The following is a 71238-nucleotide window of genomic DNA, read 5'->3' as shown; positions in this document are numbered from 1 at the left end:
ATTCCAAAGACACACTTTTTTTTTAAAGATTTATTTATTTTTATACAAGAACCGGGGTACAGGCCAGATGTGCGGGAGGGTGAGACGATTCACCAGAGACAGAGTGGGGAACAGAACAGGCAAACGGACGAAATACACTGCTAAGGGGAGCAGCAGGCGAGACAGGAGAGGTCTGCTTCGCCATGTGGGATTCTCGCCAGCTGGCTGGGATCAAACCCGCGCTGCAGAGGCTGCAGATGGCTTCACAGTGCAGCACTCAACCGGGGAGTCCCCAAAGACACACCTTTTAAATAATTTTCTTGGGCTTTGAGTGTGCAACAATTTTATTCAATTGCATTAGCCACTTCAAGCCAATTTGATGCCATAGTGTCTTTAAAATCTTCTTTTTTTTTTTTAAAGATTTATTTATTTATTTATACAAGCACTGGGTACAGTCAGAAGCGCAGGAGGGTGAGAGAATTCACCAGAGCGGGGAGCAGAGCAGGTAGAAGGACCAAAGTACACTGCTGAGGGGAGCAGCGGGCGGCAGGGGAGGTCTGCGCGCCATGTGGGACCCTCCTCCGGTGGCCAGGGAACAACCAGGGATGGAACTGGCGCTGCAGAGGCTGCGGGCAGCTTTGCAACCCAGCGCTCAACCGCTGCGCCACCAGGGAGGCCTGGTGTCTTTAAAATCTTAATTGATGTTATTCATTTTTAAATTGAGCTCCACCTTACATATACCAGTGTTTTTCCATATATGCACATCTTCATAACCACAACTCAGACCAAAATATAGAATATTTCCTTCATCTCAGAAGGACTCTTTTTCCCTCTTCCCAGTCAATCCACTCCAAGGTTAACCATTACTCTTGCTTCATTACCATGATTTTCAACTTCATATAAATGCATATGTATTCTTCTGTATGACTTCCAATGTTATGTTGTAAACTCATCCATGTTTATTGCAAGTATCCATGCGTCATTCATTTTCATTGCTGTGTAGTATTCCAATATAGTAATATATCACATTTGTTCTTTCTGTTTTAGCCAGGGAGTCACTAAGGCTTTTGAATTTCCTTTCAGCTCCAGCTTTACCCACGTGAGGTTCTAGATGGGTCATTTAGAGTGTTTCTAGTATAGGGCTATTATAATAAGGCTGCTTTGACTTTAAAAAATTTTTGTTTTGTTCAAGATCTTATGGGACATAAATTCAAAAGGATTTGGCTAGATAGTTCCTGGTTGGAGTCTCTTCATGCCATTTTACTGAGCTGTCCAGGAAAACCACAGTCATCTGAAGGCTGAACCCACCATGCATCAAAACGGGGTTCATTCACATAGCTAGCAGTTGATGCTGGGACATTCACTGGGCTATGAACTGAAGCAGATACCTGGAACCTCTCCAGACTTGGCCTTCCTCACAATATGGTAGCCCCAGAGAATTAAGATTTTTTTAAATATGAAATATGGTAGCTTAGCGCTCCAAAAGTGAGAGACCTACATAATGGAAACTTCACCAGTGTTAAGGTAGTTGGTTTTTTTATTTTGTGGGGCGGGGGGGGGGATTACCAAAAATAAAAGCTTGCTTTTAGTATTTGAGTTAGAGTTGCATTGACTCTATAGATCAACATAGAACTGACTTCTTAATAGTACTGAGTCTTCCAAGCCAATTCTGCACTCAATTTATGAAGTCTTAATTTCCTCAGCAATGTTTTGTAATCATTTATCTTTTGTTAAATTTATTCCTAAACATTTGCTATCTTTTTTTTAAAGCTTTATTTATTTATGCATACAAGAACTGGGGTACAGGCCAGAGGTGCGGGTGGTGAGAGGATTCACCAGAGACAGAGTGGGGAGCAGAACAGGCAGACTGACTGAAATACACTGCTGAGGGGAGCAGAGGGCGAGGCAGGAAAGGTCTACCGTGCCATGTGGGTAGCTCCCTGGTTGGCCTGGGATTGAACTTGTGCTGCAGAGGCTGAAGATCGCTTCAAAGTGCTGTGCTTAATCCCTTGTGCCAGCAGGGAGGCCCCAACATTTGATATCTTGCTATTGCAAAAGGTATCTAAAATTTTCATTTTCCAGTTGTTTGCAATTAGTTTATGGAAAACAATTGGGTTTGGGGGGCCTCCCTGGTGGCACAGGAGTTAAAGACACAGCACTATCAAGCTATTGCCAGCCACTGCAACACAAGTTCCATCCCCTGCCAGTCAGGGAGCTAACCCACATGGTGCAGCAGATCTCCCCTGTCTCACCAGCTGTTCCCCTCAGCAGTGTATTGCAATAGATCTGCCTTTTCTGCTCCCCACTGTCTCTTGTGAATCCTCTCACCCCTGGCCTACACTCTGGCCTACACTCCAGTTCTTGTATGCATAAATGAATAAATCTTTAAAAAAAAAGAATTGGGCTTTGTGTATATTGACCTTGTACCCACTGACCTTGCTAAATCCACTTATGTCTTAATTTTCATTTCCTCTTAGAGCTGAGTTAGTTTCTTAATTTCCAAGTAAATATTTTAAAAATCTTTTTGTAATTTCTAATTTTATTGACCATAAAGTTTCTGAATTATAAAATTACTTTTGGGAATTTTTGATCATTTTCCTTATGACCAGGCATATAATTGATTTCCCTGGACAGAAAGGATATACATTCTCTGTAGATTAGCAAGTTCTCCTTGTGTTAAATCAAACTTATAAACTGTATTACTCAACTCTTATATGACTTGCTTTGGTTTTGCCCAAATTCTGAAAATGAATATTATTTACAACCATTGAACATGGTTGGTATATAAACATTTATGACTCTTAGGCTGTCCATAAAAATTATGCATAATTATGAATTTTAGTTATAAGTATGGAGAATGTATATAATTTATTCACAATATGTACAAAAATATTGTGCTTTTATTAAATAATGGTCTTTTTTTGCACTCTTTGATGTAGCTAGCCTTGATTTCAACTTTATTTGATAACATCCCATTCCTATTTTCTTTGCTGTTATTTTTATGATCTATGGTTATCCATCCCTTTATTTTCAAATCTTTAAACTTTTAAAAACAGGTGGATTTTGAAAAACTCAGTCTGTTTTAGTTTTTATAGAATTGAGCTCTTCTGCAACTATTATTAAACTGTAATCTTTATGCTTCAGTCTCTCTACTAAACTAATTTTATATCTTGTCATGTTCTTTTTCTTTGTACTGACTTGGAAAATATTTTCTTCATTCCTTTCCTCATTTGGAAGTCCTGTTTGTCTCCATAATGCTGGTGTTTCCCTTCTATATCTAACAGTTATGATAAAACCTGTATTCCTCTAGTAATATTTCAAAATTTATCAATAAACATGTTTCCCAAAATATTTTACCTACTCACACCTTTACCCCTCCATCTGATGAAAATTTTAGAAGTTACTATTTTTTGGGGGGTGGGGGTGGGGTGAAAGGGGACAGAGCAAAGTGAGGAGGGAGTACAGTGAGCTAAGATGGAGGACTATGGGTGCCTTGGTGGTGGGTGTGACGTGATGACATCCATCTGAAGAGGTATGATCCCATGCCTCTGAACCACAGTGTTGTAAACCAATGTCACCTCAAAAAAAAGTATACATTTTCATTTCAGAAGTCATGATTGTAGTAATGTCCAACGATCATCATTTGTAGATAGAAAATAGTAAAACACATTTTGAGAAGACAGTATCACAAAATCTGTAGAAATATATCTTTTTGGGGGGTCATGAATCTTCAAGACCAAATTAAATTTTTATCAAAGTAAAAAAAAAAGTTGCAATTTTGCTTCCCCACTTTCCTATTGACCCTTATGCCCACCTCCTCTTTACAGTATTTTCTATTTAAAAAGACTTCTCTTTTTTTTTTTTAAGATAAGAATGTAGATTTTCCTTTATCATTAGTGTTGTGTGCAAAAATGTTCTCCCAGTTGGTGGGGTTTCTCTTTGTTTTTGTTATTGTCTCTTTTGCTGTGCAGAAGCTCTTTAATTTGATGTAGTCCCAGCCGTTTAACTTTGCCTTCACTATCACTGCTTTGGGTGATGTGTCTGTAGAGATGTCTTTGATGTGCATATCACGTAGTGTTTCGCCTATATTTCCTTCTATGTATTTTATGGTTTCAGGTCTTATGTCTAGTTCTTTAATCCATTTTGAGTTGATTTTTGTGTATGGTGTGAGGTAGTGGTCAAGCTTCATTCTTTTGCATGATCACAAAAATCTGCAAAGAGCTGATGAGACTCAACAACAACAAAGAAAATAATCCAGTCAAAAAATGGGCAGAAGAGCTAAAAAGAAACTTCTCTGAAGAGGAAATGCAAATGGCCAACAGGCATATGAAAAAATGTTCAATATCACTTGTAATCAGGGAAATGCAAATCAAAACTACCATGAGATACCATCTTACACCAGTGAGAATGACACATATTAAAAAAACGAGCAACAACAAATGTTGGCGAGGGTGTGGTGAAAAAGGAACTCTCCTGCACTGTTGGTGGGAGTGCAAACTGGTCCAACCACTATGGAGAGCTGTGTGGAGATTTCTGGACCTACTAAACATAGAGCTTCCATATGATCCAGCAATTCCACTCCCAGGTATTTACCCAAAGGACACAGAAACATCAATTCCAAAGAGCACCTGCACTCCTATGTTTATAGCAGCACTATTTACAATAGCTAAGCTTTGGAAACAAACCAAATGCCCAAAAATAGATGACTGGATCAAGAAGATATGGTACAGGGCCTCCCCTGGTGGCGCAGCGGTTGAGCGCTGGGCTGCAAAGCTGCCTGCAGCCTCTGCAACACCGGTTCGATCCCCGGCCGCCGGCGAGGGTCCCACATGGCGCGCAGACCTCTCCTGCTGCCCGCTGCTCCCCTCAGCAGTGTACTTCGGTCCTTCTGCCTGCTCTGCTCCCCACTCTGGCTCTGGTGAATTCTCTCACTCTCCCATGCTTCTGACTGTACCCAGTGCTTGTATAAATAAATAAATAAATAAATAAATAAATAAATAAATAAATAAATAAATAAATCTTTTTAAAAAAAAAGAAGATATGGTACATCTATACCATGGAATATTACTCAGCATTCAAAAAAGATAAACACATGCAATTTGCAGCAACATGGATGGTGCTGGAAGGGATCATGCTCAGCGAAATAAGCCAGAAAGAAAAAGAAAAATACCGGATGGTCTCACTCATAGCAGGAATCTAGAAAACTTAAATAAGGGACCAGGAAAATAAATAACTATAAGAAAGTGAAAATCAAAATCAACAAAAAACTATGAACCAGAGACACTCTATGGGGGGTAGAGGGCGGGAGGGGAGGGACTGGGGCCAAAATAAGGGGGTTGCAATTGTATGGGGAATATAAAAATAAAATTTATTATAAAATAAAATAATATAAAAAATAAGTAAGATGTAAATAAATAAATAAATAAATTTTATTCAAGTCACAGGCATTAAATTTCCTAAAAAAATTATGAATGAGAAAAATATGTAATTTTGTGGGGTTTTTATGTGAATGGAAATAAATTTAAAATGCTTTAATCCACACACAAAAAAAAAATACTGCACTAGGCCTGGCACAGGGTGTTTATTAAATTTTGGCTGCCACTGTTACTTGTACTAGCAAGCAAAGTCGAATTCTAATAAAAAGGATTGTACACGTTTATGTCACAAAAAAAAAAATACAGATGTGTAAATAAAAACATAGTTGCCATTTATTGTGATATTTATAACACAAAGTAAATGTATGAAAATGACTGTAAAAAAAAAAAAAGAATGTAGATTTTCATTTGCATGACTAAGGAGGCGGCAGCTCTTTTGCTCTCCTGAGTGCAAGGCTCACCACTAGTCCGGGGGGCTGCAATTTGGGATGTATTATACTTGACCCCACAACTATCTGGGATGAACCATTTTTCAGCCATTGTGTCTTCAAACTCACCTGCACTGAACTTGGTAAAGCCCCACTTCTTGGAGATGTGGGTGTTCTGGCCACCAGGGCCTGTAGCACCTCAATTACATGCTCCTTGTTTTGTAGTTTAGTGGGGATGGACAGGATTACTTGGCCAATGTGGACCGTGGCCATTGTGCTCCCCGCATCCCTGTCTGCAGCCTGTCAGTGCAGCGCAGGACAGCAGTCTGTTGATGTAGTTGATGTGGAAGGGGTTTGACACAATCCATATGAAAGCAATTTTGCCACAGTTTTTCACCATATATTTATTAGCACAAATATGGGCAGCCATCTGGGCTTCAGAGATGAGTTGCTCATATTGAACTGATAACACACAGCCACAGCAGAGGAACTCATCACTTTGCCTTCTTCCACCCCATGTCAAAGATACAAATCTTGGCATTAGCTACACCTTGGGAAAAGCGAGACTTTAGGTACACAGACTTTGTTCTTACAGTACCGGTCACACTGGGCAGGAAGTCAGTGCATGGCAGCAACAGGATCTTCCACGCCAAAGGCAAAGACTATTTGGAGACTTTTTATTGAACAGCTATACTAAGCATTTCTTAGCTCATTCTTATCATAATCATAATGTTAGCTCAGAGAGTTGCTGCTGTGCCTGGCTCTCAAAATGTTTGTTGAATGAATAAATTATCCACTAAAATATAACTACATTGATTGCAAGATTAGTTCTTCACAAAAAGCACTGTACTCTTCATTTACCCAATACTATGATCTTATTTCAAATCTAATGACCAACTTTGAGTATTTTCTTCACATAGGATGCATGGACAGTAAATTCTTTCCTTTGTCCCAAAGATGAATGATATTTTATCTGGGAATGGGGTTCATAGCTTAGTCATGATTTCTCTCTTCAGTTTGTAGATATGCTCCACTGTCATCTATTTTCAGTGTAGCAAATGAAAATGCTAATGCTAGTTTTATTTGCTTCCCTTTTAAAAATAGCCTCTTCCTTCAGGTGTGAAAACTTGTATATTTTTCCCTTTTCCCATGGAGTTCAGGAATTTTGCCAAATTATTACTACCACTCCTGTCTTGGTGCTAATAAGATAAACAACTGCCAACCTAATAAAGAGATTAAAATGAAGACAAAATTATACATTAGAAATGAAAAAGCAAATAGTAACGTAGAAACAGAGTAAACTCAAAGAACTGACACAGGATTTTACATGCCTCCTCAAGCCCTTATATGGAAAGCATTTTCACCATCTTTTTCTATCATACTCCAGTAGCTCAGTGTATTTGAGTAGGTTTTGTTAAGACTGTTCAATCATAACTTCTATTTCATACAGGCTGTTTTCTGAACTAAAATATCATATATGTAGTCAGTGGGAAACCTATTCATTCCTATAATCAAACTAACTTGAGCAATTTTCCTTACCAGTGTGACTCTTCCTAGATTCAAATCCATAAAGAGATGAAGCAAAACAGAGGCTATTGGGGCTGGGGGAGGAGGGGACAGATGGGGACAGTTTAATGGGAACAGTTTCTGCCTGGGATGATGAATAGTTCTGGAAATGGATGGTGGTGATGATTGCAACATCTTTAAAAAGGATTAAAATGGTAAATTTTATGTATATTTTTGCTACAATAAAAATCCTCCTAGTTTTTAAGGCATAAGTGAAAATATAAAGTGAAGAACTTATCATAATTTGTACATTGTGGATACACAATATGGCAGCAGATTCACAATACAAAATCCCATCCTGAAAATCAAAAGTGGGCATTTTTGTCCCTAGAGCAGTAAATTTCATAGAATCTGGGAGCAGAAAGCTCACTGCCAGGGGTGGGAAGGGGAAATTAGGAATCATTGTTTAAGGAGTGCTGAGTTTCAGTTGTTGGGGTGATAAAAAAAGTTCTGGAGATGAATGTTGGAAACAGTTGTACAACAAAGTAAAGGTAAGTCACGTCACTGGTTGTACACTTAAAATGGCTAAACTGGTAAATTTCATGCTATGTATATTTTACCATAATTTAAAACTTTTTTTTTTAAGTGGGCATTTTGGATTCTAGCTTGGACCCCTAAAACCAACACAAGGAAGTCTCAGTGTACTCAGAGAACAGATGCAACACTCAATTCTAAAGGGAATACACATACACAAAAAAACTTTGGCAAATCTCTACAGGGCTTTAAGAGCATCTGAAATAGTATAATGTATTCAATTTGTTTTTCTCTAAAGTTTCTGTGATTTAGGATGGGATTCATAGAAATATAGAGTCATAAAAGAGTAAATAACAGTGCCCTCCTATGCAAATGTGCATTTCAGCTATGATTGTTTCTTTGCTAGAGATGAGAAATACTGGGTACGGCTCCTAAGAGTAGTCTTGTGTAAGTACTGCGAGTGAACAGTATCCCCATTGGCCACCAGAGGGCAGGAGCCCTTGTATTTTACAGACCCAGTAGAAAAAGCAATACTGAGTTAAGGCAGCTAAGGGGCAACATTTTGTACCCACAGCTGCCTGCAGGAATAGGGAGCTTTGATTAGAAGAACCTTTGTGGACATGGCAAGCTATATGATGCTTCTAAGTTAGAAAAATATCCAGACTTCCTAAACAGGGCCTACTAATACTGATCCTTGTGAATATGTGCTGCAAGTGTCTTCTCCAAGTTTATGGCCTTTTGTTATCTTTACTGGGTATGTTGAACAAAAGTCTCTAATTTTAATATACTTGAATTTATGAAAGATTTACTAAACCTCCTTACCTTGGTCCTAAATATATTTGCCTTTATTTCCTTCTAGAAAAGTTTTGCTTTTCACTAACCTGAATTTTAAATTTAGTTTTGGGTACAGTACAATAAGGCACCTATTTTCATTTTGTCAACTGTCCCAGCACCATAGTCTCTCTTCTGCACTCTTTGTATATGAGGTTTTCATATCTACAAAGTTTTTTTTCCTCCAAGCTGCCTAGTCTATTTCATTAATCCTGAGTCAACCACATTGTTTAATTATTACAAAATGAGGGCCTCCCTGGTGGCACAGCGGTTGAGCGCTGGGTTGCGAAGCTGCCCACAGCCTCTGCAGCACCAGTTCAATCCCGGGCTACTCCCCTGCCACCGGAGGAGGGTCCCACATGGCGCGCAGACCTCTCCTGCCGCCTGCTGCTCCCCTCAGCAGTGTACTTTGGTCCTTCTCCCTGCTCTGCTCCCTGCTCAGGCTCTGGTGAATTCTCTCACCCTCCCACGCTTCTGACTATACCCAGTGCTTGTATAAATAAATAAATAAATCTTCAAAAAAAATTATTACAAAATGATAATGTAACAAAGATGTGCTATCTTAGTTCTTCAGGAGTATCTTGACTGTTCTGGCCCCTTTGCACATCTTATAAATTTTAGATTTGTTTTTCAAGTTCCTCATACAATTCTGTTACAATTTTTTTAAAGATTTATTTATTTATTTATACAAGAACTGGGGTACAGGCCAGATGCGTGGGAGGGTGAGAGGATTCACCAGAGACAGAGTGAGGATCAGAACAGGCAGATTTCTTAAATACACTACTGAGAGGAGCAGTGGGCATGACAGGAGAGGTCCTTTACACCACGTTGGACCCTCACTGGCCGGCCCGGATCCAACCAGTGCTGCACAGGCTGTGGACAGCTTCACAGCACTGTGCTCAACTGCCTGCGCCACCAGGGGAGGCCCTTTCTTTTCTTATATTTTTTTAAAGATTTATTTACAATTTTGTTACAATTTTGGTTAGAGATGCATTAAATCTATAGATTGATTTGAAAAGAAACTTTTATCTATGTGCTAGGTACTGTCCATGGCCCTGGAGATGCAACACGGAGCAAGACAGACAAGAAGGTTTCCCATAAAAATTAGAAGAACTTTCAAAGTATATACTTATGTACCATTGCCTCCAAGCTACTTTCCTCCATCCCCAGTTCATCTCCCACTCATCCTTCTCCCCTGGGCTCCAGTCACAGGATCCTTCACAACCCCGAAACTCACAGATCAGTTCTCCTGCTGTGTTTTTGCTGGAATTGATCCCCAAACCCCTAGTCTATATTTGCATGACTGACTCACTTTAACCAGGTCTTTGCTAAAATAATTACTTTTTCAGAGAGGCTACCTAAAATAGCTACAGCAGCTCTCTATAACCCTTGCTTTATTTTTCTCCATAGCATTCACCACTACCTAACTTATGAAAGACTTTTTTTTTTTTTTGGTCTGTCTCTCTACTAGAAAGTAAGCTCCAAAAACCAGGAACTCTGTCTTGTTTACTGTTATGTCCTCAGCGCCTTGACCACTGTTACTTCCTGTGCCTGGAATTATAACAGAATAAATCTATTGAATGAATGCAAGAAGCAAGACCAGACAAATGATCAAGAGACTTCTGAAAAAACCCAGGCAAAATTTTTTGAGTCTGTACTTGTAGTTACAGCTGTCTAAAGTTTTCAAAATATTTGGGTAGTGCTTATCCATTTTAATAAAAACTATCTCCAAACTGGCTACAATCCCTTCAGATTTCCCAAGAACAGTATTTAAGCGCCTGGTGATTTTGCAGTCCTATTTGCAAAAATATCATCCATCATATTTCTATATGATGGTTAGATAGGATATTTTAATTAATTCTAACTTACCAATATTTTCCCTTATGGACTAATTTGTGCTTCATAATTAAGAAGTCTTTACCTAGGCTGGGGTCACAAAAATTTTTTTAGATTTATAGTTTTTCATTACACTTAGATCTATATTAAGTTGATTCTTGAGTAAGGTGCGAGGTGAAGTTCTGTTTATTTTTGTTTATTTCATATGGGTATTTAATTGCTCCAGCATCATTCATTTGACTGTCCTTCCCATTGCATTTTCTTAGTACCTTTGGTGAAAGTCAGTTTTTAATAAATGGGGAGATCAATTTCTGGACTCTATCTTGTCACCTTAATCTATATGTCCATTCTCATGCCAGCACCACACTGTCTTGATTATTGTCTTCACAGTTAATTTGAAATTAAGTATTCCAATAATTTGAAATTAAGTTATTCTAGATCCTTTTTATTTTCATATAAATTTGAGAATCAGCTTGTCAACTCCTATTTTTTTTAAAGATTTATTTTTATTTATTTATGCATACAAGAACTGGGGTGTAGGCCAGGGGTGGGGGGGGGCGTGAGAGGATTCACCAGAGACAGAGTAGGGAACAGAACAGACAGATCTACTGAAATACAATGCTGAGGGGACCAGCAGGCGAGACAGGAGAGGTGTGCTGCGCCATGAGGGTTAATTCCATGGCTGGGGATCCGAACTGGTGCTGCAATGGCTGCTGATAGCTTGACAGTGCTGAGACTTAACTCCTTGCACCACCAGAGAGGCCCATCAAATCCTATTTTTTAAAATCCTGCTAGGATTTTAATAGTGATTGCATTGACTCTATAGATCAATTTGGGAAGAACTGCCATCTTAACAATATTTAGTACTTTAATTCATAAAATATAGTTTGCTCCTCCATTTAGAAAGATTAGATTTTTTTTTTCTTATCCTTATTCCAGCTTTAGGGGCTGAGGGATAAGGTTTACTAGGCAAAACTGTGTGTTTGTAGCCTCATTTCAATAGGTATCTAATAATGAAATTTGAGTTTGTCATTAAAAAAAAAAAACCACCCAAAACAGATCAGTTTCTTTTTATTCTAGAAATAATTTCTTGTTTCTTAATGTCTGGGGTTTCCCTGGAGTCATTCTGGGGCCTGAACCTTCACTCTTCCCCTTGGTGACTTGACCTTTATACATTCTTAAAGGCTTTCCTCAAACTCCTGCTTCTCTACCACATGCCCATTCATTCAAACATCAAGGCCTTTTATGAGCTCAGTACTGTGGACAGACTGATTAAGCTTTTCTATCTACCATCAACTTCCCATGCCCCACAAATGTTCATCTTACTTGTTCACTTTTCTTTTTGTTCTGGGATGTACTTGAGGGCGGGAAGCAGGGCAGGGCCTCCCAATGAGCCAGAAAAGGTCTGTGGCTCCTAAAAGCAAGGGCCAGATGTGTCTCCTTGAACTAAGGGTCTGACTGCTGCAACGAAAGGGTCACTGAAGTCCTCTACTGTCTGAGACAAAATATCTAATATCTGTACACTGGAGGCCTCCTAGTCTAGGCAGTTGGGGAACCTAATAATTGCCAATCCACAGCGCCATCTACTGGAGCCTGGACATTACTGGACTGTTGGCTGGTCTAAAAGGGAGTATTTTACAGTCAGCACTTGTTTACTGAGCACCTACATTGTGCCAGGTGTTGTTCTAGGCATTCATGATTAAGACAGTCTCTGGCCTCATGGGGCTTTCAATGTGAAGAGGTAAATAAATGAGTAAGTTCAGGTATTGGATAAGTGCTCTGAAAGCAGAGAAAAATGTTGTGGTGCAGTAAGACAGGGCCTCTTTGAGGAGGACATTATTGAATTAACATCTGAATGATGACAAAATAGGAAGAAGAGTCCAAGCAGAAGGAATCAAACAATCCCTGAGACCAGGATGATCTTGGAATGACTGGGAGATGGAAGGTTACCATGGCAGGATTAAGTGGGCAAAAGGGATGTGGAGGGATATGAAGAAGGAGACACAAATTGACCAGGCTTAGCCTTAGGCCATGGTAGGGATTTGTATTTTTTTCCTAGGTGTTACAGGAAGCAGAGGAATGACAGATAGTGAGTGATGTAATCTGAGTTCTTGGATTCTCCAGAAATGGAACATGCCCCCTCTATTGCATCATGCTTGGCTTCAGGGCTAGGAGGCGTGAACACACAAGAGGCATCAGAAAAACTATCTTCTTTATAGCTAGGGAATGTAAAAATGAGTTAGGTGAGGGAGGCCTCCAAATAAACAGAGACACACTGAAGCTGTGGCTACTCGTATAGATAACAGCCTGCACTCAAGTTGTGCCACTGAGCTAGGGGGTTTGAATCTGACAGTGGCATCCTGATGAATACACCTCAAGGTTCTGCTTGTAGAAAAACTTGTTTATCCCTACCTACAGGTAGGACTGAGCACGACCTTTATGCTTTCTTTGTTTCTTACAAACTCTTTTATTTTTAAATATTTATTTATTTATGCATACAAGACTGGGGTACAGGCCAGAGGTGCAGGGGGTGAGAGCATTCACCAGAAACAGAGGGGAGAGCAGAAAAGGCAGATTGACTGAAATACACTGCTGAGGGGAGCAAGAGGTGAGACAGGAGAGGTCTGCTGCGCCATGTTGGTCTCTCCCTGGCCGGGGATCGAATTCATGCTGTAGTAGCTGCGGATTGCTTCATAGTGCTGACGCTTAACCCCTTGTGCCAACAGGGAGGCCCTCTTATAAACTCTTTTACTATAGTTTCTTATATGGTGTTGGACTTATTTACATATTTTCTATTTAACTGGGTAATGAATTACTACAGGAAGAGCACCCAGTTGTGGAACACTGCTGTGTTCTGGGACATGGAAGACAATTTAGGACCACCCTGAATATCTAAGAGTATTTGGATTTGTTCCTGGAGCAAACAGCTGCTATCCCATCCTTAACAAAGACTGCTTTTGAGATACAAGTTTGATAATGGATTGACCAGAAGAGACATGGCCCAACTATTTATACACAGATATTTTTACACTTGTTCCAAGACAACCCATCTGAAATTCTGGACAAACTGGGTCGGACCCTCACAGAACATAAGTCTACACTGAGGACCATAATAGGAAGTAGCTATAGTAAATTTAATTTTTTTAAGTTCTAAGATAAAATTGACAAATCATATTATGTAAGTTTAAGGTATACAACATGATTTTATAAAGAGAGAAATAAGTACCACAATAACACTATTTAACATATACATCACCTCACAATTACTGAACTTTTGGTATGTGATGAGAGCAGTAAAGATCTATACTTAGCAACTTTCAAGTGTACCATACAGTACTGCTGTATAACTATGACTTATTAACTATAGTCATTTAATTCCCACAATTTACTCCCATTATAGTGAAAATTTTTTATTCTTTCCACTGGAGGTATACCTAGAGGTCTAGATTCATCCATTACAAAGTACACTCTTTTTAAGAATCTATACAAAATATTTCTCTCAGAAAAAGTCCTGTTTCTCGTAAGCTGTCAATCTGTATCTTCGGGACTGTGTGATATCTCTCTAATGCTATTTCCCTCTTTGCTCTGGCCACTTAAGTAGCTTGGCACTAAAATGACTGTCTATTTCTAGTAACCACAAAGGAGCACTGCTGACAATCAGCATAGGGATTAAGTCTTTGGCTAAGTCTGGGTTGAAATCACACCTGCCACTTTCTTTTTTTTTTATATATTTTTTTAAGATTTATTTATTTATTTATACAAGTACTGGGTACAGTCAGAAGCACGGGAGGGTGAGAGAATTCACCAGAGCCAGAGCGGGGAACAGATCAGGCAGAAGGACCGAAGTACACTGCTGAGGGGAGCAGCGGGCGGCAGGAGAGGTCTGTGCGCCAAGTGGGACACTCCTCCAGTGGCCGGGGAGCAGCCGGGGATCAAACTGGTGCTGCAGAGGCTGCGAGCAGCTTCGCAACCCGGCGCTCAACCACTGCGCCATGGGGGAGGCCCCTGCCACTTTCTTAGCTGTGTGTCTATAGACCACTTAACTTCTTCTAGCTAAGATTCTATGAAATAGGAATAATGACATTATTTACTTGGGAAGTTATTTTGTTGGCAAGATTAAGAAACTTAATGCCAAGAATAGGGCCTGGCACAATAATCAACCCAATTCTAAACATTTTCACATTATGGTAAGCATTTCTGTGTACTCATATCCCTCCTACCTTAAGTATTTTCTAGTTCTTAGAGACCCTCTCTTTCTTTCTCTCTCCCACCCCCCAAAGTCAGATGTGTGTAAATTGATTACGATTATTGTTTGTTTTTTTCTTTTTTTTTTTTCAGATTTATTTATTTATTTATATAAGCACTGGGTACAGTCAGAAGCACGGAAGGGTGAGAGGGTTTACAAAAGCCAGAGCAGGGGATCAAACCGGCGCTGCAGAGGCTGAGGGCAGCTTCGCAGCCCAGTGCTCAACCGCTGCACCACCAGGGGAGGCCCTACAATTATTGTTTTTTAAGATATGGTACCCAAACTCTACAGATAAGAATCTCTAGAAAAGTTGCCACAGTGATCATTAAACCTACACCTAGAGGTTCTCCCTTTCAACACAACATAGCAAGAGAGCATACCTCATATGTCTGACAGTCAGTAAAACATGGAAAAGATGTCTGCACAGCTTGAGGCATTCACTACTTAGTATGCAACAACCATTGGTCACCAAAAGTTCATTACTATTAACATCTTTTGAAACATCCTCTGATAATATATGTTTGGATTTGAAGGGCAGCACTTAAATCCAAAGTAATTAAGGGATCTGTTCTTTCCCTCTCATTTAGCATCAAATAAATTCAAGTAGAGGGGCTCTATTAGGGCAACACTGTCTGGGACATAATTATTTGGGACTACAAATTATCATAATTTGTAGTAAGATAACAGTTACACATAATTGTTAAGCTCAAGGATTCTGGGGCTGCACTTACTGCTTTCAAGTTAGTTAAACACCCTGTATGCTATCATATAGAAGGAGCTCACTCAGTCAAAAATGTTAAATAGTCAAGTTTTTGGTTCATAATGGCTTTATGATTCTGTGTTAAAATATTACTTTTGTGAAGAAATAGAACTTTACCAGAACATACAGTGAGCAGGCAAATATAATCTTAATTACTGGACATATTTCACACATGGCAGAATCTGAGATAAGAGATTGGACAAATGTTAGAGAATTTTCTTACTTCTTACCAAATCACTTCTCAAAAGAAATTTACATTTTCCACCTGAACTTTTTCTCTCAGGGAAGAAAAGTCTCTAGCTGCAAAAATATATCTTAAATTTTATAAAAGGAAGCTGATTTTTTTTAATTCGATTCTTTTTTTCTTTTTTTTTTTTTTTTTTTAAAGATTTATTGATTGATTGATACAAGCACTGGGTACAGTCAGAAGCACGGAAGGGTGAGAGAATTCACCAGAGCCAGAGCAAGGAGCAGAACAGGCAGAAGGACCGAAGTACACTGCTGAGGGGAGCAGCGGGAGGCAGGAGAGGTCCGTGCACCACGTGGGTTTCTCCCTGTCCGGCTGGGAATCAAACTCATGCTGCAGTGGCTGTGAATTGCTTCATAGGTTGCATCTTAACCCCTGCGCTGCCAGGGAGGCCTGGATATTTATTTTTTTTAAGTCTTTTTAAAAATATTTATTTTAACGGCCTCCCCTGGTGGCGCAGTGGTTGGGCGCTGGGTTGCAAGGCTTCCTGCAGCCTCTGCAGCACTGGTTCAATCCCTGGCCACCGGCGAGGGTCCCACCAAAAAAAAAAAAAAAAAGATTTATTTTAATTATTTATGCATACAAGGACTGGAGTGGAGGCCAGATGTGTGGGGGGTGAGAGGATTCACCAGAGACAAAGTGGGGAGCAGAAAAGGCAGATTCACGGAAATACACTGCTGAAGGGAGCAACAGGTGAGACAGGAGAGGTCTGCTGTGCCATGTGGGTCACCCCCCTGGCCAGAGATTGAACTCATGCCACAGTGATAGCTTGATAGCAATGAGATTTTAAACCCTAAGCCATCAGGAAGGCCCTATTTTTTAAATCTTTGGGATTTTTTTATTGTTGACATCACTTTTACTTTCATGTTCATCAAGGATTTACCTGCACTATTTTAATGGTTGCTTTGCTAGAGGTTTGTCTAAACTTAATTTTTTATAGCTGTATAGATATGTAAATGATGTACAGTAAGTTACAGATTTAAAGTATATATACATTATGTTCATATATATGCTTAAACGTGTGAAACCACTGCAAAATCAAGATATTAAATATTTCTATCACCCTATGTTTTTCCTGTCTTTTATAATCTGTCCCATTTCATTCCTTCTCCCTACTTCCATCCCCAAGTGACCACTGATCTGCTTTCTCACTCAAAAGATTAATTTGCATTTTCTAGAATTGTGTATGGAATAGTATAATACAGTTAGCACCACTTTCTTTTTTTTTTTTTTAAAGACTACTTTTTTTTTTTTTAAGATTTATTTATTTATTTATTTATACAAGCACTGGGTACAGTCAGAAGCGTGGGAGGGCGAGAGAATTCACCAGAGCCAGAGCGGGGAGCAGAGCAGGCAGAAGGACCGAAGTACACTGCTGAGGGGAGCAGTGGGTGGCAGGAGAGGTCTGCACGCCATGTGGGACCCTCCTCCAGTGGCCGGGGAGCAACCGGCGCTGCAGAGGCTGCGGGCAGCTTCGCAACCCAGAGCACAACGGCTGCGCCACCAGGGAGGCCCAGCACCACTTTCTTTAGTCTGGCCTCTTTAAGTCAACATAATTATTTTTAAGATTTATCCATGTTATTAATTGTATCAATAATTCATGTCTTTATTTCTAAATAGTATTCTAGCATATGAAAAATACTACTTCTTTTTAAATTATATAACTGATGTGTGTCTGCACTAGCTGAGAAAACCATAAAAACATTAAATCTATGGCCCACCTCTAGCAAAAGGACTACAAAGTAACATTTTGTATATTAGTCTCACTTTTAACTTCATTTTCTTTTTCTGTTTTAAGTTCTCTATATACTTACATTTCTTTTACTATATACATTAAGTCAGTATCTTGGATCTTTCTAATACAAGTAAATAAAGTTGTGTTGTTTACCTGATTTTCTTGGTTCCTTCCTCCTGTTTTCTCTAGGGATTTTGGGACTTGTTGAGTTGGTCTATTTATGGATGCTCATCATATCCTGCTTGGATAACTGCCAATCACCTCTGGAGTGCTCACCTCCAACCTCATTCGCATGCTATGATGCCATCAGATTATCATTCTAAAATCGAAATCTGATCATGTCATTCCTATGTGGAACACGTGGAAGAATCTAAAGTCCTTTGCATAGCAAGGCAGGTCCTTCATTAGTCATTTATTCTTTCAACAAATATTTACAAAGGGATGATTAATACTATATTCTATACTTGCTAAGTGTGGAGCTATAGTCATAAATCAGAAAGATGTGGTCTGTACCTTCATCAAGTTTATATTCTAGTCAGGGAGACAAAGGAATAACCAACCAAATAAACAATAAAATTACAGATTGTATAAACGTGAAATGGTAATGAAATAAATAATCAGGATGCTGTAATTGAGTGCCAGAAGAAGGGATGAATGTCAGAGGTGGTCTTTCTGACATTACATAAAACATGAGATAGAAATGGCCGTGAGGAAAGTTTTAGGCAAAGGAAACACCAAGTACAAAAGTCCAGAAGTACGAAATGGCTTACATGGCCTATATGGCCAGATATAGTGAGGGTGCTAGAGAGCTGATCTCTGCCTTTTTTTAAAAACACATATTTCTTACCACATATTTTACCAATTATTTAAACCCCAGGTCCACATGTAGCCACACTAAATCCCAGACCATGCATAGTTACTGCTATTTCCTCAACATGCCATGCCCTCTCACATTTTACCTTCCTTCTCTGTGCTGCTGCAGAACTCTATTTTTTAATACAGCTAACATTTGTTGAGTGCCTCCTTTATACTGGGCACTACTCTAAGTACTTTACACATATAAACTCAACTTCATGAGTCAGGATTATTTATCCCTCGAGCACTCTGTGAGTGAGATAGTTACTATCTCTACCTCAGGTCCAGAGAAGTAAGTCACACACAATGAGTTACACAATGAGTTAATGGTGGAGTCAGGAATACAACCCAGGCCAGTTTGTTCTTTAACCACTGAGCTTTTTTTACCTTTCAAGGAACCTACACAGTATTGTAAACCAATATCAACTCAATTTAAAAAATAGAGAGATAAATTTTCCCTTCGGATGATTTAGAAATACTAGACTCACCCCAGGTTATAAATTTCCACTATAGTTTCTTTCAATCTCTATTATCTCTACATATTACTTATTACAGTTGTAGTTTTTAGTGTAGGCATATTTTCAAACATTTGCTTAGTTTGTTATTGTCAAACTTATAGATGAAATATATTAGCAAACCTTTGTCTACATTGCAGATAATACAAAAATAGATCAATTATTCTTTGAGTTGTTTTATGTAAGCAAAACACCTACCATACAACACAGCATTTTTCAATCTCATAAAAAAGCATTTTTCAGGTCAGCCACCTGCCTGCTGCTGTCAAAGCAGGGTGCTTGACACACACCAGAGAAGGAAGATTTAAGTTTTACAGTCTTCAGCTGGGAATAAGCTTGTGTTTCCACCTTCGCCAGGCAATTTAATCCCAAGAAAATCATTTAACTAATACAGAAAAACAACAACAAAAATTCAGCCAGAGCTTTAGTGTCACCTAAAATTCTAGTTTTCCTAGCTTCTGCCCAGAGTTGCATTTTTCCACAGGTTGCTCTGTCACGTGGCCCTCAGACTGCTCAATCCTGTGTGCAGAGAAACAGAAGCTTGTATGTTTCTAAGTGGCTGCGGATAGCCTTGGCTCTCCTGAATCTTTTTTTTTTTTTTTTTTTTGTGGGACCCTTGCTGGTGGCTGGGGAACTAACTGGCGCTGCAGAGGCTGCGGGCAGCCTCGCAGCCCAGCGCTCAACTGCTGCGCCACCAGGGGAGGCCCACTCCTGAATATCTTTTTGAGTAGCACGTCACTGGGATTCCTCAAACAGAAGTCTTCGGCTAGGGTTCCTTCTTGGTAGGTACTCAGCAAATGTCACTTCATCTCTTTCTTTTTACCTAAGCTTTCTGCTTTGTTTCCCCTGTTCTTCATAGGGCTTTATAGGCCTTAGAAAGACTGGTATTTTCTTTTTCCCAATAATACCTTTCTGGGGAATTCTCAAATCTAGTCAGTGGACCAAGAAACTGAGGCTTGGGGCCTCCCCTGTGGCGCAGCGGTTGAGCGCTGGGTTGCAAAGCTGCCCGCAGCCTCTGCAGCACCAGTTCGATCCCCGGCTGCTCCCCGGCCACCGGGTGAGGGTCCTACATGGCGTGCAGACCTCTCCTGCCGCCCGCTGCTCCCCTCAGCAGTGTACTTCAGTCCTTCTGCCTGCTCTGCTCCCAGCTCTGGCTCTGGTGAATTCTCTCACCCTCCCGCGTTTCTGACTGTACCCAGTGCTTGTATAAATAAATAAATAAATCTTAAAAAAAAAAAAAAAGAAAAGAAACTGAGGCTTGCTGTATCAATTTCCCAACCTGAGAGAAAGTGGTAATAGATATGTTTCCTTGTGATGTGGTACCTCAGCCTACCCCACTACAATGTGATGTATTTCTATAAGTATGAGCCATTTTACAGACAAAACTTCTGCTACACACTTTGAGAGTATTCAAACTGCTCTTACTGAAACTTATTTCTTGTCATCCTAGTGACCCCATACCCCTGTAGATGTGAAAGCCAGATAGGTCATTAGAATTTCTGGGCTGAAAAAAAGTCCAGGTAGGGACATGAAGTTCTCACATTTCTTATTAGGCCAATAGGCTGAAAGGGAAGACAAAGTGCTAGCACTATCCTTAGAGGATGAACTGCTTTATAGTGACATCACATGACAAGATTTTGTAGACCTAATAATAACCTGACCTTGAAAACAAGTATGGCTTTCAGGTGCATAACTGAATTTTGCCCCAATGCCAAATTTATCCTAAGAACACATAGCTGTTTTCAGCAATAGTGACAATTTTGTGAAGTATCATTAAAATTTAAACCACTCAGGGCCTCCCTGGCAGTGCAGGGGTTAACGTCTCAGCACTATCTAGCTATCTGCAGCCACTATAGCATGAGTTCAATCCCCAGCCAGGAAGCTAATATGGTACAGCAGACCTCTCCTATCTCACTCGCTGCTCCCTTCAGCAATGTATTTCGCAGATGAGCCTGTTCTGCTCCCCACTCTGGTGAATCCTCTCACATACACCCTGCCCCCGCCACACACATATCCCTCTGGTCTATGCCCCAGTTCTTGTATGCATGAATAAATAAAAATAAATTTTAAAAAATCTAAACCACTCAGGGCCTACCTGATGGCACAAGGGGTTAAGCACAGCACTATGAACAGCCTATCCACAGCCCCTGAAGCACGAGTTCGATTCCCCAGCCGGCCAGGGAGCTACCCATATGGCTCAGCAACCTCGCCTGCCTTGCCCGCTGCTCCCCTTAGCAGTGTATTTCAGTAAATCTGCCTGTTCTGATCCCCACTCTGTCTCTGGTAAATCCTCTCACCCCTACACCTCTGGCCTATACCCAAATTCTTGTATGCATAAATAAATAATCTTTAAAAAAAACCTCTAAACCACTCAAAGAAGTTTTTCAGATTACTTTTTTTTTTAAAGATTTATTTATTTTGGGCCTCCCTGGTGGGGCAGCAGTTGAGCACTGGGTTGCGAAGCTGCCCGCAGCCTCTGCAGCGCTGGTTCGATCTCCGGCTGCTCCCTGGCCACCGGAGGAGGGTCCCACATGGCGCGCAGGCCTCTCCTGACACCCGCTGCTCTCCTCAGCAGTGTGCTTCGGTCCTTCTGCCTGCTCTGCTCCCCTCTCTGGCTCTGGTGAATTCTCTCACCCTCCTGTGCTTCTGACTGTACCCAGTGCTTGTATAAATAAATAAATAAATCTTATAAAAATAAATAAAGATTTATTTATTTTTGTGTAGAAGAACTGGGGTATAAGCCAGAGGTGTGGAGGGTGAGAGGATTTACCAGAGACAGAGTGGGGATCAGAACAGGCAGATTTCTGAAATACACTGCTGAGGGGAGCAACCGTGAGACAAGAAAGGTCTGATGCACCACGTGGGTCAGCTCCCTGGCCTTGGATCCCTGGCCCGGGTCATAGTGGTGATACCGCAGAGACTTAACCCCTAGGCCACCAGGGAGGCTCCCCAGATTATACTCTAATTGATAACTGTTCCAATGTAGGATTTTACCAAGGCTTTGCAGAGATGAATGGATGGTGATGACTGTTTTATAACAATGTAAATGTACTCAACACCACTGAACTCTACACTTAAAAAGAATTAAAGATGAAAATGTGTCTCTTACCACAATTTTTAAAAATGCATTTAAAATCAAATTTTAAAAATCTTTAGCAGTTTTGTTTGAAACAGTGAAAAACTAGAAACGCCCTAAAGTTAAATTGTGGTATCTTCACATAAAATACTATAACAACTAAAGTAGTTGAACTAGATCTATTGCCTCAGTTAACAGTACAACTAAGTCTCAAAACAATGTTAAGAGGAAAAAAAGAAGGCTGTAGAGTATGTAGAGTATGACATTATTCACATAAAATCTAAAATAGTTGTCTTAGTTCATTCAGGCTACTTTAACAGAATACCAGAAAATGGGTGGAGACTGGCAAATCCCATTTGCCAGCAAATTCAGATGTCTGGGGAGAACCTGTTTCCTGATTCATAGACAACCATCTTTTCATGTATGCTCACATGGGGAAAGGGGGCTCTCTGGAATCCCTTTCATAAGGGCACTCACCCCACTTTTAAGGGCTTCTTAAATTCCTGGTTTTGATATTGTACCTAATATAGTTAAGTTAGACATTACCATTGGGGAAAGATTAGGTGAAGGTACTATGAGACTTTTCTATATTATTCTTGCAACTTCCCATGAATCTACCCAAAACATTTTTTATCAAAAAATAAATCATTAGGGAAATGCAAGCAAAACCACAATGAGATATTACCTCACACACATTATGCCACTATAAAGAAAAACAATAAAAAACAGAAAGTGACAAGTGTTAGTAAGGATGTGGAAAAATTGGAATCCTTGCACATTTATGGTGGGAATATAACATTATACAGATGTTATGGAAAATAGTATGGCAATTCCTCAAACACTTAAAAAAGAAAATTACCATATGACCCAGCACCCCGACTTCTGAGTATATATTCAAAAGAATTGAAATCAGGATCTCAAAGAGTATTTGCATCCCCATGTTCATTATAGCATTATTCATAATAGCCAAAAGGTAGAAGCAACCCACATATTCATAGACAGAAAAATGGATATACAAAATATGGTATATACATACAGTGAAACATTGTCTTAGAAAATTCTGTCACATGCTACAACATGATGGGCCTTGAAGACATTATGCTAAGTAAAATAAACCAGGGAAATAAACAAGGAAAACAAAAGCAAAAATAAACAAGCAGGACTATATCAAACTAAAAAGCTTTTGTACCTCAAAAGAAACTATCACACACACAAAAGGCAACCTGAAGACTGGGAAAAGATTTGCAAATCACACATCTAACAAGGGGCTAATTTCCAAAATACAAAGTACTTAAAGTCCACCAACAAAACAGACAACCCAATTTTAAAAAATGGGCAAATGATCTAAAGTGACATTTTACTAAAGATAGCACATGAAAAATTGTTCAACATCACTTATTATATGAGAAATGCAAATCAAAACCATAATGAGATATCACCTTACCCTTGTGAGAAAGGCCCATGTTAAAATGAATGGAAACAACAAATTTTGGTTGAGGATGGAGAAAAAGGAACTCTCATCACAGTTGGTGGGAATGCAAGTTGGTGCAACTTCTATAGAAAACAGTATGGTAATTTCTTAAGAAAATAAAATGGAAATCCCATATTATCTAGCAATAACTCTGCTATGTATTTACCCAAAGAATATGAAAACTCGGGCCTCCTCAGTGGCGCAGCGGTTGAGCGCTGGGTTGCAAAGCTGCCCGCAGCCTCCGCGGCGCCGGTTCAATCCCCAGCTGCTCCCCGGCCACCAGAGGAGGGTCCCACATGGCGCGCAGACCTCTCCTGCCGCCCGCTGCTCCCCTCAGCATTGTACTTCAGTCCTTCTGCCTGCTCTGCTCCCCGCTCTGGCTCTGGTGAATTCTCTCACCCTCCCGCGCTTCTGACTGTACCCAGTGCATGTATAAACAAACAAACAAACAAATAAATAAATAAAAAAACATGCCTCTTAAAAAAAAAAAAAAAGAATATGAAAACTCTAATATAAAACGAATTATACACTCCTATGTTCATAGCAGCACTATACACAAATTAACAAGTCATGGAACCAACATCCTTTGACACATGACTGGCTAAAGGTACTGTGAATATATACTCATTGGAATACATCTTTAAAGTTATTTGAAAGGTAAAATAGGGGCCTCCCTGGTGGCACAAGGGGTTAGGCACAGCACTGTGAAGCTATCCACAGCCTCTGCGGCACAAGTTTGATTCCTGGCAGGCCAGCAGACCTCTCCTGTCTCACCCACTGCTCCCCTCAGCAGTGTATTTCAGTCAGTCTGCCTGTTCAGTTCCCCACTCTGTCTGTGGTGAGTCCTCTCACCTCCAGCACCTCTGGCCTGTACCCCATTTCTTATATGCACAAACAAATAAATCTTTTTAAAAAAAGGTTAAATAATAACTCTTGGGACAAAATGGATGGATCTTGACATTATTACACTAAGTGAAATAAGTTAGAAAATAAAGTAGGTATTGGATGGTTTCACTTATATGTGGACTAGCAAGAAAGATATACTGGCAAAACCAGTAAAAATTAATCTTAGACTTAAGTGAAAAACATACCAGTTAAAGAGGGAATAGGGAGGAGGGAGGAGATAGGGGAAGGAAGGGGACAGGGTACTAGCAAAGGAGGTTTGGTGGAAGGTGAGTGAGTCATGTACATATATGAAAAAGTGAAAATGTAACCTCAAAGGTTTATAGACATGTAAAACACTAACAAATTTAATAATAAAAAAAGTAAGAAGTCAGTCACAAAAAGACAACTACTGTATAATTCCCCTTACACAAGGTATGTAAAGTAGTCAAAATCACAGAAGCAGATAGTAGAATGGTGGTCATTGGGCTTGGCAGGAAAGTAAACAGTGTTTTAGTTTTGCAAGATGAAAAAGTTCTAGAGATCTGTTACATAGCAATGTGAATATAGTGAACACTATGTAACTGCACACTTAAAAATGGTAAATTTTGGGTCTCCCTGATGGTGACAGAGGTTAAGACGCAAAGCACAAGGGGTTAAAATGCAACCTACCAAGCTATAGGAAGTTATTAGCCACTGCTGCAGGAGTTTGATCACTGGCCAGGGAGCAACCAACATGGCACAGCAGACCTCTCCTGTCTTATCCGCTGCTCCCCTCAGCAGTGTATTTCAGTCAGTCTGCCTGTTCTGTTCCCCACTCTGTCTCTGTTGAATCCTCTCACCCCCCACGACTCTGGCCTGTACCCCAGTTCTTGTATGCATAAATAAATAAATCTTTAAAAAAGAAAAAAAATTGTAAGTTTTGTGTTTGTAAAAAATCTGAAGCAAACCAGCAAAATGTTAAGATTTAACAAAACTGAGTGTTGTATGTTTACTATATGTTAAATATACATATCTCCAACTTTAATGTGTATGTATGTAACTTTTTTTTTAAGATTTGTTTATTTATTTATTTATACAAGCACTGGGTACAGTCAGAAGCACAGGAGGGTGAGAGAATTCACCAGAGCCAGAGCTGGGAGCAGAACAGGCAGAAGGACCGAAGTACACTGCTGAGGGGAGCAGCAGGTGGCAGGAGAGGCCTGCGCACCATGTGGGACCCTCCTCCGGTGGCAGGGGAGCAGCCGGGGATCGAACCGGTGCTGCAGAGGCCGGGGGCAGCTTCGCAACCCAGCGCTCAACCACTGCGCCACAGGGGAGGCCCCTATGTAACGTTTTATAACAAAAATCGTTTTCCAGTTACATTGAAAAATAATTGACATACATCATTTTACACGCTTAAGGCATATAGCATTGTATGATTTACACATATTGAGAATAAAAAGTAGTTATTTTTATTTATTTTTTTAATTAATTAATTAATTTGTTTGTTTGTTTGTTTATACATGCACTGGGTACAGTCAGAAGCACAGGAGGGTGAGAGAATTCACCAGAGCCAGAGCGGGGAGCAGAGCAGGCAGAAGGACAGAAGTACACTGCTGAGGGGAGCAGCGGGCGGCAGGAGAGGCCTGCGCACCATGTGGGACCCTCCTCTGGTGCCTGGGGAGCAGCCGGGGATTGAACCGGTGCCACAGAGGCCGCGGGCAGCTTCACAACCCAGCGCTCAACCACTGCGCCACCAGGGAGGCCCCAGAAAAAAAGTAGTTATTTTTAAATGGACAGATTTCTATAATTTTTGAGGCCCAATGTAAAGACAATGCAGAATTTTGCTTCTGTGTTCACTTGCACATAGACTATCAAAGTTTCTAACTTGCTGGTAACAGAGTGGTAGATGGTCTCACAATTGTGTTATGATTAATAGCCACGTGAGGAAAGGACTAATACAGATTAACTTCACATTTTAAATTGTAGCTAATTTTTCAAGAAAACATTGCACATTTATAATTGGAATATAGTCTTCTCACAGATTACTAAAAGACATCTAGTAAGTAAATTCTATCAGAATTTCAGTATTAATGCCTTTGTTTCACGGGAAGGAAATGCCTGGGCAAAGACATTTGCCTATGAAGATTAAATAAATACTGTCTTTTTTGCTTTGTATTTTAGTGCCGAAAGCTGTCACTGTTTGTTTTTCCTCAGCTGATCAAAAGGGAAAACTGCACTTCACAGAAGGAACATTTATTGAGAACAATGTCAAATACTGCGCAGGATTACCAAATTCTGGATCCTTGGGATTTTGCTCTACTCTTTCATTTGTTTACAAATTATCTTTTACAATTTCCTACGAGAAATTATGTGATTTCTAAAGCTTCTTTTATAAACAGACCACCAAAAAAGTCACCTTGTTGATTTACAAGGATAACACAAGCCTGCCTTCCGAAAACATTTTGCTCCGGGGAAACAGTAAACCAGGAAGCTGTATGACTCACTCGGTTCTGGCAATTGCTAGAATTCCTAGCAAAGTCACCCTGTCAGTCATGAGCTCTCCATTCTAGATGATTCTATCAACACGCATGACTCAAGAGGAACTACCAACTGGTAAAACAAGTTCAGACTCACTGTTGGGTGGACAAAAATAAAAAGCCACACCTTGTAAAATAAACATTTTATCAACTACCTCCAAGTCCAACCTATCTTCATGAAATGGTTTGTGTCCATCTCCTGATTCTTCAAATAACTCGATCTTACCACGTTTTAGTTACTTGAATTAAAGTTGTCCAGGTGTTAACTATATATTTAGCTATATGGTACACTGAGGAACAATTTCTTAATGTTCTGCTTAGGAACGCTGAAGTTTCCTGACTTTTCTCAGACGTTTCTTCATATTAATTTGCACATCTCTACACTATTTCCCCCTCACAAGGTGGTTTTACTCAAGACACAGTCACTTATGTTTACACTCAAGACGCAGGGGAGATAGTCACCCGGCCTTACTCACGTTCCTTGGGTATCTCCTCCCGGGACGAGGGGCCACACCCAGGGTGCTGGGAAATCAGCGGCGCAGTCGCTTCAGTGTCACTGCACGACAAACACAGTACCGAGATTAACTGCTTGTACGTGATTCCCCCTCTTGAGGCAGGTTTTCACCTCACTCATCTGCATTTCCCTATTATCCCTGCCAGAGTTTAGAGACGCAGCAAGGAGGGAAGGGGATTCACAGGTTCCGGGGGCAGAGCTGAGCCCGCCAGCCCCGCCGCCTGGGCTCTGGCCTCGCCGGGGCCGGGAGCCGAGGGGGCCTCGGCGGCGGCGGCGAAAAAGGGGGCGGGGGGTCGGACCACTAGACTCAGGACTTAGTATTTAATAACTCTCCTCAGGGGCTTTATGAAAACAGATACTTACAGAATGCTTACAGAAGCATCCTGAAAGTAGAGAATCGTGACTAAAGCTCCACAGTCTTGCTCTGAACATGAAGGGAGAAAACGCCAGTGGGGGAGGGGGGAGTGGGTCGGGGCCAGGGGCCGAGAGACGCCGTTTTATTAAGGTCCGTGGGCGGGTCTTGTGCTTCACAGCAGACACTAGGAAAAACAGCTGCGGGCCGCACAGCCTCGCTCCTGGGAACCTCCCAATCAGCCCCGGGGAGGGTCTCGACGGAAAACCTCTGTGGACCCTCGCCTGAGGCCCAACGCTTGAAGACTACGGAGGCGGGAGCTTAAGACCCCTCCTCCACCCCCACCGGAAGTATCCCTCCTCTGCGAAGGCGCGCCACTGCAGCGCATGCGCAATCAGTTACTTAGCAACGTTGGCACTAAACCACCAGCCGAGAGCCCAGCAACAACCGATCCGCCGGGTCCCCAACCAATCAGCGCTGACCTCGCCTTCCTATGCCTCACCAATCAGCGCCCACGCCGCAAGGAAGTTTCCAGAGCTTTCGAGGAAGGTTCCCTTAACTCGAATTCATCCGCCTGATAATTTTTCTATATTTTGATAAAAAGGAAGAAGAATGAGCTCTAAGGAAAGGGAGATGATTTTTTAGGATACTTTATACCGGTTCTGAGGAACTTGGGGCTCAGTTGAAGGGCCTAATTGCTGTCCGGGAGATGGGGCCGAGCGAACTACTTTCAGCGGCGTATGGACACAGCCTCTACGTAGCAGTGATGAGTAACGCAACAGACGTTGCATAAATTTCAGCTCCGCCGAGCAGGAGCATTCAGACGCGGTCGGCATTGTGGAGAGATCGTTTGCGGCCCTTGGGGGAGTCGACGTGCTCGTTGATTGGCGGTATTTTCGCATTTGCTAACAGGTACTCGCCAGCAGCTTTCGAGACTTACAGGAGTGGAGGGAAGAACCTGAGTGAGGTCAAGCTGGAGGGTTTTGGGGGGCCTCTTGTGCCGTGGGGAGCGGGGTGGGGGGATGGGAAGGTGAGGTGACGCGGTGCCGGGCCTTTCCGGAAGAGTGGGCCTTGTTTACGTGTGGGGAACGGGGGCGGTTGGTGCGCGCGGCGCCAGAGGCTAACCGACCCTTACCCGATGGAGATTCCATCGTGTCTGCTTCAGAGGGGGAAGGCGGAAAAGAGGTAGTTGTGTGGCTTTGTTCAGTAGTTTTCTCGTTTGGAATACCGACGCGGAGGAGACTGTCCCACCCCACCTACGCTTAAACGGAAATTTTCATTTCCCGAGACAATGGCGGAATTTTTTGTGGGTGTTTATTTTCCTGGCTTGGGGGCTTTTCTTTTGAACAGATTTTGGGAACATTGGTATTTAGATTGTTAGCTGTGCGTCTGGAAATGTTAAGGAAGAAAGCACTGGGCGTTAGCGTTCACAAAGCACTTTTGATCTTCTTCCTGCTTGTTTTTTTTTTTTTTTCCCCGAAGATCGATTTATTTATGCGTCTAAGAGCTGGGGTACAGGCCAGAGACGGCGGGGGGTGAGAGGACTCATCAGAGACAGAGCGGGGAACAGAACAGGCAGATTTACTGAAACACCGCTGAGGGGAGCAGTAGGCGAGACAGGAGAGGTCCGTTTCGCCATGTGTGTCTCTCCGTGGCTGGCCCGGGATCGAACTCGTGTTGCAGAGGCTGCGTATTGCTTTATAGTGCAGTGCTTAACCCTTTGCGCGACCAGGGAGGTCCCCCTCCAACCTGTTTTAAGTTGAAGCCTTGACCAAAGAATTTTGTAATTCAATGAGTAAGCCTGTGGAGTAAGAACCTGGGAAGGTTTGCGAGATGTTTATGTAATTTAAGGTGTTGTGGAAGACTATTTGAATGTGTTTGCTATGAGGGAATATAAAAGTTGTGAGATAATACATTAATTTTCATTTTAAAATCTGTAGGTCAAAATGCAGATCTTTGTGAAGACCCTGACCGGCAAGACCATCACCCTGGAGGTGGAGCCCAGTGATACCATCGAGAATGTGAAGGCCAAGATCCAGGATAAAGAGGGCATCCCCCCTGACCAGCAGAGGCTCATCTTCGCTGGCAAGCAGCTGGAAGATGGCCGCACTCTTTCTGATTACAACATCCAGAAGGAGTCCACCCTGCACCTGGTCCTGCGTCTGAGAGGTGGTATGCAGATCTTCGTGAAGACCCTGACTGGCAAGACCATCACCCTGGAGGTGGAGCCCAGCGATACCATCGAGAATGTGAAGGCCAAGATCCAGGATAAGGAGGGCATCCCCCCTGACCAGCAGAGGCTCATCTTCGCTGGCAAGCAGCTGGAAGATGGCCGCACTCTTTCTGATTACAACATCCAGAAGGAGTCCACCCTGCACCTGGTCCTGCGTCTGAGAGGTGGCATGCAGATCTTCGTGAAGACCCTGACCGGCAAGACCATCACCCTGGAGGTGGAGCCCAGTGATACCATCGAGAATGTGAAGGCCAAGATCCAGGATAAAGAGGGCATCCCCCCTGACCAGCAGAGGCTCATCTTCGCTGGCAAGCAGCTGGAAGATGGCCGCACTCTTTCTGATTACAACATCCAGAAGGAGTCCACCCTGCACCTGGTCCTGCGTCTGAGAGGTGGCATGCAGATCTTCGTGAAGACCCTGACCGGCAAGACCATCACCCTGGAGGTGGAGCCCAGTGATACCATCGAGAATGTGAAGGCCAAGATCCAGGATAAAGAGGGCATCCCCCCTGACCAGCAGAGGCTCATCTTCGCTGGCAAGCAGCTGGAAGATGGCCGCACTCTTTCTGATTACAACATCCAGAAAGAGTCCACCCTGCACCTGGTCCTGCGTCTGAGGGGTGGCTGTTAATTCTTCAATCTTCCATTCAGTGCCCTATGATACCATTACTCTGCACTCTAGCCATTTGCCCCAGTTTAAGTTTAGAAATTACCAGTTTCAGTAATAGCTGAACCTGTTCAAAGTGTTAATAAAGGTTTTTGTTGCATGATAGCATATTTGGTGTCTTGTCATAAAATTATGTAATGTGGGGAAGTCTAACCAGTTTAAAGCGGTGTTTAATAAAGTGGTTGAATTTGAGGTTGACAATGCAATCAAAATTAAGTCAATTGATTGGTGAACATTGGGTGTGCTATGGTGTGGGAACTTTGTCCTTTTGTTCAACATTTACAAGTTAAGATTGAGCAACTGATAAAACATTTGCTGTGTCAGCATATTAAGGGAACACAAATTTGGAATTAGTGTGGGTAAAGTAAGCTAATTAAGATGAAGAAATTTTAGTTCAGGCTGCTGAATTTTAAGGGCTTTAGATTCAGTTGCTTTCGGCTGTGCTTTAACTTCAATGCATTATGCCTAAAAATATTTGGCCTTAGGTAGTGAAATGGAAAAAGCCATGTATCATGTTCATGATCTCAGCCAAGAATCATTTGGAACCTTAGCCAAGGTTGAAAGAAATTTGACTCAGGAAGAAAACTGGTTAAAAAGGTATCCTGACCTGACACAATATAGTTTGGTGACTGGTGTGTTAAGTAAAATGAAAGTGGTTATTAGTATTTGATGATCTAACAGTCATTGTACAAGAAAAGATTGCAACAGCAAAATTCTAAGGTGGTGGGGCTTGATAAATTTTTGTCTAATCCTGACACCAGCAGCCTTAAAGTGCCATATCAAAACAATCAGTATTTTTCCAATACTAAATTCTGAAGGGAGTAAGCTAGCTAGAAGATGGCCCTTTATTCAAGTTGCAGTTCTTTACCCTCCAGTTTGCTGGGAGTTACTCCAATAAACATGGTTCTCAAATTGGGATAAATTGGGAGTGGTGTGGGGGGAGTGCATGTTACAAAGGGAGAAGTTAGACCTCTGGTTTACTCAAGAAGTTTTACTAGGGAAGTAACTTCTGGTCTTAAAACCTCTAAGTACTGAAGTGTGAGAACATCTTGAAATTTATTTCCAGGTGCAGAAGCCAAGCATCATGTTTAGAAATTAGCCTTTGATACTCCAGGTACACTTGAAAGTGGTTTGGTGCCTAATTTAGCAACTGCTTTAGTAGTAGCTTATTAAAGTGTCAGAAAGTCCCTTAACCTTAAGTATAAACTGTTAATGGGAACACACAATTCTGGGTTTCTTGGTAGGTTATATACTGTAGATAGAGGTTTGAGACTAATGAAATAATTCTTCAGCTCCTCAGTGGTGGTAAGATTATTTGGGCCGAAAGCAGAAAAACCTTGTATTAAGCTTGGGGTAATAGTAAGCCGCCTTAACTCAATGGAACCCATTTCACTTACGCTGGAAAATGACATCTTTTCCAGTCCCACTGGAATTGCATTGAGTTCTTGAAGGTCTAGTTTTTTTTTTTTTAATTTTTTTAAAGATTGATTGATTTATACATGCATGCATACAAGCACTGGGTACAGTCAGAAGCACGGGAGGGTGAGAATTCACCAGAGCCAGAGCAGGGAGCAGAACAGGCAGAAGGACCGAAGTACACTGCTGAGGGGAGCAGCGGGCGGCAGGAGAGGTCTGTGCACCATGTGGGACCCTCCTCTGGTGGCAGGGGAGCAGCAGGGGATTTCGCAACCCAGCGCTCAACCGCTGCGCCACCGGGGAGGCCCAGGTCTAGTTCTTGTTAGGGGTAAACAAGATATTGCTGACTCTTAACCTCTAAAAGTATAATTTTATTAGGCTCCTTTCCCGTTCAGGATGTCCCTCAAACGCGCTTTTTAAGCAGGTTTTTCACTTGAATATACAATAGACCTTCCACTAGTAAAGTTTTAAAATTCCAAAGACTTCTTCATACTTTGTATTAAAAGGTACTGATTTTTTAAAAGATTTATTTATGCATACAATAGATCTGGGGTACAGACCAGAGGTGTGGTGGCTAAGAGGATTCACCAGAGACAGAGTGGGGAGCAGAACAGGCAGATTGACTGAAATACACCAGTGGGCGAGGGAGAAGTCTGCCTCGCCATATGGGTTTCTCCCTGGCTCGCTGGGGATCGAACTGCTGCAGAGGCTGTGGATTGCTTCATGGTGTAGTGCTTGCTTAACCCCTTGCGCCACCAAGGAGGCCCTGATTTTTTTTTTTTTTTTTTTAGTTGTACACTTGACACTGGTTTCTGGTGTACAAGGATAGCACAGTTTTGTTTTTTTAATATCCAAAAGGCCAGGTTTACTATAAAAAGGGCGGGGAGAGAGGGAGGAATAAGGGACACTTGAATAGACACAGCAGGGACAGGCTTGCTGAAAGAGGCCCCCACAGGCAGGCAGGAGAGCTGTGCCAGCATCAGATCTAAAGTAACTGTCAAATTATGCAATACAGTATTAGTCATGCCATACATCACATCTGTGACATTTAAGAGCTTGATTATTAAATTTGGAGAATTTTTAAGCATTTCACTGGAAAGACTAGTGGTTTGGTTGATAGGACTTAACACATTAGTATTGTCATTTCTCCCAAATCACTGACTAACAGGTTTACAGGTCTTGTGAGTCCCTACTGAAAAAGGTTGCAGATGTTTTTTCTAATTCCAGGATCTCTTTCCATGGGGATCATGGTCTGTGGTATTTGTGAATCAGCAAATCCACTCGGGCCTCACCTGGTGGCACAGCGGTTGAGGGCTGGGCTGTGAGGCAGCCCGCAGCCTCTGCAGCTCCAGTTTGTTCCCCGGCTGCCGGCGAGGGTCCCACCAAAAAAAAAAAAAGTTCACTCTGCACACAACTTGGAATATGAACAAGAAAAACCTGGTGTGTGTGTTGGTCTTCAACGTGCTATTACTTGGTTTTGAAAGGGTCTATCACTCCTGAACTCAAATCTCTACACTGAATAAAACAGACCAGTTGTAGTTTGTAGCTTCTGCACACTTCTTACTGCTGAAAAGGGCCAGCAATGCTGTGGGGAAATGAGTGGAAGGTGGAGCTTTGCTCTGGGATAAATAGAGGTTAATTCATGTATGTGGACCCAGTATAACTCAGTCACATCACCTATTCAACTATCAAGCAGTTACCTTTGTGTGTCTGAGGAAGAGTTCTCAATTGCAGTGTTGGTGCAGATAGTAAAGAACCCATGGGAAGAAAAAGACATTCCATTCAGCCGATGGTGCAAACAGCTTATCTACCTGCCCTTCAAGGATACATCTCACTGGACACTCCCAACCTCCCCCACTCCCCCACACAGACCCTAATAAACCTCAAAAATAATGCCCCGAAGTGTTGCTTGTAGCGCCTTTGAGGCTAATTAGATCAGTGTCCAAAGTATATATTGGTCATCTTCCAATTTTTTTTTCACCAGCCCACCCTTCCAATTTATTTATTTATTTTTTTAAACCAAGTTTTCTTTTTTTTTTTAAAAAAGATTTATTTATCTATTTATACAAGCACTGGATATAGTCAGAAGCACGGGAGGGTGAGAGAATTCACCAGAGCCAGAGCGGGGAGCAGAGCAGGCAGAAGGACCGAAGTACACTGCTGAGGGGAGCAGCGGGCAGCAGGGGAGGTCTGCACACCATGTGGGACCCTCCTCTGGTGGCCTGGGAGCAGCTGGGGATCGAACCGGCGCTGCAGAGGCCGTGGGCAGCTTCGCAACCCAGTGCTCAACTGCTGCGCCACCGGGGAGGCCCCTACACCACCACCCTTCCAATTTAAACATGTTTTGAGTCTTTCTCCAAAGGGTCAATGCTCCAAAAAGCAAATTCCATACATTCTACATCACGTACATTCTACATCATCTCATCATGCTTTGAGATCCCAGAGTTTGCAGAACAAACTGCCACTTAATCCTCCCCAGTTACTTTCATTCTTTCCCTTCAGTTTACAAATTAAAATGAGAGTTTTTACTAGTTTTTTCTTGTGGTCTGTCTTAGCTAAAAGAATGCCCACACCTGTGTGCGAAGATGTGTTAAAATAGTACTTACTTGGGGCCTCCTTGGTGGTGCAAGGGGTTAAGATGCAACCTAGGAAGCTATCCACAGCCACCGCAGCACGAGTTCGATCCCCAGCCAGGAAGCTTCCAGATGGCGCAGCAGACCTGTCCTGATTTACCTGCTGCTCCCTTCATCAGTGTATTTCAGTCAATCTGCCCGTTCTGTTCCCACTCTGTCTCTGATGAATCCTCTCACCCCCCACATCTCTGGCCTGTACCTCATTTTTTGTACGCATAAATAAATCCTTAAAAAACTTACCTGATTTACTGCAAGCAGTAGGTCTTGATTTCTAGTTTGTTAGTCTGTTGCCACTCCAAAATAAAAATGTTGCCGGTTCCCAGTGAAATAAAATTAGAACAGTCTATTCAATTATTTTTTTAAGATTTATTTTTTTATTTATACAAGAACATGGGTACAGGCCAGATGTGCAGGAGGGTGAGAGGATTCACCAGAGACAGAGCGGGGAACAGAACAAGCAGACTGACTGAACTACACTGCTGTGAGGAGCAGCGGGCGAGACAGGAAAGATCTGCTGTGCCATGTGGTTTGCTCCGTGGCCGGGGAGATCAAACAGGCACTGCTGCGGATAGATTCACAGTGCTGCGCTCAATCGCCTGCGCCACCAGGGAGGTCCCAGTCTATTCAATTTAAAAGTATATGCCCTCTCTAAAAATGTTGCAGTCTCCCTGGTGGTGCAAGGGGTTAAGACGAAACCTACAAAGCTATTTGCAGCCACTGCAGCACGAGTTTGATCCCTGGCCAGGGTACTACCCACATGGCGCAGCAGACTCGCTTGCTGCTCCCCTCACCAGTGTATTTCAGTCAATCTGCCTGTTCTGTTACCAGCTCTGTCTCTGGTGAATCCTCTCACCTCCACACCTCTGATCTGTACCCCAGTTCTTGTATGCATAAATGAATAAATCTTTTAAAAAGATAAAAAATAAAAATGTTGCCATCTAATATAACTCAGGGTGGATCTGGAGACAAGTTCAAATCTGGCTCTGTAACCAAGTACAATTAATTTATCCTGTCAATATATAAGATTGCTCATCAGTAAAAATGGGTTTAATTATGCCTATCAGAGTAGTTATGAGTAGTTAAAACTATGGAAAAATTGCCTAGTGCTTATAATTCTACTTACTGTAATAACGAAATTAGAAATGATGGAATTGTCCATCAAAAGACAGCAGTTAGGGCCTCCCTGGTGGTGCAAGGGGTTAAGTCACTGTGCTATGAAGCAATCTGCAGCCACTGCAACATGAGTTCTATCCCCAGTCAGGGAGCTGACCCACATGGCACAGCAGACCTCTCCTGTCTAGCACGCTGCTCCCCTCAGCAGTGTATTTCAGTCAGTCTGCCTATTCTGTTCCCCACTCTGTCTCTGGTAAATCCTCTCACTGCCCCCCCCACCTCTGGCCTGTACCCCTACTCTTGTATGCACAAATAAATAAATCTTAAAAAAAAAAAAGACAGCAGTTAAATTATGATAATGCTATATATAGTTAAACAGAATGAAGGAAAAAGGAACTGCTTGGAACGGTATTTAAGACAGTGAAAGATGCTATAGAAAAATCTCTGAATAAGCACATGGAAGGGTGGGTTATTGTTTAATATTGGTTGCTTCAGGAGAGTAAAGGGGGTTGTGAAGGGAGACATATTCTAACTTTCTAAATATTTTCAAATTTGCCCACTCCTGCTCCTCTCGCCTACACCCTAGGTCTTGTATGCATAAATAAACAAATCTTTTTAAAAAACCTCTCATCTCCCCTCACACATCCAGAAGAAATCATTTAATTAGAATATTTTTCCATTTCATTTATTCATTCAAAAATATTTATTAAAAAAAAAAAACAGAAAGAAACTTAAAAAGGAAAAAAACCAATATTTAGTAAGTGTCTACTGTGTTTCCAGGATTGGAAATGCAGCAATGAGAAAATCCTTGCCCTCATGGAACTTACATTAAAGAGACAGACAAATAGGTAAGCATATCATAAGCATATCATATTTAGATCATGAAAAGTGCTGCAGTGAAAAACTAAGCAGAATAAAGGACAGAAGATGGTTGGAAAAGGCCTCGGGAAAAGATGACTTTCAGCAAAGTTTGGGAGGAAATGAGAGACTTACCTCCTAGTCTCTGGCAGAAGGATGTTCAGGCAAAGAAGCATCAAATGCAAAGGTGCTGAGGTAGAAGGAACAGTGAGTTGGTCTGTATCGCAGAAATACAGTAAGCAAGGAGAAGAGTACAATGATATAAAGCAGAGGCCATAGGAACATCCTTTATGGGTTCATAAGGACACTGTAAAGACAGACATTGTAGGTGTCCCTTACATACATGCATATATGGATATATATCCCCATATATACATTCACTTCAATCTTGTTAATGTCTTTGTAGTAATTCACAGTAGGTATACCATTTTTTCCTTAATTTTTTTCCTTCCCCTAGTTACGAAAGCACATACTCAATGGGGGAAACTTGAAAAATACAGAAGAAAACATTCATTCACCTTATAATCCAATCTACTCAATTTGGCATATTTCCTATTTTCCCAGCATTAACTTTCTTTTTTAAAGATTTATTTATTTATGCATACAAGAACTGGGGTACAGGCAAGAGGTCAGAGGGATGAGAGGATTCACCAGAGACAGAGCGGGGAACAGAACAGGCAGACTGACTGAAATACACTGCTGAGGGGAGCAGCGGGCAAGACAGGAGAGGTCTGCCGCATCATGTGGGTAGCTTCTTGGCCGGCCAGGATCAAACTCTGCAGATAGCTTCACAGTGCTTAACCCCTTGTGCCACCAGGGATTTCTCCAGCATTAAATTTTTATTTAAATAACAATGATTGATTCAGTTGCAAATAGATACATATATAGAGTAAAACATGAAAATCCTTTTTTCCTGCTCCTCCCTAAAGCCTCCTCTTTCCAGACTTACCTTTCTCTGTGAGCTCTGTAAAAGGCTGCTATATTTACCACAACATTATTTCCAATTATTTACGTATGTATAAATTATATAAAAACATACTTTTAAAATCATACATAAATGGAGTCATATGCTTCCTTCCTGCTCCTGGCACAGAAGCAAGGGTCTCAGCTCCCATCAGTTGCTGGTATTAAAAGGAGCCTGAAGACAGTGTATTTCAGTCAGTCTGCCTGTTCTCTTCCCCACTCTGTCTCTGGTGAATCCTCTCACCCCCCGCATCTCTGGCCTGTACCCCAGCTCTTGTATGCATAAATAAATAAATAAAAATAAAAGGAGCCTGAAGAAGGGTAAACCTGAGCAGTGCTAGGTATCCACCACCTTGCTCTGGAGCCTACTGCCTTGAAGGATGTGAACATGCAGCTGTAGTGAGGGAGGAGATGTTAGTTCTGGGACTAGCTGGCTTGCTGGCAACAACACAAGGGAAGCCTGTGGCCCATGGCCCCCAAACTCTGGCCTTGAGTACTGGAGGTAATACTCCCAATTTTCAGAGTTGCTTTCCTCATCCTGAGTCAGAATGAAAAATATTGACAGTCGCATCCAGCAACAGGAATGTTTCAGCACATAGGAGAGAAAGAACATTTCGGGTTCATCTGTGAAGCCTTGCTTCTATCATACTAATCAGTCTTTCAGTAACCCAAAGCTCTTCTCCCCTTCCTGCATTGTGCAGATTAGCTGGCAGCTTCCAAGACCTCTTGTTTCCCCTTGGCTTCCCAAGGAATAGCCTCCTACCCCACTGACAGCTGTTTTTCTTTTTTTTTTTTTAAAGATTTATTTATTTATGCATACAAGAGTTGGGCCAGAGGTGCAGTGGGGGGGGGGGTGTGTGTGTGTGTGTGTGAGAGGATTCACCAGAGACAGAGTGGGGAGCAGAACAGGCAGATCTCCTGAAACACACTGCTGAGGAGAGCAGCAGGCGAGACAGGAGAGGCCTGCTGCACCATGTGGGTAGCTCCTGGCCTGGGATCAAACTCGCACTGCAGATAGCTTCACAGTACTGAGACTTAACTCCTTGTGCCACCAGGGAGGCCCTGAAAGCTGTTTTTCTGAGCAGCAGGCCTTATAGCAATCTGCTTTGGAAGCTGAAGTGGCCTGAGCTCTTTTTGCAACCAATACAGAAGTTCTGATGACCTTTCAGATAAACTTGCTCCTCTTCCTTCTCTCCTGAGCTTCTCATGGAATCATCTTGGCAAGATTTGCTGGAACAAAATGGTTCCTGCCTCCACATTAGCCAAGGCATTGAGAAGGAAGACAGTACTAAGACACACAAGGGCATGAATAGGGGAGCTCAGAAAAACAGAGACCTCCAGAGACAAGAAGGGAGAGGCTGAAGGAACACAAGCGGGGCTGGGAGAGTCTGCAGTGTTCAGAGTGGCATCTCACCTCTTCTCTTCTCTGGGCTGGAGCTGCTGATATCTCTACTCTCTCTCTTGTCTTCGCTGCAAACCACGAGAACTCAGGTCGAGGCTGCGCAAAGGCTTCCAGTAAAGTGCTGATGATTTCCTCTAAGTGATTGCTCCCCTGCAGGCTGACTTCATCCACTAAAATAATTGACTTGTTTTGTTTCAGCTGTGCTCTCCACTGTATTTCAGACCAGGGCAGCACAGCCTGGTTTCAAGTTCTGTCCACTGGGCTCAGGTGAGCAGGGCTGAGAAGGGTCAAGTAACATGGAAATTTACAATGAAATAGGGGGCCTGTGCCTAAAGATATACCACAAAGTAAGTGTAACATCTGCACAAGCCCTTTCAATTGGCCCCAAACCACAGAATGTTAGGGGGAGAAGGTGGAAACAAACTTTCTGCAGGCACGATTTGGTATGCCCAGAGACAATCAAATATCCCCCCTTCCATACCAGAAAAGTGGGACAACAGCCCCATGAACCTGGGTCCAAAGTATCTACTGCGGAAACAAGTATATTCTTCTAAACCTAACTCTGAATCCCCATAGAATTAGAAATAGAATTGGTCCTTCTTGCCTGTGCGAAGTGCTAAGATTGCCCAGACAAAGGTTATGGAGTAAAAACAGTTATAGAATAAAAGCAGGCAACTAAACAGACCCTTGTGATGTGCTGTGATAGGTTCAACGCCAGCTCTAAGTCAACAAAATGTTAAATTAGCACAAATTCTCGCCTCGACCCTAAGAAAGAAAAAGCTATGAAATACATCTTGGGATAATGGCAAGGGGTGTGTTCCTTTGAACTGGGAAGACAACATGGAGGAGTGAGATCCTGTTCTTGCTTCTCGCCCACCTTAGTGTGGGAGTTGACAGTACCTCCTCTGCCTCTGCTATGTCTCAGATCACTGCTCCAGGATTAGCGGGAGTCAAGTCAGGGGCCCCAGACCTTGTGTGTTTGTGGGAGGTTGAACAAAACAGGTGAGGACTAATTGATTTCTGGCAATTATCCTCCTTCTATGCACTTCAGCTGGGGAATGACAGGGTGAGTCTTCTAATGTTCCTTCTCTCTGAGGCACAAAGTGTGAAAACAATACTTGACTTGTTTCATAGGATGAGGAGTGACTCTGTTCTTCTGGAGTTCACCTACTTCCTATTCCCTAAGCTCATTATGGCTTGGACAGAACAGAATATACCCCCAGGATATAGTAGGGTTTCCTCTGCAATACCTCTTTTTTTAAAAAAAACATTTATTTATTTATGTACACAACAACTGGGGTACAGGCCAGAGGTGTGGTGGGGGGGTGAGAGGATTTGCCAGAGACATAGTGGGGAACAGAACAGATGGCTCTACTGAAATATACTGCTTGGGGAGCAAGGGGTGAGACAGGAGAGGTCTGCTACGCCATGTGGGTATCTCCCTGGCTGGGGATAGAATTTGTGCTGCAGTGGCTGTGGATAGCTTCGTAGGTTACTTCTTAAGCCTTTGTGCCACCAGGGAGGCCCAGCAATACTTCACTTCTGACACTTCTGGTTATCAAATGTATATGGGATTTTTCCACACCAAGCAACTCAGCAACCAGCTAGGTGACCAACAAGTTAACTCAATTCTGACACTATCAGTCTGCAGTTGGCATCAGATCCAAAGCTTAAGAGAATCACCATTTTCAAATGAAAAACCACAATTATTTTTCATATTAAGAATTTTAAATTAGACTAGTAAACACATTGAAGAATATAAGGAAGATAGTACAGCTATCAAACAAGAACACAAAAATATAAAAAAGATCCAACAAGAGGGGCCTCCCTGGTGGCACAAAGGGTATGTATGCAAAAATAAATAAATCTTTAAAAAAAAAAAGATCCAACAAGAAATACTGGGTTGATGTGCCTCCCTGGTGGCTTAGGGGTTAAGTCTCAGTGCTATCACCACTAAGGCCTGGCCTGAGTTCAATCCCTAGCCAGGGAACTAACCCACACGGTGCAGCAGACCTCTCCTGTCTGCCCTCTGCTCCCCTCAGCAGTGTATTTCAATCAAACTGCCTGTTCTGCTTCCCACTCTGTCTCTGGTGAATCCTCTCATATGCCCCCACACCTCTGGCCTGTATCCCAGTTCTTGTATGCATAAATAAATAAATCTTTTTTTTAAAAAAATACAGTTTGGGGGTGGTTCAGAAGGCTGGATGGAAAGGAATTGAAGGAATTGCATGACCTCATTGACAGTTCCTGACCATGGGACCAGTGCACCCCAGCAGCCAGGGTGTTGCTGTCTTCCTTAGCCAGGGAGGAAAGAAAAAACGGAGAAGAAAAAGGATCGGGAAGAACTGCCTGATAAGAAGCCTGTAGAGACCAACCTGTGTCACAAAGCATAAAGGAAGAGGTGATCCTGTCAGAAACAGAGCAGGGAGTAGAAGCGAGGCAGGAAGAATCCCAGGACAAGGACAAGAAGGAAGCAAGGTCAAAAAATTTGAAAGAATTTTACTGTTCCCATGGGCTGGTGAACAAAGGGTTAGAAAACCTGATGACTTTAGGCCTGAATGCCTGGTGCCATAAATTTCCTTGCTTCATTTTTTGGTTTGTTTTCACTAGTTTCCCTGAGCCTGGGCTTTTCTGATATTTCTTCCATAGCTTACCATGTTGACTGCTCTGGAAAAGGAAAGAGTTAAAAGACCAAGAAGAAAAAGGGAGTCACAGACCTTGAGACCAGACTTGTTCAATCTGGAGCTGCGGGCACATGGCCTTCCAGGAGATGCTCGCCTTGGAACAGGTCAGGAACCTGCACAATCACTGGGCTGCCGCTGATGGGAGTCCACAATTAGGAACAATAGTGGACTTTAGCCAAGTCCACTGTCCTTGCTTTCTCAGTCAATAAAGTTTAATTCCTTTTTCTCAAACCCCAGTTCTAAAGCCTACATGGACTTAGAGCCCCCATACCCACAGTCTCTCTCTCTCTAATACCCTGAGTGGTCTCCCCTAAGTGCTCCTTCCTTGCTCTTTCACTAATCAATAAGCCCTGACTCCTTGCCTCACCAGTGTCTGCAGGGTCTCTTCAATCTTGACCAGAGGGTCTCAAGAGTCCCTTCCTGGGCTTGGGAGCAAGGCCACTCCCTCCATTCCTCTGCAAAATGGAGAGGGACAGAGGAGCAAATGGAACAACAGACAATGACTGGTAAGCTGCTAGCTTATCTGCCTGTCTTATGGGGGAGGATGGGATCAGGCCCAAGGATCACAGGTGATTCTCCTGTCTAGTGACAGAAACAGCAACAAAAAAAGAGGGAGGAAACGAAAATGGAGAAGAAAAAGAAGGCAGCGCGGGACCTCTTGGCCCATTAGACTAGGATGACTCAGACCACTTGGTGGTCCTCAGACAGCAGGCACCAGGCTCTTGAGGTCATCAGCCTAGACCCCGCAACATCTGGTTCACCGCCCCACCTTCACCTCCAGCAGTTACTGAGCTGGCGTTTCTCTGCTCACAGTGACAAGAGCTTGCAAAACGTGTGAACGTAACTAAAAGCAGATTGCAGGTTTGGCTGATGAATAGGGGGGCCAAGCAGAGAAGCAGAGTGAGAGCAAAGGGGATTAATGTTCAGAAATATGTGCCCCTGAGAGAGGTTAGGAAGCCGGCTTGGCGCTCCGGTCAATAAAATCGATAGCTGGAAGCTGCCTGTGTTCCAGGCAAAGGCGGCGCAGAAGCAGCGCCGCCATCTTCCCCGAAGGCATCTTCAGGTGCCTTGCACCCAAATTCGAGCAGGAGTTTCCTGAATAGCAGCGCAAGGTTTCCGTTAGCCCCGCAGGCGGCCGATTCCTAGCCCCTGCGGACCTCCGCAGGCACGCTCAGCCCGGGTCCAGCGCGGCCCCCAAACCCCAGGGTCCGCCGGCGCCCAGGCACCGAGGCCCGGGCGGGGAAGGCCCTGGCGCCGTCTTGTCGGGTCCAATGGCGCCGCCTTAGGCTCCGCTCTCTGCGCGGGGACCAGGAGAGACCGGACCCGGCCGGAGAAGAGGAAGGAGGCCGAGGGCTGTGAGGTTCGCGGACGTGGCCGTGTACTTCTCCCCGCAGGAGTGGGGGTGTCTGCGGCCCACGCAGAGGGCCCTGTACCGGGACGTGATGCGGGAGAACTACGGGCACCTGGGCGCGCTCGGTGAGGGTGCGCTGGTTCCAAACCAGCCCTCATCTCCTGGCTGGAACGAAATACCGATGATTGGGAACCGGCTGCTCTGGATCCGCAGGAGTGCCCAAGGGGGAGAACAGTCCAAAGAAAAACCAGAACCAGAAAGAAGAATGGAGAGAAGGAAGTATTCCCACCTAAAGAGCCCCCACGAAAGGGGAAGCGAGGCCGGCGGCCCAGCAAACCCCGACTAATCCCCAGGCAGACGTCTGGAGGTCCCATCTGCCCTGACTGTGGTTGTACCTTCCCTGATCACCAGGCTCTGGAGAGGCACAAGTGTGCCCAGAATCTGAAGAAGCCTTACCCTTGCCCAGACTGTGGACGCCGCTTTTCCTACCCATCCTTGGTCAGTCCCCGGCGGGCACACTGGTGAGTGTCCCTATGTTTGTGACCAGTGTGGCAAACGTTTCTCCCAGCACAAGAACCTCTCCCAGCACCAGGTGATCCACACAGGGGAAAAGCCCTACCACTGCCCTGACTGTGGCCGCTGCTTCCGTAGGAGCCGGTCCTTGGCCAATCACCGGACCACACATACAGGCGAAAAGCCCCACCAGTGTCCTAGCTGTGGGCGTTGTTTCGCCTACCCCTCCCTGCTAGCCATCCACCGGCGAACACACACTGGAGAGAAGCCCTACACCTGCCTAGAATGCAACTGTCGCTTTCGCCAGCGCACGGCCCTAGTCATCCACCAGCGCATCCACACTAGGGAGAAGCCCTACCCGTGTCCAGACTGTGAGCAGCGTTTTTCCTCATCCTCTCGCCTGGTCAGTCACCGGCGAGTGCACTCTGGGGAGCGTCCCTATGCCTGTGAGCACTGTGAGGCCCGCTTCTCCCAGCGCAGTACGCTGCTCCAGCACCAGCTCTTGCACACAGGCGAGAAGCCCTACCCCTGCCCAGACTGTGGACGTGCCTTCTGGCGGAGCGGCTCCCTAGCCATACATCGCAGCACGCACACAGAGGAGAAGCTGCACGCCTGTGAGGACTGTGGCCGCCGTTTTGCCTACCCCTCGCTCCTGGCCAGTCACCAGCGTGTTCACTCAGGCGAGCGGCCCTATGCCTGTGACCTGTGCTCCCAGCGCTTTGCTCAGTGGAGTCACCTGGCACAGCACCAGCTCCTGCACACCGGGGAGAAGCCTTTCCCCTGCCTGGAGTGTGGCCGTTGCTTCCGCCAGAGGTGGTCTCTGGCTGTCCATAAGTGTAGCCCCAGGGCCCAAAATGGTAGCCTGAGATCTGCTGTAGGCGGGCCCAGCCAGAAGGGCAGTGCCCTTTAGAAAAAGCAGGACTGCGAAAGTTCATTGCATTTCATGGAGGGGCCCAGAGAAGAGAAAGAGAAGCCCTAGGTCAGACAGGGCAGAGTCAGAACTTAAGCTCGGGTCTCTTGCTCCGTAGGCCTGAAATTTAGTATTTTCTACCATACTGGCTGCCTTCTGTGTGAGCTAGTACATGGTCCCATTAGGAGCAGTGCCCTCATGTGATTCAAGTTTTCCAAGCCACCCCCTCCTATAAGAACTTGTGTGTGGATATCAGGGTTAAAGTTGTCCCCATCTATTTAGTGGTGGTCTGTTTTTTTCTAGTTTGCACACAGGGATTACTTGTCCCCTTGCATGCAGTCAGGAGAATCCAGTTTATAGGGGACAGGATCTTCCCCTACTCTGTCTCTCCAAACCAGGTTTAAACAAGCCTCATTTACCCCCCTTTTACAACACTCCTGCCAAATGGTCTTCTACCTTTGCTTTAAAATCTCCTTTGACAGGGAGCTCACTACCTCACAAGGCAGGTCAGTTCATTGTGGGATAGCGCTGACCTCTAGATGACTGTTAATTACCACATCCTTCTCTGTAAGCCTTCCCCAGAATATATTTGATACCTGGCAGTCCTTTGGATAACAATCACAACTACTTTGCCCCCATGTTTTTAGGTTAAATAGCACTAACTTGGTCAATCATTCCTGAAAGACAGGATTTCAATTCTTAGATGTAATCTCTTTCCAAACAGGTGGTTTTTCAATGTACCATTTAAAGGGCCATGCAAAAATAAGCCAACATGACAGTGTATACTGTATACCTACTTGGTCTGTACTTGTTTTAACAGCTCTAGATTGCATTGGATTTGGGGGCAGCTCTGTATTATTTAGAGTTTATTAGGCTGCAGATGCCTAAATATGTAAGCCTTTTTTTTTTTTTAAACCTCATTATAAAGCTAAGTCTTCTGCAAAAAAAAAAAAAAAGAAAAAGAAATATGTGCCCCTTTCATTCCCCCACCCCCTTAACCCTGGGGCACCTGTCTTCATAAACATGGATGGACCCTGTAGTGCCATCTTTTTTCAGCAGTCAATTTGCATATGGGTTCTTTCCCTCCAAGTGCTGCTGAGGCTGCTGCTCCCCACCTCTGCTGCCTTTGGGGCTACCACAGCCCTTTTCATCTTCCCTCTTGCCTCTGCTTCCTCCACCCTTTTGTTTCTTCCACTTGGGCCTCTCTGTAGCCTGTACGCCTCTGTCTTGTTTAGGTTTATTAGGAAAAGGGAGAGACTCCTGCATAGTCACAGGCAGGCAGTGAGGAGAGCTGCCAAGTAGAAAAATTTAGATGGCCTCATAAGTTCAGAAGTCAGAGGCGGGGCCTCCCTGGTTTCATGGAGGCTAAAGACAGTACTATCAAGCTACTGCCAGCCACCGCAGCACAATCCCCAGGGCCAGGGAGCTACCCACATGGTGCAACAGACTTCTCCTGCCTCACCTACTGTTCCCCTCAGCAGTGTATTTCAGTCAATCTGCCTGTTCTGCTCCCCACTCTGTCTCTGGTGAATCCTCTCACCCTCTCACACCTCTGGCCTATACTCCAGTTCTTGTATGCATAAATAAATAAATCTTAAAAAAAATTCAGAGGTTGGGCTAAGGGTGATTAACAAGTTGTTAAACTGGCTATGGAAGTTTCCAGGAATCTGAGTGAGGTGGGGTAAGGAAGAATTATCTGTTACAGAAAACCAACCCAACTAGACCCCAAAGCAATAAAATTTCACAAAGGAATGAATCACCACCAAAGAACACTATATAAGAGCACTTCTTATTCTGGTGAAATGAAAATCTTGACCTAAGACTGTCCACCTATGTCCACGCAGATGTCTCTTTCTTAAATCTGCCCCTTTCAGTATGCACCTCTTGTCCTTTAAAAATGCCTACTTGTGCCTATGCAGGTCCCTCCTTTTCCCCCTTCTCTTTTTCCTACTACAACTTAGAAATGGGACCTCCTTGGTGGCCTATAGGTTAAGTCTCAGTGCTGTCACCACTAAGGCCTGCGTTCCATCCCCGGCCAAGGAGGTCACCCACATATGACACAGCAGACCTCTCCTGTCTTGCCCGCTGCTCCCCCCAGCAGTGTATTTCAATAGATCTGCCTGTTCTGCTCCCCACTCTGTCTCTGGTGAATCCTCTCACCACTGCCCCCCACCCCGCCCAGCACCTTTGGCCTGTACCCCAGTTCTTATACACATAGATAAATAAAATAAATCTTTAAAAAAAAGCTTGCTCCCCAAACAGCTCTAAAATGAGCATAACAGAAGGAAACAAGTTGAAGGATGAGGAGTGTGGGAAGGGAGACTAAGCACTATGACTCAGAAAACAAGCTGAGTCCTCAGTTCCCCAAGGCCCAAGCAAAGTGAGAATCTGTGGAGGGAGGATCAGGGAGAGTGACTTCTATAGAATAAACTTTGCCTGAGCACCCCCACCTGTGCATCTGGCTTTTTGGTGCCTGGCATTTGAGGAAAACCTCTACCCTAACAGTCAAAAAGCCACAGAAAAAGTGGAACTGGAGTAAAAGGAAACAAAGCAGAGAGACAAAGGAAGCTCTAATGCATGTTTTTCCATTCTCTCCCCTAACCTTCCAGTGCTGCTTTCAGGTAATCCTTGCCCTGGACACCCAGGTCTGCTGGGGACCTGACCCTTGGCTTTCCCCTTCTGAGAAAGACTTTTCTAGTAATGAGGCAGGCCTCGAGGGACTACAGGGCTCTGAGGGAGGGCCTAACACTCAAATCTAAATCAGTCTCCATTCCATCATAAACTCTAAGTCTGAGTGCCATTTCTGAAATTTCCTGAACTCTTACTCTGAACACCTGCCCCTGGTTCCATAGCCAGCTTGTCAGCTCTTCCAGTATGGGTTGAATATTTGTGTGACCCTCAAATTTATATGTTGAAATCCTAGGTCTGGTGTGATGGTTTGGGGAAGTGAGTAGGTCACGAGGGTGGAATCCCCATGAGTGGCATTAAAAAAATGTTTAAGTAAGAGCCCTTTAGCCTCCTCCACTAGGGAAAGACACAGCTAGAAGGGGTTAGCTATGCCCTCACCAAGAAGCCACGGTGGGGGTGCCTTGGTCTTGGACTAACCAGCCTCCAGGAATACCAGAAATTAATTTCTGTGGCTTCTGAGCTAGCCAGTCTGAGTGTGCTATTTTGTTATAGCAGCTGGACTAGACTAAACAGGAACCAGATTCATTCTCTTTTCAGGCCTGTGGGTTAGTGCTCCAATAGGCAGTGGCAACAAACTTTCCTCAAAGTCTAGGGTTCTGGAAGGCAGAGGTCAAACACTGTTAATGGGAATTACAGCAGGAACAAGACATGTGGGACCCATGTGCAGGGAGGATTAAAAAAGAAAAGGTGGACGAAGCACCCGGCTCAAAGTCTAGACTGGAGCGAGGTGCTACAGTGCTCCCACCCTTTGGAAGCACCTCTCTAGCGAGTATGCATTAGAGGCCCTGGCACCTCACTGTCCTGCTCTGTGACTTGCAGAGGGACGTGGGACCTGAGGAGCGTGCGTGCAAGCGGAGTCCCTGCCACGCTCCTGCTGCTGACCCCGAAACGGAGGTGACTGTAGACACTGGGCTCCGACAGACATGGGGGAGGAGGGACATGGCCAGGCCGGGCTAGGCCCTGCCTGGGGACCGGGAAGGGCCCTTGACTGGGCGTGGGGCGCGTACAGGAGCTCCCCGCCCCCACCCCGTGCGGAGTTTGGGGGCAGCAACTAAGGCTGGGTTTCAGGGAGAGGAGTGAGGAGCGGGGGTGGTGGGGGTGAGGAGGCAAGGCCGGGAAGCGCGGGGTGAAGGAATCCCCGGGAAAGGAGCAGGGTGCGGGGAGCAGAGACGCACAGCTGAGGCTCAAGCGGGTGGCCGGCAGAGAGGGAAGTTGGGGGTTGGGGGGAGACGGCAGCTGGCCTTCTACACCCCAGCTGGGTTTCCCGATCCTGGTCTTTCCTCAGGCCAAGGCTGAGATGGCTCGACCCCCCCCCCCAACCCCCCCCCAACGCGGCCGCCGTGTCATCCTTTTGTCTCACAGCTGCCGGCGTGGGGTCTTCCGTCTGGTCTCCTGCGCTCTGGCCTGCGCTGTGTCTGGGCGTCTCGGCCTCAGTCTGTGGCTCTCTTGTCTGTCTTGACTGCATGTCCAGGACGCCTTCTTCCTATCTCTGCCCCCTCATTTTCAGGGTCCCCTCTCTCTCCTAGCTGACAGAACAGTCCTCTGTCTAGCCTGTACAGTAGGGAAATCAAATACCCAACAGCCACTAGCAGGCGCTGCTGGGAACCCAGCTCCAGACCGAGGTCGGGGAAACTGCCAGAGCTCCCAGGGATTTGGGATTGGGTTCCCAGATTTGGCCCCCGGCCTGACAGTGGCTATTCTGGCCATGGAAGAAAGAGGCGGCACATCCGGGTCTGGCTCAGAGGAGCCCTCTGGGACTCGGGGGTCCCTGGGGCTGTGTGGGAAGAAAGCTCACTTTCCATGAGCGCAGGCATTCTCCCACGCCAGCAGAACTTTGGGTCCCTGCTCCCCCAGGAGACACCCTGGGTCTGCGCAGACCTCCCAGTGTCCTGCCTCTCTGAGGGTCAGGACCACCTCTGCTGGAATTTTTTCCTTCCTCACTATGAGCATTTTTAACTCTGGCCTCTGTCTCTTGTTCCAGGAAGCTGCCCAGCCTCCAAAGCCCGCTTATTTCTGTTCATTGGGTCTCAGACACAAAACTGCTCAGGGAGACAAGCCACCAAATATGACCACGTGCAGATCTGGACCAGATTTGGGGTTGGTACAAGAAGTGAAAGCTGTAGCTCACCGCTTGCCCACCTCACTTCCCCAAGACCCACAGGTGCTTCCTTCTAAAGCTAGAGCAACTTCTCTCCTTCTGGACTCTGAATCCCCCCTCCCACTTCTCTTTAGAATGTGTACTAATTTATGCTCAGGGATTATCTCTTGCACATTTGAGGTGGATTTTAAAAAAAAATTAAGATTTATTTATGCATACAAGAACTGGGGTACAGGACAGAGGTGTGGGAGGTGAGAGGATTCATCAGAGACAGAGTGGGGAACAGAACAGGCAGATTGACTGACATACACTGCTGAGGGGTGGCGCGGGCCATGCTACTCATGCTGTCTGACAAGGTCCGGGCATGAGGAAAGTTTCTGAAAAGTCAGAAACCTCCATAGCTGGCTCCTGCTACTTCCTTTCATTTGTTTGTGGCAGTTATTGAAACCACGGAAATTTTCTATAAGTTTTAAACTAACACAATGAGTGTTGGCATCAATGCCAATTTCGGTAATGCACACCTCAGCAGTTTGAGAAATGTACCTTCCAACATGATTGATAATCAGATGATTCCCAATAATCCTCTATGTCCTCCAGTTTGTAATTCTGTTACTATGAGTAACACTGAGCTCTTTAGCAAGCCACACTTGACAAAGCTCTTGGAATAGAGCCCTGCAAAAGTCCCTCACTAGAGAAGACCCTGAAGCACCCCAGGAGGTGAAATGGTCTGGGAGAAACACACCACACACTGTTCCCATGGCAATGGGACACTTGGTTCCATATAGAAAATAGAAAGTCGGCCTCGATTTTACAATGCCTGCTTAGCTTTGTTTTAGTTACCTAGCTTGACTGCATAAATCATGTTGCTTATAGCACCTGTTTCTATTTTCTGTTTCTATTTTCTGAATAATATACATCACCTAGGAAAATATGTAACCAAGTGACCAAGTTAATCATAGACTAGAAAAATTAGAAAAAGGACTGTGCACTATTAATGATCATTAATAATTTCTGAACAATGTAAAAGTAAAATCAATCATGATTGCATGATGTAATGATCAAATAACAATTCCTGATGTTATAAATAAAGCCCCACTGAGGCTATCAGTGGGAGATGTCTGCACCCTGATCAAGTGTCGGTGTCTCCTCACTACCTCATCTACCTCATCCCCCCTCCCCTCATCCCTCCACTTCGCCAATGCCCTCTTGTCCTTATAGAAACCCGCCCCCCCCCCCCCCCCCCGTGGGAGCTAGGACTCCCGCAGAGGGGAGCAGCAACAGGGGAGGTAAGAGAGATCTGCTGTGCCATGTGGGTTGCTCCCTGGCCAAGGATCGAACTTGTGCTGTAGTGGCTGCGAACAGCTTCATAGGTTGTGTCTTAACCCCTTTGCACTACCACGGAGGCCCGGATTTTTAAAAAATTTGACAGAAGATGCCACATTGTTTTTTTTTTAAGCCAGTGGTTAAAAAATAAAATCAAGTAGTACAAAAAACACACATTCAAAAAGAAGTTGCGCTCCCAACCTTGACCCTGAGTTCCCCTCTCCAAAGCATATCTGCTACACGTTTTTGTACCTCCCTCCCTCCCTCTTGTTTTATTAACATTAAAATTCTGAAAATAAGTTCAGAGAAAAGGTTAAAAAAAAAATTAGTAAGTGTGAAGTGAAACAAACAGGTAGGAAAGACACATATGTAAAAACTGCTTGGGGGAGATTTCCCTGGTGTGGACGCCAGACTGGGTGAACGTCTTGCAAGATTAGTCAGATGGCATTGGGATGGAGAAAACCTTGCTTCTGTGCTTGATTTATTTTCCCCTGAATAAAACAGGCATTCTACTCTATACATAGGACTTTTTAAAAAAGGTGTAACACAAATTACCTATTAAAAGTGTACAATATAATGGTCTTTAGTGTATTTATAGAGCTGTGCACAATCAAATTTATTTATTTTTATTTTTATTTATACAAGAACTGGGGCACAGGCCAGAGGCAGGGGAGGGTGAGAGAAATCACCAGAGACAGAGCGGAGAACAGAACAGGCAGATTGACTGAAACACACTGCTGAGGGGAGCAGCAGGCGAGACGGGAGAAGTCTGCCGCGCTATGTGGGTTTCTCCCTGGCTGGCCGGGAATTGAACTCACACTGCAGAGGCTACAAACAGCTTCACAGAGCTGCACTGAACCCACTGCGCCACTGGGGAGGCCCCTGCACAATCAAATTTAGAACATTTTCATCATCCCCAAAGAAGCCCTATACTCTTTAGTTCTGCATTTTCAAATCCCCTTGCCCTAGGCAACCACTAATCTACTTTCCGTCTCCATGCATTTCCCCAATCTGGACATTTTATATAAATGGAATAATGCAATATGAGATCTTTCATGACCGGCTTCTTTCACTTAGCCTAATTGTTTCCCAGTTCATTTATGTTGTAGTACACATGAGTACTTCATGCCTTTTTATGACCGAGTAATTAGTTTATGGCTGAATAATATCCATTGTATTGGTGTCTGAGGAAGAGGAAGCCCCAGTTTTTTTTTTTTTAACTTATTTTTGCATAGAAGAACTGGGGTATAGGCCAGAAGTGTAGGGGATGAAAGGATTCACCAGGGACAGAGTGGGGAGCAGAACAGGTGGATCTACTGAAATAGACTGCTGAGGGGAGCAGTGAGCAAGACAGGAGAGGTCTGCTGCCCCATATGTGGGTTAGCTCCCTGGCCAGGGATCAAACTCAAGCCATCAAGGTGATAGTGTTGAGACTTAATCCCTAGGCCAAGAGGGAGGCCCAGTAGCCCCAGTTTTAAGGCTACATTAAAGAAGAAATGGGCTACATTTTCTACTTTTAGAACACATATTTCTGAATGAAAACCTTTATGAAACGAAAGGTAAGACAAGGAAGGGAGACCCAAACAATACCAGTAGGCTTTTTTGTGTCTTTGGGTCTCCTGAATCCCCATTGTCTCCATCACCTCCTCCTCCAGTGTCTTTAGATAGGGCACATAGGTTCATTCTAGAATATCTTCCACTGATGTATCTTTGGGGCCATCAGTTCACATTACAAGGATAATACCATCAGTTCTGGGAAATTCCTGGTCTTGTGGAGACTCCTACCTTCTCTCCTGCCTCACTGAATCTCCACTCCTCCTCAGTGGGTTTCCTGTCCACACTATCCATGAGTTTGACCTGGTGGTGGAGCAAGGGTGCTTTGCTTGGGATCGTGGTTCCCTGGGTATCCTTGGTCTTGCCAGTATACCGGTAATATGTATTCAGTCCCTCGAGGACCACCCATTTTTGCTGCCGGATAACTTGAACCACTTTGCTTTGCTTCCCGGCATCCTTGCCTTTTAGAATCTCTACCCTGGCCCCACAGAACAGATGTCAGTGTTCACCAGAGACAGGTTCCACAGCTACATTGAGTCTCTTGATCCCTGGAGGGTTACTCCTCTTGTCTGACCAGGAGCCTGGATGGCTCATCCCATAGTAGTTATTGGGGTCAGGGGGCAGAGTAAACTTGCTGCATGACTAGAGGCTGTGAGAAATCCCCTCTGCTTCCTGCACTGCCCTGAGTTTGCATTTTATTCTAAGTAGCAGATGGAGCCAATTGTTTGGGGATGGTGTGTGTGGGGGGTTAAGCCAGGGTGTGAGGTGTTTGGGTTTTTATTTTTGAAAGATTATTCCAGTTTTTGTAAGGTGAATGGATTGAGGATAAGTGTGGGGTAGGAGGGAAGCTGGGACACAAGTTTGGAGGTAGCTGCAAGTCTTATAGGGGAGAGATGATGGTGGCTTGGGCCAGGCAGAGGTAGAGACAAATTTGGGGTGTTGCTGATGGATCGGATTTGAGGGAATGAGGGAGAGGGAGAAATTGTAAGACCCTTTGGATAGTGCATGTCTTCAAGCCCCAAGGTTGGGTGCAGACCAGAGCAAGGCAGGGTAGGGCAGGGCAGGGCAAGGAGATCTGATTTGCACAGTACCTGGCACCCTCTGCTCCCCCACCTTGCTGATTTGCACAGTACCTGGCACCCTCTGCTCCCCCACCTTGCTGGCTGGTGCTGGAAGCCCTATAGGGAAGTCTGGAGCCTTCAGGCTCCTCTGGTGAGGGGGCTGGGAGATCACCAGAAGTGGGAGAGTCCCCTTAAACTGATGGGTGAGTTGGTGGTGGGATTCATTCCCAGGGATCTGTGCTGGGCTTAGCCACTCCTCACCTCTCCTCTCCCTGGGTGGGGGAAGGAGGGGTGTTCTCAATAGCTCTCTCTACCCCACTATGAGCCAAACAGTTCCCCCACAGTGTGAGCCACATGGATGCTGGGAGGCATGTGGCCATGAAGAAGCAGATGTCAGAGTAGTGGGGCCAGAATCCCTCTCCCCGTGCAGCTCCTGCCCAGGGCAGGATCCCAGCACCCAAGGGTTGCCTTTGCTTGCCCTCCCCCTCATCTGGGGCCTCAGTGGCGAGACAGTGGGGGTGGGGAGGTGGGGCGTGTCTCCGGAGAGCAGGGTGTGGCCTGTGGTCCAGATGGTCATTCTGTGATGGACAGAATGTCCTGACAGGGGAGGGTTAACCCCACTCCCTACCGTGCCAGCTGGCCGCGTGGTTTGAGGGTGCAGAGCACGGAGTCCACACACAACCTGCTAGCCGAGCTCAGAGCAGGCTGGGGAGCTTCTGCGGCTGCGGAGCTGTCAGCGCCCGCCACCCCCTCCCGGCTTCACTTCCTCCCTAGGTCCTTGCAACCTCGCAGGCTCAGGATCCCAGCAGCCTGCAGCCCGCGGCCACGCCCTTACTTCAGCTTTGCGGGGTAAGTCGGGGTGGTTAATTCCGGGGACGTCTGGGATGTCTGTGGGGGTCGGGGCCCCAAACATGACAGTGAATGATCAGGATGGGGAAGCTGGAGGGGCCCTTGCTTCTCCGGCCCCACGCCAGGGTCTGCGCAGGGCGTGGGTCCCCTCCACCTGCACGCCAGACCCCTTCATCTGCACCCAGGGCGCACGAGGGTTTGGGGGAGGGTTAGGGACTGAACTGACAGCTGTTGCTGCTGAGGTATGGGAGTGGTGGGCTGAGGGGGGCGGGGGCAGCCCGGGAAAGGGGATTGAAGACACTGCCAGCCTAAATCGTGGTTGGTTCTCAAAGGACACACTTGGGTGTGTGGGGCAGAAAGATGGTGGGTCAAAACTGCCAGGTCCTGCCTCCCCTGCGTCTATGGGAAATGTCCTGGGAGCCTGAAGCTAGGCGTTTGCTCAAGCCCTGCCCCCATCTCACCCTGCTGGCTCCCTTTCCTTCTTTCTTTTTAAAGATTTATTTATCTATGCGTACAAGAGCTGGGGTACAGGCCAGAGATGCAGGGGTGGGGGAGAGGATTCAGCAGAGACAGTGGGGAACAGAACAGGCAGATTGACCGAAGTACACTGCTGAGGGGAGCAGCGGGTGAGACAGGAGAGGTCTGCCTCGCCATGTGGGTTGCCCTCTGGCCTGCTGGGGATCGTACTCATGCTGAAGAGGCTGTAGATTGCTTCATAGTGCAACACATAACACCTTGTGCCACCAGGGAGGCCCCTCCCTTTCCTTCTTTCTGTTCCAACCTACTGAGGGGAGGGGAGACAGAGGGGTTTCCCTTTACTCCTCTGGGGCTCCACTTTATGTCATGTGCTGGGGCCTGTGGTTTCACTTCTCCTGCTAGGCGGTATTGTCAGCTGAGCTTCCAGAACGCAACCTAGGGCCTATGGAAAGGGGCTCTCAGAGGGAGGCAGGCAGTCATCTCCAGCACCACTCTGAAGTCCCTAGAGACCAAGGTGCAGAGAGGTGGCATTCAAAGCCTTCAGAGATGATTCAGACTGATAATACAGATGGGCCCTGAAAGATTCCAAGAACTGAAGAGGAACATCATGGTAGGATGAGCTGGTTTCTAGGCCAGGCTCTGCCAATAGCTGGCAACCTTGGGAAAGTCATTTCCCCTTTCTGAGTCTTAGTTTTCTGGCCACAAAATGAGGGGTTTGATAGGCAGGTGTTTTTTTTTTTTTTTTTAAGATTTGTTTATGCATACAAGAGCTGGGGTACAGGCCAGAGATGTGGGGAGTGAGAGAATCCATAAGAGACAGAGTGGGGAACAGCACAAGCAGACTGACCGAAATATACTGCTGAGGGGAGCAGCGAGCAAGGCAGAAGAGGTCTGCTGTGCCATGTGGGTTACTCCCTGGCTGGCCAGGGATCGAACTCGTGCTGCAGCGGCTGTGGATTGCTTCACAGTGCAGTGCTTAACCCCTTGCACCACCAGGGAGGCCCCAACAGGTGGTTTTTTTGACGGTTTCCCTCAGAGCATTCCCCCTCTGTGGTGAGAGGTTGAGTGACGCGCCCCCACCCCATAACTGCACTTTTATCTGTTGTGAATATTGGCCACTGAGCAGGATGCAGAGAAAAGGTTTGTACTGTTAATGCAAATGTTTGTTACGCCCAGACCAGGGTCTGTGGCCTCTCAGATATCAGGAGGTCTGGGAGGGAAAGTGGGGGACAATCATGGCCCTTCTTGTGGGACAGTGTTAAAGAGGCAGCTCCACTGGGCCCCTGTGCTCCCCATTTCAGGATGTGGGGCCAGGGGCCTCCTGCCCTCTCCTCACCTTCTGTCTTCCTCCCTCCTGGCCCACTGCCCCTCCTCTTGGGCTCATTGTGGGTAAGACTCCTTGCCCTCAGCTTCTAAACATTTCCTTTTGCAGGCCCCAGCCAGACCCCTGACCTTATCTGGTCTCTGAACTGGAAGGAAGGAGAGGCTCTGACATATCAGTCTCCACAGGGATTCCAGCTGCAGAGGCAGCCTCCTCCCCTCAGGATGACCTCGCCCTCCAGCCCGCCTGCTTTCAGGCTGGAAACATCATATGGACGCGAAGAAGGTGGTGCTGAGGTAGACAGAGAAAAACATGGCCATGGGAATGGGCCACCCCCCATGGAGTCACCATTCCAAGGCGAGGACCGGAACTTCTCCCCTGAGATCACAGTAGATCTCGAATACTATAGAAAGAAAAAGGGAACAGGTGCCAGGTAAGGCGGCAAGTGGGGTGGAACTTTGGGCCATTCACCTCCAGTAGGGGTCTCCTCATGAGACTCGGTGGACCAGCCCAGCCCCAGCGCCCCTTCCTCAACCTGCTGAGTTCTCAGTCTGGCTCTGATGGCTCCTGGGCCCATTAGTGTTCTTGACTCTCTCCTCAGACTAGAGTGCGGATCCTGCTACCATAGGAATTGTGACCGTGGGGGAACTAGGGCACAAATAAGGTGGATGCAAGGATCACTTGAATACTTGGAGTTGGAAGAGTATCTTTCTACACAGTACACAATCTCAGAAGGCAGGACAAGAATGGGAAAGGTTCTGAAAAGAACAACCCTGTCCTGCAGCACCAAGGTCAGATTCTGACCTAGATAGGAGGGAATGCCAGAGCCTTCTGGGATTTGAGTAGCCTGCTTGACAGGGAGAATGGTGCTTCATTCTGTGCCTTTTTTGTGCTTCCCTACCACAAGCCTGTGATGCCACCCTGTGACAGGAAGTGCTTTGTCAAAATGACCACTTCCCCCTGCTGGATTCTCCAGTCAGTCACATTGTGGCCACATGGTGTGCTGGGCAGAGGATGGTATACCTTGCAGGGTGAGGAAGACAAACACTTCCTGACATTGGGGAGGCAGGCCTGGCTCCATCAGTCATTAAGAAAGCATGACTGAATCCCCCCTTCATTGGAGAGTCAGAAAGTCTTACTTGATTGGCCCATTCCACAGTAAACATGAAACTGGGTCCTGAGGGTCTCCAAAGCATCAAATAGCCCCCTACTTTTGTTTGTCTGGTCATATTGCTGGTCATGGTACAAGGAGGCTAGGGGAAACACTAGCCTCTGTGAAGAATAATATATCATCTTTCCCCATCACCAGACAGTGCTAGATTCTGAAGAAACACAGCCCCATCTGGGCCTTTTTCTAGAAGTGTAACTTCTTAGCAAAACTGAAATAAGTAGGCTTCAATGCTGGGACCGAATCTAGAATCTCTGGGGGAGTGGGGGTTGGGGGTGGGGAGGGAGTTCGGGTCAAGAATTTGACATCCCCTGCGAGCCCCGGTTGGACATCATGTGAACTTGGGCAAGATTCTTTATCTCCATGTTTATCTAAACAGGGAAATAGTGATTTATGGCTGATAGGACTGAAATGGGGAGTGAAGGTGCACATACTCCTTTGTTAGTACATAGATAGTTTTTGAAAGGGTTGAAAGGATTGAGGGGCTTTTCCTGATTCCTTCCCCTAACAGTCTGTGGGCACTTCCTGTAGCCCCATCCCAACCCTGACTCCCCCTCAAGGGCCATAACAAAGCCAACTTTATTTTTTGTTTAAGATTTATTTATTTATGCATATAAGAGCTAGGGTATAGGCCAGAGGTGTTGGGGTGGTGAGAGGATTCACCAGAGACAGGATGGGGAACAGAACAGGCAGAATGCCTGAAATACACTGCTGAAGGGAGCAGCCGGCGAGTCAGGAGCTGTCTGCTGTGCCATGTGGGTAGCTCCCTGGCCAGGGATGGAACTTATGCTGCAGTGGCTGCGGAAGCTTCATAGGTTGTCTTAACCCCTTGTGCCACCAGGGAGGCCCCAACAAAGCCAACTTTAAATCAAAGCAACCAAATATTTTACCAGTGAAAATTAGTTCATTTGGGAATTGCAGTTTGGGAAATGCAACTTATGGCAGGCCATTGGCAAATTCAGAAAGCAGGAGAGGGGAGCTTGCTTTTATGGAGGAAGGGGGGCGGGGTACACTCCTTCCTACTTGGGTAGGCAATGAGGCTTGTTCTTATGGGCGAGAGCTCCCTCTAGAGGCCTTCCCAACTGTGATTTTAGTTGAGGTTTCCTTTATTAATTTTCACAAATGTCTGCGCTGAAATCGACTCTATGGGATAATAGGCCTGTTGCAGGATCATTAAGGGACCTAGAAAACCTTGAGTACCTGATGCTGAGAAACACCTGTGTGTGATGCCTGGACTCAGGGATGCGTCAACCGATGCCTGGAAGGGCCTCTCCTCCTTGTCCCAGGGCTCTGCACCTTCTGGTAGGGGGGTCCTTAGGTCTCCTTGGTCACCCTGGGAGGACAGAAGCTCAGTAAGACCTGGGCCTGTAGGGCGCATAGTGCTCTTGGACTTCCTAAAAGGGGTCCCTGGCATAAGGAGCTTTCTGAGGGGCCCAGGGTTCTTATACAACTATCAGTCACAAACCACATCCCCCACAGCCAGCCGGACCCAAACTACTTTGACCGTGACCGGCTTTTCAGAGCGGTCTCCCGCGGCGTCCCTGAGGATTTGGCTGGGCTACCAGAATTCCTGCGCCTGACCAGCAAGTACCTCACTGACACCAAGTTCACAGGTAGGCGGGTCCTGCTGGCAGAGTTGTGGCATTCTCCTGGTCATGCTGAAACTGGGCTGATGGGGTGGAACCTTGACTATGATCAGGAGCCAAGGAGCAAGTGTTGGTAGTAGCCCCCCTCCCAGAATGGCTTAGGGGCCCTGCAGATAGAGCTAAGGACAGCCGCCTAACAGTCTGGCTGTGCTGCCACTTCCTCCCACCTCATCGGCCTGCTACCCCCAACCCATTTCAGTACTGGGATGGGTGCTTGTAGACATCTCAGTGCATTCTTCTTTACAAAAAAATAACAACATCATTATGATGTAACATACACACCATATACTTCACCCCTCTCAGAGTGCTCTGTCCCAAATATAAAATCCTTATTGTTTGGATGGGTTAGGAAAATAACATTTGGGTTCTCTAGAAGATTCAAATAGTAACAAAATATACAGAGTGGTAAAATGTATAAAATGATAAAAATCAATGTCATTCTGGACCACTGTTAATGATTTGGGATGCATCTTTTCAAACGTGGGCAACACATAGGCATGTATTTACATAACTGGAGCTGTGTTATACATAATAATTTGCAATGTGCTCCCCCCTACACCTTACCACTTCCTGTAGCACTTGCCATTTCAGCAAATATATATTTCTAGCTCAGTGATTTTGACCACTGCTGAATTTGAAAGTGTATAGATTTACCATAATTTAGTTAACTGATTCCTTGCTGTGGCCCTTTAGGTTGTTTGTCATTGTTGGCTTCAAGTACTGTGTGCTAAGCATTTTGTACATGGTTTCATTTGACCCTGGAATACCCTTACAACATCCCTGGAACAGTGCCATTTAACAGTGAAGAAAACCAAGATTGGGAGAGGCCAACTGACTTGCAAGAGGAGATAGGACCATCAAGTGGGGGAGTCACTTAACAACTGCTCTGAATGTTCTTGAATAGATAGCCTGGCATGTATGACACAGTATGTCTTAGAAATGTAAATTCTAAGATAGAAACTAGTCGTGTCTGCTGGTAAGTTAATATCTGTTAACTGAAGCCTTGAGATCATGGCGGCCCAGCAGTGCTCCCTCCTGTCTATGTGGCAATCTTTTAATACTTCCAAGGAGCACTTTGGAGCCTGGGTTCATTGTACAGGCTGCTGGGTGGCCAACCACTGCAAGGCTGAGCACCCTGTTTCCCTCCCTCTCCTGTCCCCCACAGAGGGATCCACAGGGAAGACTTGCCTGATGAAGGCTGTGCTCAACCTTCGGGATGGGACCAATGCCTGCATCCTGCCGCTGCTGCAGATCGACCGGGACTCTGGCAATCCCCAGCCCCTGGTCAACACCCAGTGTAAGGATGAGTACTACCAAGGCCACAGTGCCCTGCACATCGCCATTGAGAAGAGGAGCCTGCAGTGTGTGAAGCTCCTGGTGGAGAATGGGGCCAACGTGCATGCCCGGGCCTGTGGCCACTTCTTCCAAAAGAGCCAAGGGACTTGCTTCTATTTTGGTGAGGAGCTTTTCTTGGATAAATTGAAACACAGAGAGAATAAAACTTTGCTCAAATTCTCAGGGTTAATGTGTCACAGAGCTGGCCTTTAAACTCCAACAAGGAGTAAGTAATGAAATTAAAACAGAGGTAATAGGAACATCCTTTATTGGTTCATAAGGACACTGTAAAGACAGACATTGTAGGCCTAACTACCACGCTAGACTGCCTGAAAAAGTAGTTTGTCTTTTATTTTTAAGATTTATATATTTATGCATACAAGAACAGGGGTGTAAGCTGGAGGTCCAGGGGGTGAGAGGATTCACCAGAGAGAGTGGGGAGCAGAACAGGCAGACTGACTGAAGTACACTGCTGAGGGGAGCAACGGGTGAGAGAGGAGAGGTGTGCTATGCCATGTGTGTTGCTCCCTGGCCAGTGGGGGATCAAACTCTGTGCTGCAGCGGCTGGTGCTAGCTTGATAGTGCTGTCTTTAACCCCATGCACCACCAAGGGGGCCAGTAGTTTGTCTTAAGAGCTTTTTTCTCCTTGTCTGGCAAAGGAGGCTAGTCACACATTCCAGCCCAGAGCAGCGCTGGAGAATGACTGTTAGAACTGGTATGTGATGAGATTAGACCAAACAGGGCCTGGATAAGAGCCAGAGAGCGCCTGGGCTCTGTTGAAGAAAAAGAAGCTGGAGAAACCGGACCCTGGCTAGCTAGCCTCTGTTCTGGTCCCTTAGAAGATCAAGGGCCGTAGTCCTCTCTTCCTTAGGTCAGAACTGCACAGGAGCTGCCCTTATCAGTGTTCACAGGAGAAGGCACACTAGCCCCGAGCTGAGCCCAGGACCATGTTCCCTCACAGCTCATACTTGGGTGGGGCCAGGACCCCCAGGCAGTGCTCCATCCTCTCCTGTGTGTGCCTGACCCACTTCAGGGAGACCTGACCTGCTATCTATGGAGCATGAGGAATATGCCAATGGAAGCTGGGAGATCCAAGGTCCAAGCTGCCCCCTCATCCCCCAGGTGAGCTGCCTCTCTCTCTGGCTGCGTGCACCAAACAGTGGGACATGGTGACCTATCTCCTGGAGAACCAGCACCAGCCTGCCAGTTTGCAGGCCGCCGACTCGCACGGCAACACAGTCCTGCATGCCTTGGTGATGATCGCAGACAACTCGAAGGAGAACAGTGAACTGGTAATCCGCATGTATGACAAGCTCCTCCAGGCTGGGGCCCGGCTCTGCCCCTCTGTGCAGCTGGAGGACATCCCCAACAAGCAGGGCCTCACTCCTTTGAAGCTGGCTGCCAAGGAGGGCAAAATTGAGGTGAGTGGGGCCCTTCCTCTCTCTACCTATCCAGCAGGACTCATCCTGAGGTTTCTGCACAAAGACGCTGGGGTGGTCTAGATTGGTGGTAGCCCCACTTTTCCATTTGAACACTCCTATTAGAACATTTCAGCCAGCCCTCTAGTATCTCCATGCCTATTTACAAATAATATCTGGACTATTGAACTAACATATTGTGTCATATTATAAAATGGAATTTTTTTAAAAGTTGTTTGGGTTTGTTTATTAGGAGATAGTCTTTTCATACCCTTTGCCTATTTTACTATTAGATTTACTCTTAGATTCTCTTCATATTGATTGGTCAGTGTTCTTTATAATAAATTTATTAGCATTTTGTTTACTGCAATAGTTGCAAATTTTTTCCCATTTCAATAGTCAAAAACTTTTATTGCATTTTTTTTTTTTTTTGCCACACAGGTTTTTTACATTTTTGTATAATAATTACCTGTTCCTTTAGGGTTCCTTGGTTTTGCTATAACTTCATTCCTTCTGCAAAGTTATACATGTATAACCTTGTGTGTCTATTTACATATATTTTCTTCTTTTTTAAGATTTATTTATTTATGCATACAAGAGCTGGGGTACAGGCCAGAGATGCGGCGGGTGAGAGGATTCATCAGAGACAGAGTGGGGAGCAGAACAGGCAGATGTACTGAAATACACTGCTGAGGGGAGCAGCAGGCCAGACAGGAGAGGTCTGCTGTGCCATGTGGGTCAGCTTCTGGCCAGGGATCAAACTCAGACCTTAGTGATGATAGCACTGAGACTTAACCCCTAGGTCACCAGTGAGGCCTAAAGTTTCATAACTTTTCAATTACAACCTCCGCCTGCCAAGGGTGCTATGGTGTGCTTTGTTACCTAGAGGCATGGGTGTGTGGTCTATGGAAATCACTCCCCAATCAATTTTCTTCCCCTTGTTCCTCATTTGTGGAAATAAATTTCTCCTCAACTTATTTGGATTAGAGACCCTTTCTGGTCTGTTGAAGGCTCTGGACTCGGACCACAAAAGTGCACACATGTGTGACTGGTAGCCTCTGATCTCAAGGGGCCTTAAGAACCTCTGGTTGGGGGTCTCTGTCATGTGAGGAGTCGAGGAAAGGGGACCTGAGAGCAGGAGTGGGGAAGGAAGAGCCATGCTGGCTGACAGGCCTGAGCACATGTGGATGGGCAGGAACGTCTACACTGTGGCTGAGCATGTGCCCAGAGTGTGCTCACGTGTCTGCCTCAGCACTGGAGAGGGGAGTGGGCAGCACTGTAGAGCACCAGGAGTTCTCTGTTTGGGAGCAACCAGTATGGGGGATAGTCATGCAGGCCAAGTTCACATCACACAATATGCAGATTTTCAGACACATCCTGCAGCGGGAGTTCCCAGAGCCGTGCCAATTCCTTTCCCGCAAGTTCACAGAGTGGTGCTATGGGCCTGTCCGTGTGTCACTGTATGACTTGGCCTCTGTGGACACCTGGGAGAAAAATTCAGTGCTGGAGATCATCACCTTTTACTGCAGAAGCCCGGTGAGCTGTGGGGTCATGAGTACATGTGGAGGGCCTGGCTGTGCACAACCCTGCTGCCTGCTGCTCCTGGACCATGCTATTCTGTAACTGCCACTGGAGGGCGGGAGAGTGGCTGCACAGCCTGTCCCTGGCCTGGGGCCAGTACTTATTCCACAAACCATTCCATCAACTCCAGGACTGTGCCAGGGTCTGGGTGGCAACCTTGAGAATCGCTCTGTGGACCTCCACTTGCTCTAGACGGGAGGGAGAGGCCCTCGGTCCCACCATGGCAGTGGGGGAGGAAGGGAGGCAGCCAGGGAGGGGTCATTCAGGACTCCCCATCTCTGTCATCCTTTGCATGGGGCTCATAGTGGGCCCTTATATTGGCTTGCTGACCATACCCCTGCCTCTCACATTCTACCCCAGGACCGACACAAAATGGTCGTTTTGGAGCCACTGAACAAACTTCTGCAGGCGAAATGGGACCTGCTCATTTCCAGATTCTTCTTCAACTTCCTGTGTTACTTGATCTACATGTTCATCTTCACGGCTGTTGCCTACCACCAGCCTACCCTGGAGAAGGCAAGGCCGGGGAAGGGGCAAGTCCTGGGGGCCCTGGAAACAACCCCACAAATGACAACAGCCAGCTTTGACAGCTTGGGTGATGGGCCTGAGCTCTTAAGCAGCTGGTGAGAGAGTGGAAGCCAGCACCACACTGTAACAAAATAATACCTAATACTGTGTGCTCACCTATGTGAGAAAGTATTCTAAGTGATTGACAGGTGTTCGTTGGTTTAGTTAATGCTCATAGCCACCCTGAGATGCTGAACTATTATCACCCCCAGTTTATAGTTAAGGGAAGGAAGACACAGAGAAGTTAAGTAATGTATCCAGGGTCAAACAGGCTGCAAGTTGGGCTCTGAACCCCAACAGACCGGCTCCAGACCCCATGCTCACAACCTCAGCACAGTGTACCTTTTGATAGACTAGAATCCAGGGGTTCTGCCCCAGAGCTGTGTTCCCTGTACAGCTCTGAGGGTCTCTCCACATGCGGGCTCAGCTCTTGCTCTCAGGGGGTGAGTTGTTTGAGAGGGACTCAGGGCCTAGGTCCTAACCGAGCGTCTCTTTAGCAGGTCTTCCTCCCTATGAAAGTGACTGCGGGAAACTCCATGCTGCTGCTGGGCCACATTCTGATCCTGCTCGGGGGGATTTACCTCCTCATGGGCCAGGTGAGGCTCCCCAACCCATGTGGCTCCCAGCCCACCAAGAAGCAAACCTACAATTCTGCTGCAAGGAACCTTAGAGTTAGTTCACTAGTCTCTTCATTTGCGAGCAGGTGAATCCCAGACCAGCTTTGGGGCTATTAAGGTCTGTGAGTTCTGACCTTGCCTCCTGGGACTGGGTACCCTCTAGCCAGTCCAACCCCCCAGCAGGTCCTCTTCAGTTGAAAATGCTGCCAGCTTGCAGGGGACAGGCAAGGCAGAGTGGGACAAATCCAGGTTGGCTGCAGTACAGGGCAGTCCCTGGGAAGCCAGGGAGAGAAGAGAAAAAAGGAGCCCTCCTCTTTGCCATGTACAGAGCTTGAGGTCCCCCACGTCCACATGGGCCTGGAGGTCCCTGCATTGACTTGGTGTCTGTGGATGGATGTACTTTTGGGAAGCAGTTTCCAAAGCTTCTCTACTATCAGCAGATTCACAAGCCCTTCCTCCTACAAGTCAGAGTTGCTGCCTTCACCCCCAAGGTGGTGCTGTCTAGGGTCCCATATGCCAGGCCAGTAGGCAGAGCCTGGGCCCTGTGGGGTGGCAGGGCCACACTGTGGTGAGGGGTTTCACACTCCCTGTGTTCCCTCCCCACAGCTGTGGTACTTCTGGAGGCGCCGGTTGTTCATCTGGACCTCATTCATGGACAGCTACTTTGAAATCCTCTTGTATGTGGGGCCTCACCCCTCAGCCTCCAGTCTCAGCCCCTGGGGAGGCGGGTGTGGCAGTGGGCACTGGGTTGGCTTTAGAGGAGAGAATGCAGTGCTGGGAATTGAAACCAGAGCACAGGCCAGACTCAGGAGACCAGGCTGTTATCTAGCCTGGGGTGGTCCATGCTCCTACCCTTGTTATCATGATGGTGATGCTTGTCTTTATTGCGCCCTCGCTCTGCACCAGTGGATCCTGAACGCCTTGCAAGTTGAATCTCACTGGATCTCCACAAACACTCTATGAGTCAGCTTAGCCCATTTTACAGGGGAGGGAACTGAGGCCCACAGAGGTTAAATTTACTTGCCCATGTTGGGGTAGGTTAGGACCTGATTGGGTCCAGCCTCAGCTGGAGAGAGCAGTGGGAGAGGTGGTGGGGGTCAGCACTGGCTAGTGGGGGTTGGGGGGTCCGGCCAAGGGGTCTGCAAGCTGACCAGGACCCTGCCCCTGTGCAGCTTGATCCAGGCCCTGCTCACCGTGCTGTCCCAGGTATTATGTTTCCTGGCCAATGAGTGGTACCTGCCCATTCTCGTGTCCGCACTGGTGCTGTGCTGGCTGAACCTGCTTTACTATACACGAGGCTTCCAGCACACCGGCATCTACAGCGTCATGATCCAAAAGGTGAGAGGCAGGGATGGCCCCGGAGCAGCCAGACTGCTGGACAGAGCTGGACACCACATTCTCGTGAGACTCCTTTTGGTCTCAGCAGATAGGCACCTTTCACAGTTGACCTGGGCAGAGATTTTTTTTTTAAAGATTTATTTATTTATTTATTTATTTATACAAGCACTGGGTACCGTCAGAAGCGCAGGAGGGTGAGAGAATTCATCAGAGGCAGAGCAGGGAGCAGAGCAGGCAGAAGGACCGAGGTACACTGCTGAGGGGAGCAGTGGGTGGCAGGAGAGGTCTGCATGCCATGTGGGACCCTCGCCCGGGGATCAAACCGGTGTTGCAGAGGCTGCGGGCAGCTTCGCAACCCAGCGCTCAACCGCTGCGCCACCGGGGAGGCCCTGGGCAGAGATTTTGTCTGTCTGTGCATCAAGCATAGATCTGCTTTCAGGGGTCTGTGCTCTGCACGCTTAAGCAAACACATGCACATGTGTGTGCTTGTGGGTGTCCACAGGGAGCACATGTGTCACTGCCCACTGAAGGACAGAGAGATGCTCATAAGTCTGCATGTAGGCATATGCATGTGCCTGCATTCATGTATTTATTCAGAAAATATTTAGAAAATGTGTACTCTGAGGAAGACCCTGTTTAGGTGTTTTACTAACAAAGCAGACAAGTCCTGATCTCCTGAAACTGATATTCTAGTGGAGGAAATGAAAACACTAAGAAAATAAATGAGAACATTACAGGCTGCTACATTCTATGAAGAAAATACACAGGACAGGGTGATGGAGAATGGTTCAGTGGGGGGTGCTTTAGATGGGAAGCTTTGACATGAAAGAATGATTCAGGCACCACAGACTCGGGAGAAGCATGTAACAGAAAGGGATGGCGACAGCCAAGGCTGGGAGTGCAGGAAAAAAGCAAGGACACTGGGTAGAGTGAGGAGAGGAAGTTGGTGGGGGAGACATGGGGGCCAGGGGTTGTGTTGGCCATGGGGAGGGGCTGCAGGCCCCTGGAGGATTTTTCTTTCTTTTCAAATTGTGGGAAATTGCAGCCAACACTATTTACCATCTTGATCCTGTTTACATTACACTTCAGGGGCAGGAAGCACATCCACATCGCTGTGCAGCCACTGCACCGTCCATCTCCAGAGCCCTTTTCTCCCCAAACCTCTTGCCCCTTAAACACTAACTCCCCATCTGCTCCTCTGAGTCCCTGGCAGCCACCCTTTACCTTCTACTGCTTCGAGTACCTCCTATAAGTGGAATCATGTAGTATTTGTCTTTTTTTTCTTAAAGATTTATTTATTTATGCATAAAAGACCTGGGGTGCAGGCCAGAGATGCAGCAGGTGTGTGTGTGTGTGTGTGTGTGTGTGTGTGTGTGTGTGTGTGGTGTACTTGGGAACCCATGCTTGGGGTCGAGGCAGAGGTCTGGGGTCATGCTTGGTGGCTGAGCCATTCAGCCTAGCTCCCGGCACCTATGTTCCAGGTCATCCTTCAGGACCTGCTCCGCTTCCTTCTGGTCTACTTAGTCTTCCTTTTTGGCTTCGCTGTAGGTAAAGGCCCTTTGCCCAGCCCTTGCCCACCCTGGACACCCCCTGAAGCTGCCCACTAGCCCCCCAGGCTCAAGATTCCCCCATCTCCCTCCTGCAGCCCTGGTGAGCCTGAGCCGGGAGGCCCGGGACCCCGAGGTCCCTGCAGGCCCCAATGTTACAGAGGCAGTGCAGTCCAGAGCAGGAAAGGCAGATGAGGAGGGCAGCTCAGTCCCATATGAGGGCATACTGGGCGCCTCCTTGGAGCTCTTCAAATTCACCATCGGCATGGGTGAGCTGGCCTTCCAGGACCAGCTGCGCTTCCGTGGAATGGTGCTGCTGCTGCTGCTGACCTACGTGATGCTCACCTACATCCTGCTGCTCAACATGCTCATCGCCCTCATGAGTGACACTGTCAACAACGTGGCCGAAGACAGCTGGAGCATCTGGAAGCTGCAGGTGCCTAGGGAAGCTCTCCTGCCCCTCCCCAAGCTCGGGTCCAGAGAGGAGTGTGCAGGACCCATCTGAGCCCAGGCTTGGGTCCTGGGTGGCTTCACCCTTGTTGGTGTCTCCCTCATCCATCCTTTCTGTCATAGGGTTGTTGCGAGGATCAAATAAGCTCATTGATCTAAACCCTTAGGACGGTGCTCAGCATAGTCATGGCCCAATGTATTTGTTATCATCATCAAGTATTTCTTGGGTGTCCACTCTAGAAATTTTACAAGTGAGGACATGGAGGGTCTCCTTACCTTCTCTGTCAGGCTCAGTTCTAGAAGAAGACAAAGGGCCACATGACTCTCCCATTCAATGTTAAATGGGGTCAGTTTGGTGAGTAAGGCAAGCCAGATGTGAAATCCTTGGGTTGGCCCAGCTTAGGGAAGCTGGGAGTACAAACACCCCTAATATGACACTAACCTACAGTGAAGGCAATAGCTGCTTCTTGATCTGTGAGGATTGGGGTGAGTCTGGGTAGTTGCCGCAGGGAGAGCCTTGCCCAGCAGGCTGGACTCTGTTGCCAATTCATTGTTGACCTTGCACAAGCTCCTTATCTTCTCTGAGCCTCTGTGTCCTCACCCACAAAGCTCCAAGCCCCACTTAACTCACCTGCATGCCAGGGGGCAGGCACAAGTGTGGAGCAAATGAAGTCCGTACCTGGTGGTGTGCAATTCTGGAACTTGTAATTGTTGAGCATTCATCATGTACTGACTTCCCAGTAACTGCCTGAGGTACATTATTCTCAGTCTGCAAGTGGGGAAATTGAGTTCCAGAAAAGTTAGGGATCCAACACCCTTTCACCTAGTGAAATTCTGGAGCTAGGTCCAAATGCACATTCTTTGGGGTATGCTGTAAAGGTGCCATGGTGCATCTCCCTGGCAGCTCTATCTCATGTTTCCTTTGTTTCTAGAAAGCCATCTCTGTCCTGGAGATGGAGAATGGCTACTGGTGGTGCAGGAGGAAGAAGCAGCGGGCAGGTGTGTTGCTAACAGTTGGCACCAGGGCAGATGGCAGCCCCGATGAGCGCTGGTGCTTCAGGTGTGTGAGGGTGCCTGGAGCCAGAATTGTGGGAAAGAGTATCCAAGAATGCCAGGATACTCTTGTTCTGGGTGGGTGAGGTCAGAGATGCTGGATCACATAGGACAGGAGCTGCCGCCTGTCTTCCTGCCTGTCTCACTGGCTTAAACTGATCTTGGTGGTCCCTGACCTTCTCCTGGCCTGGGGTACAGTGAAGAGCCAAGATGCCAGAGGGACCCTTGGGTTACAGCACATCAGCCTTGCTCTGGTGGGTCTGCTCTGCCCTCCCAACTTCACAAGCCTCACCATGGAGGCTACCACTTGTCCACAGAGAACAAACTCTTCCATGCCCAGGGAAGGCCTGGGCAGTGGGAGAAGGATCTTGGTACAAATGCCAGAAACCCACTTGCATGAGATAGCATTTGCAAAGAGAGGAGAGGGCCTTAGGGTGTGGAATAGCCACAAAAGGGCCCCAGAACCCTGGGAAACCAAAGACACACTTGATCTGAACTCTTCTCTGGATGTTCTGGGCAACACATGTCACTATGACTAACCTGATTCAGGCTGATTCCCGGCCAGGGGGTCACAGGCTGATAGCAGCAAGGATGAGGCTCAGGTGGGATGGTGGATGGCCTAGTGTCCTGTGGAGGAGGGCAGAAAGACCCCATCCTTCTCATTGTCCCTGGGCCTACCAAAGTCTACAGTTTACCCAGTGGGGGTAAAGCAGCTTGTAGCACTGGCTTTCCTGGAACTTTGGCTGCTTTTCTGCTTTCAGGGTAGAAGAAGTGAACTGGGCTTCTTGGGAGAAGACACTGCCCACAGTACGTGAAGAGCCGTCAGGGCCAGACGTCCCTGGTGAGTAGTCATAGTGGCTACTGCCCTGTGTGTGCGCGCACATGTGTGTGTGTGTGTGTGTGTGTGTGTGTGCGTGCAAGTCCTTGGTCACACAACCGTGGGGAGTCTGGGGCAGGATTCCTTGGTGGCCACTTCCCAGATCCATCCTATGAAGTTCTTCCTAAAGGGATTGCTCCCTTAAAATAATCCTTCTCTCCTTTCCTTTCCATCCCACCTCTTTGCTGGCTGGTTTTTAAGACATCCTCTGAAGTGATCCCTGTCTCCTCCAGACCAGCCTCAGTCCTGTCCTCACCACTCACTTTCTCACTCCCTATCTCCTCCTCCTGGGTGGGTTCCAATCACTTGCCTCCTTTGCCCAGGCAGTTAGTTCTGAGGTAGCAGGCCTGAGCTGTGGGGACCAAGCAGTGGAATAGGGAAGTCCCCTCACCTGGCTCACAGCATGGGTGGCCATCTGCCTGGGCCCACACTGGCTCTGTGCTGATGGGCCAGCCTTGCTGACTGCAAACTTCCCTCACTATACAAGCCCCCAGCTGCGGTATCTCTGAGAAGCCACTTCCTATGCCTTTCCCCACCTCTCATGGCCTGCATCTTCTCCATTCCAGGGTAGTGATGGCCCCTCCTGCTGCTTCCCACCAAGACCCACTCCTTCCTCCCATCCCTCAGAGGCCTGTTCTCAGGATTAGCTCTCTCCACTGAGTGCCCTTTGTGAAATTTTTACTAGCTCTCACCTCCAGCCTTTCACTGGTCCTCTTACTCTCTTATTCTCTTTCTAACAAACTCTATTTGCTTGTATCTGTCGTGCTGACCATGAATCCATGATCCCTGGCATACTGCTCCAAAGCCTGCTGGTTTCTCAGGATCCTGGGTCCATGCCTATGGCCCTCACAAACCCACCCCCTCTTTGTGTCTCTCTTCCCGAATCCTGCCACCCTGCCACTTCAGTGCCAACTCTCTGAAAGTCACCTTGCTCCTCACCTTGCCCAAGCACGCCACATCTAAGTCCACATTGCCTGCTGGGGCCTCCAGTTGGACATCCCCAGTGAAAAGAGCTTGGGAAGGGTGGGGTGCCCTATCAGGTAACATGTATATAACCCTCCCACCTCCTCATGCAGGTGGGAGACCTTGAGTTTCTACCCACCTACCTTTACCTGGTGCTGCCTGTCCTCAGCAAGTCTCAGTTGTTCTGGTTTCTAACCCATAAAGCCTATCACCTCCAGGGTGACTAGCACATGGCAGGGGTTCCGGTAGTGCTTGTGGAAGGAGGCAGACAAGGAGAGGGATTGCCAGGGAACTCCAGAATTGCCTGCTGTCTACAAGGCATAATGCAGTTTCTGTGGCCTCTACCTATTTCCCTGGCACCTGCCTCCTGGGGACACAGCTCAAGAACCAAGTCACAGTACTCTTCATTTTGTTTACAGGCACCACGAAGAGCCCTTCCCTGGCCTCCCAAAGTGGGGAGGACAGTGCCTTGGAGGAAGACTACCTGCCTCTCCAGCTCCTGGAGTCCCGCTGATGACCCAGATGCATGAAGAGGCGGGCAACGCGCAGCAGGGAATCTTTCCAGTTAAAATTGCTGGCTCTGGGGCTCCAGGCAACTTTGGTGGCAAATATATTTTCAAATATATTTTCTCATGACTAACTTCCCTGAAAACATGCTTTGTGCAATCATGGCGGGCCTCTGGGAAAGTTGACATCTGTATGTCTCTGTGGGCATATGTCTGAGGCTGTGTCTGTGCCTTTCTCATCTGTGCATGGGGCCAGGAGACCCTCACCCACCACCCCCAGCCTCAGGGCTGTCCTCTGCTGGGTGCAGGCAGTTGGCTGAGGTGCTGTGCCTGTTGCAACGGCAGATGTGTGCTGGTGGATGTGGACACATATCCTCTAACATCCAAGATGTTT

The 71238-nt window shown here is 46.0% G+C and overlaps 2 protein-coding genes and 3 pseudogenes across 5 annotated transcripts in view; 2 read left to right on the top strand and 3 right to left on the bottom strand.

Annotated features, from left to right (window-relative positions):
* The window catches only part of LOC311173834 (ADP/ATP translocase 2-like), a 2340-nt pseudogene extending 1046 nt beyond the window's left edge, over window positions 1-1294 (bottom strand). Inside the window, exon 1 of the transcript in view lies at window positions 1244-1294. The product of the transcript in view is annotated as an ADP/ATP translocase 2-like (transcript). The remainder of the gene's footprint in view (window positions 1-1243) is intronic.
* Window positions 1295-5699: 4405 nt separating this feature from the next.
* Window positions 5700-6397, bottom strand: LOC311173833 (large ribosomal subunit protein uL16-like; annotated as a pseudogene). The gene has a single exon. The product of its transcript is annotated as a large ribosomal subunit protein uL16-like (transcript).
* Window positions 6398-28499: 22102 nt separating this feature from the next.
* On the top strand, window positions 28500-30600 carry UBB (ubiquitin B). The gene is made up of 2 exons (XM_084239280.1): window positions 28500-28576; window positions 29605-30600. The coding sequence occupies exon 2, from the start codon at window positions 29611-29613 to the stop codon at window positions 30526-30528; it is 918 nt and encodes a 305-aa protein (XP_084095406.1). The 5' UTR covers window positions 28500-28576; window positions 29605-29610; the 3' UTR covers window positions 30529-30600.
* A 21350-nt stretch (window positions 30601-51950) lies between these two features.
* On the bottom strand, window positions 51951-54044 carry LOC311173832 (large ribosomal subunit protein uL24m-like; annotated as a pseudogene). The gene is made up of 3 exons: window positions 53967-54044; window positions 52107-52712; window positions 51951-51957 (listed from the first exon to the last, which is right to left on the bottom strand). The product of its transcript is annotated as a large ribosomal subunit protein uL24m-like (transcript).
* A 1958-nt stretch (window positions 54045-56002) lies between these two features.
* TRPV2 (transient receptor potential cation channel subfamily V member 2) lies at window positions 56003-70917 on the top strand (the record flags this gene model as incomplete). The annotated part of the gene is made up of 14 exons (XM_084238639.1): window positions 56003-56211; window positions 58426-58559; window positions 59758-60048; window positions 61050-61348; window positions 62708-62881; window positions 63287-63442; window positions 63991-64089; window positions 64717-64787; window positions 65283-65448; window positions 66930-66996; window positions 67094-67431; window positions 68378-68505; window positions 69260-69339; window positions 70758-70917. 14 exons carry the CDS (start codon window positions 56003-56005, stop codon window positions 70850-70852), a joined length of 2307 nt encoding a protein of 768 aa, XP_084094765.1. The 3' UTR covers window positions 70853-70917.
* Between the last annotated feature and the right edge of the window lie 321 nt (window positions 70918-71238).

This window comes from Talpa europaea (assembly GCF_964194135.1).
Source record: "Talpa europaea genome assembly, chromosome: 7".
Lineage (NCBI taxonomy): Eukaryota > Metazoa > Chordata > Mammalia > Eulipotyphla > Talpidae > Talpa > Talpa europaea.
This window is presented reverse-complemented; position numbering and strand designations above follow the sequence as displayed.

Excerpts from the sequence above, each read along its gene's own strand:
- UBB (XM_084239280.1), top strand. The coding sequence starts at position 29,611 with ATGCAGATCTTTGTGAAGACCCTGACCGGCAAGACCATCACCCTGGAG.